Below are 72,089 nucleotides of genomic sequence, written 5' to 3' on the forward strand. Positions count from 1 at the left end.
CAAAACACTATACCAACGGAAGCATGTGTGCATCTGTAATGTGGGCACATGCAAGCCTATATTATGAACAAAGGAGTGAGAGAGAGAGAGAGAGAGAGAGAGAGAGAGAGAGAGAGTGTGTGTGTGTGTGTGTGTGTGTGTGTGTGCGTGTGCGTGTGCGTGTGTGTGTGCGCGTTGTGCGCGCATGCATGACTGTGTGCGTGTTTGTGTGTGCATGCGCGCGTGTGTGTGTGTGCATGTGTCCGTGTGTCTGCTTATACCTGCGCATGCAGGGGAACACATGCGGGTTCACGCGTGCCTATTTGTGGCGTTCACGCTCGCAAACATGCATGCCTATGCCCTTGCACGTATTCCATTGTGCACCTGCTTGCGTGTGCTGTTTCTGTGATGTGTTTACACGTTCCAGGGGGCGGGCGTGGGGGGGGGGGGTTGGGGGCTCCCCTGGGACGGTGTCCGCCAGGCTTGTCAACTACTGTCAGTCAGTCATCAATCCACCCCCAACCACGCAAGCATCCTGCACGGTCTCTATCGGCCTCCAGTCCATCCCCAATGCAACACAAAAATGCAAGCAGAAGCAAGTGGCGAAAAGTAACTAAGTGCATTTGCTCTCAAGTATATACTGTACTTGTTGTACTTATACTTTGCAGATATTCTATACTTTATACTTACTCCACTTCATGTCAGAGAGGGCCTCTGACAGAGTCACGTGTTGTAGTTTTTACTTTAGTTACAAGTTACTTCGTAGACGTATATCTTTATTACAAAACACAACCTATTCACAACGTGAGCCCTGACTGAACTGTGTATAGCTGATCTACAAGCTCACAACGTATCACATCGCGACATGTTGTGAGCTTGTATAGATCTGCTATTTTGGAAAAGGTTCAAATGAGCAGCAAATGACAAATAAGCAGGCCTATATACTTTCCTTTTGGTACTTAATATTCTGATGGTGGCAATACTTTGGTACTTATTTTGCTCAAGTAATGTTTTAAATGCATGCAGGACTCTTTACCTGTTAAGGTGTAAAAGTTAAGATGCATACCGTACATACTCCAGTTTTAGGTAATTAGTTGTCACCTTTTGATAACTTATCACCTAAAACGGTGATAAGCTATATATTCAAACTGGAGTATATGAAGAGGCCTTTACTCTACATTTTGGTGCTGCTACATTTACTTAACCCATTCTGAACGGGCACCCATTTTGGTGTTAGCATCATGTTATGCTTTATCTATTGAAAAATAGCAGATCTACAAGCTCATAGCGCGCCACCGAGTGGCGCGCTACGAGCTTGTAGGTCTGCTATTTTTTGAAAAATCGAAGAACGACTGTGACTTTTTTAAATCTGATCTCAGGTCAGAATGGGTTAATCAGACCAGTGTGTGTCCGGTGGAAACCTCGTTATGAATCTGATCTCAGGTCAGAATGGGTTAAGTATACATCCGATCACTTCTTCCACCAGTGAGCAAAAGCAACCATAGGGACAGTCGCTCCGACAGTATTTAACCTCTTTGCAGCACTCCTGCCTACGGCATCTCTCTCTCTCTCTCTCTCTCTCTCTCTCTCTGGGTCTATCTATATCCCTCTATCCATGTCTTGCTCCCTATCTCTCTCTCTCTTTCCACACCCCCACTCATTTTGCCCCCTTATCAAAGCCTTTATTCTTGCTGTTTTGTTTCCCCGACTACTCCGTGGAGAGTTATTACTCGTGACAACAATCACGGTCGTTTATTTTCCCTCCACATGCTGCTGGCCTGTGTGTGTGTGTGTGTGTGTGTGTGTGTGTGTGTGTGTGTGTGTGTGTGTGTGTGTGTGTGTGTGTGTGTGTGTGTGCGTGTGTGTGTGTGTGTGCATGTGTGTGCGCGCGTGTGTGTGCGTGCGTGCACGGTAGGCTAGTATTACCCTATGATATTCAAGAGCTCCCTATTAAATATGCATGAACCCAGGAGATGAAAATTCATTTTGGGAATGCTCTTCTCTCTCTCTCTCTCTCTCTCTCTTTTCTTTCTCCCTCTCTCACTCTTTCCCTCCCGCGTTCTCTCTTTGAAAGTCCAAATAATACGCCTTCATCTGCCTTTGTATCAAACCCTTAATTTATTATTAATTTTGGTTAATTTGCATGGTTACTAATGTAATGCAACAGCATGGGAGGAAACAATATTATCGACCCCCCCCAATAACAAGAATTTAAAAAATAAAACAATTGACGCCCCCCAAAAAATGTCTGAACAAGTTTGTGCCCTGAGACCTGGCATCCATTGCCATCCATGAATATTTAGGGCCGTAAAAAAAATGGGAAATATTAAATTGAATTATGTATGTATGAAGGGATGTAAATCTGTAATAGCAGCACACTGCACAGTTGTTCTCCTCGTTGTCTCTCGCTTTGTCGGCGACATGATCCTATTCTTCCCATGCTATATCCATCCCTGCTCAGTTACACACAGCGCACGCGTGACCTCTGACCCCCCCCCCCATGCTGCAACACATGCATGTGCGGGTGTGCATGAAATCATGGACTGTGATGCAGGGTATAAGTAATGATTCGTCTGCAAAGAACCAGCGCCAGGACCAAGCATGAAAGGCATCATAGATACAGTATACAAGACACTAGACTTGTTGTGTGGGAGGTGAAGTCAATACAATCTGAGGAATAAAACACCACGACTACAGTAAGCTGTATTGATGCATTTAGGAATGTATGTAAGTAGCAAACGCAATAAAAACCGGGCCCCGTGCCATTATTAGTCAGACGGGCCCACTGTTTCTGAACTGAAGTATGACTGGTCGGAATTATAGCTATATAACACAAACTCTGACTCTTCTGACATCAGAATAATGGGCTGTGGTGGGACCAAAATAATGTGCAGCCCCTGTTAAATCTGAAGTGTTAACCATGCGCTTAAATCCATTTCCCCCATGTACATTTTGACAAATGGCTTCTATTTATGAGGGAAAGTGTCTTAAATAAATAAATAAGTAAATAAATAAACACTTTAGAATAATTTTGAACATTTTTCCACAACGGAGACAACCGGCCATATCTCCATAACATGGTTAATTAAACTCGCACACCTGATTTATAGTTGAGTGGCGGTGTCAGGAAAAAAATAAAAAAATGCACCCGTCTGGAAACAAACGATTTGTTTGTCATTTTAAGTGCGCGCCCTCATCCTAAAGTGTGCGTCTCCTCTTGTACTGTATATGCACTGTCTGTGCATTAAAGAGAGGATCGAATAAATAACAACATGCAAGGAGCTATGATGAAGTGCATGTGCTTGATTATGTATTCCACTGGGTTTTACTAAAGCTGCATGCAATTTGCAAAGGGTTGGCTTTGTGCGGAATTCCCCCTTGTCTCTAAAAAAAAGACAGTGCAAATGAGTGCATATGGGGGGCAGGCCTATATTAACCACTTTAAACGTGGGCAACTTTATTTTGGGGGCATGTCATTATACGTGTGTTGCACTGTTGAAACAATTAATGCCAAAGGGTACTGGCACGGCTCACTTGACAGCATACTGTACACAGACAATGACATACATCTAAATAGATGGTTTATAATAACCTAGTGGGAGTGAGACACTTGCTCAAAGCATTCGCTGCAAATATCACACACACATTCTGTATATCAGCATCGGGAAAGAAATAGTAGGATCTATAAACTCACACGACGCTCCACAACACGACACATTGTGAGCTATAGTTATACGATAGTAGATCGACTATTATACCGGCGAAGAGATTTGATGTTGAGGGAGAAAAGGATATGGGGACTCAGTACAGAGCCCTGGGGGACTCCCTATATAGTCAATATGAAGTGAATAGGGTTTAAGTGCTTTACAGTATATTGCTATCTTTAAGTTTTATGTCAGAGAGAAGTATAGCTGAAACCATGTCCAAACTATACAATAAAGATAGCAGTGTGTATACATATACAGTATAGTGGACAATCCATGCAGTGCAGTCTTTGCTTCAAATAACTTTATTGACATTGCCAATGTCGTGACACCGGGGAGCTGCTGTGAGCTTATCCCATTCTGACCGGGCACCCATTTTGGTGTTGGCATCATGTTATGCTTTAGCTATTGAAAAATAGCAGATCTACAAGCTCATAGCGCGCCACCGAGTGGCGCGATACGAGCTTGTAGGTCTGCTATTTTTGAAAAATTCGAAGAACGACTGACATTTTTAGAATCTGATCTCAGGTCAGAATGGGTTCATCAGACCAGTGTGTGTCCAGTGGAAACCTCGTATGAATCTGATCTCAGGTCAGAATGGGTTATTGATCGGCTACTTTTGGCAAAGAGATTTGTAGAGACGGACACAATCGCTGTAATTGAGGCCCCGTTTCACGACGAACGGAGGCTTTAAGTGGAATTATGTCCCAGATTGTGGCTTTAATTAATCAATTTAAGTGTCACTGAAATGCCTTTTTGTTCCTGAGCTGATGGTATAAGAAGGCTTCACGTTGCACCAGTCCACTGCACCTTTCCTTTAAACTCTGCTTCAAATGCAGAATGGAAGTAGAGAACGGTCCCATGCACTGATACTAATCCCAGGGGGGCATAAGGCTGGCACTCACTCACACCCACACACACACACACACACACACACACACACACACACACACACACACACACACACACACACACACACACACACCTATTTGCATAACTGCATCTTTCATGAGCTGTAGTCAATGCCCGATCCATATTGTAGAGGTATATGTGCTTGTGTGTGTGTGTGTGTGTGTGTGTGTGTGTGTCACAGTGTGTGTGCGTGTGTGTGTGTGTGTGTGTGCGTGCGAGAGAGAGAGGGAGAGAGAGAGAGCATCATTAACCTTTTACATTACATGTGCAGGTTCTGCAGTGGGAATTGATGTAACTGTAAGTCCAGCAAATCAAGTGAATGCATGTTTAGTGTTTTTGTTCCACTATGTCTTATATCGATGCCAGTGCTAAGAAATTAATGTTTGTTAATGTGTGTGTGTGTGTGTGTGTGTGTGTGTGTGCGTATAAATATGTGCGTGCGTGTGTACCTGCATTACTATATTTGTGATGGCCACATGTCGACACAAGGATTTGTGAAATGTGAAAGGTCCTTACAAGATGTATTTTTTAAGGTTAGGTTACGACATTTAGAGGTTTGGTTTAAGGCACAGACTTATGCCTGAAGTGAAATCACAGATCTACTATCTGTATCTTACAAAAAGAAATGCTACTCTGAAATATTCAGGTCCTCACAACAAAAGTCATAAAAATGTGTGTGTATGTGTGTGCGTGCGTGCGCGTGTATCGCACTGACCATGCTCTCGCCTCGCCTCTGCAGTCTGCACACACTCATGCGCACGCATGCTGCAGTCCCAACAACACATTTCCGCGCGGCATGCACAACAAATGGCGGGGGCCTGCCTCTGCAGTCATTGAGCATGTCCCTTCTCCACCCCTAACAAGAATTAGCGGAGCCCGTTTTCTGTCTCTTCATCACCTTCATGGTCCCCGCTGCTGCCATGGCACCTTGTTTAGGCTCTGGTCAATAACAGCAGGAGAAGGATGGGCCACGCTGGTGGGTGGTATACGCCTCCCCCCCACCGCTCTTATCAGGTAAAGTGGTTTTTGATTAGTGTTAATGGCAGGGACTTAATGGCCCTCCGCTCTTTTATACGCACGAACACACCACACACAAACACAAAACATGTTTGCTTGTGTGTGTGCGTGTGTGTGTGTGTGCGCATGTGCGTGCGTATTATAGGCCTGTTGGGTGGTGGCTGCTTGAGTGCATGTGTGTGTGTGTGTGTTGGGAGTATAGGCCTGTTGGGTGGTGGTGGCTGACTGTGAATCGGTGTGTTTGGCCACTTGAACCCCAGCATCCCAATTCTACGGGGGAAGAAGGGATTGAATGTAAAGTGGAAATAGTTGCAATTATGTGTGCGTGTGGTGGGCGTGTGTGAGGCTGTGCGCGTGCGCATCTTAGTGGGCGGGCAGTTCTTTTCGGTGAGCTTGCGTGTGTGCTGTCTGTGTTTGTGCGTATATAAGGAAAGAGCTTGCGTGCGTTTTTCCTCAAGGGCATGCCGGCAATGCATCACGTATGGAACGGGTGGCCTGCCTGGAAGCTCTGTGCAGTTGATGGATCGGAGCTCGTTTTACCCCCAAACCTGCTCTTTAACCCATTCTGACCGGGAACCCGTTTTGGTGTTAGCATTATGTCGTGCTTTAGCTATTGAAAAATAGCAGATCTACAAGCTCATAGCGCGCCACCGAGTGGCGCGCTACGAGCTTGTAGGTCTGCTATTTTTGAAAAATCGAAGAACGACTGACATTTTTTAGAATCAGGTCAGAACGGGATAATCAGACCAGTGTGTGTCCAGTGGAAACCTCGTATGAATCTGATCTCAGGTCAGAAACGGTTAACCGTTACATAAAAAGCTACTGTCGCTTTTAGCTATCTGCAGAATGCTGCATGATGGTGACTGTGTTGCAATCCATCCAGCCATGGGGGAAGGTTCACCATCATAACTGCAGGGGGGACAGTAGTTGAGTACATTTACTCGAGTATACTGTATACCTATAATAAGTGCAATTTTGTACTTAATAATTAATTTTACTTGAGTATGTCAATGTTTTGATATACGTTACACTTCTACTCCACTATACAGTATCTCAGAGACAACTCATTCATCGCTTCTAAGGGGTGCCAAAAAGTCCCTAAGCGCCAGTTTCTATACATTTTTTTTTTTTTAATTTTGTTATATATATTTTATTTTTTATTTATTTTTTCGCCCAATGTTATACACGTTTGAAAAATACGTAAAAGGCGTCGTTGGCGCTGTGGGAGTTGCTAAAAAATCTGTTAATTAAAGGTAGAGTAAGTGATTTCACTCAAAAAACCTTAGGTTTCGTTTTTGGCTGTGGGACCTAAGCCTTCGTCCAATCAGGATAGAGAATCAAAAACGAAACCTAAGGTTTTTTGACCCCCAGGGGTTAACTGGGGACAGGGAGGAACTCCTTATATGGTCAGCACACTCTATAGTAGGGAGGATTATCACAACAAAACAAAGAAATAAGTGATATTTGAATTAAGTGAAATCACTGACTCTACCTTTAAGTCCTTGGCAGACATTGAGTAACATTTTACTTATGCAAGACCTATACTTGCAGATTTAGATTATTGTTACAAAACGTACATCAAGTCTTGTAGTATAGGCTATGTGATACTTTTTGTCTAGTCAAAATAATCGGCTATTTTCAAGAGCTTTGGACAAATATTTAAAACATTGATTAAAAACGTGTGAATAGGGATGATCAGCATGAGATCTATATAGCAACTCAGAACGCTAACAAGCCTTTCCAAACTGAGACACACAGAAATATTATCGCTGCACAGAGTTTATTAATGAAAAAATAAAGGGAGGCTCCGCACTCAATACAATGTGTGCATCATCGGGTATTTCTTATTGCAAAGGACCAATTCTTCAGGCCCTTTATTTTCTCATTTCTAAACATTTGTGACTCCAGCACCTCACCTAAATCTATATCGGCAGAAGACTGGTGTCTTTTTGAAATACTTTGAAAGAAAGTCGCTCATAGCTTTCATGACAGTCGGATTTTCTTTTCCGAATCAAAGGAACATAACCCATAAGCAGTCCGTGGATGTGTAATATTGGCGAGTTTATCGCCTGTTCAATACAATCCCCCTTTATTATTTCTACATTAAGGTATTCCACCAGTGTCTAGTGTTATACTTGCCATCCCTCCGGCCAGGGGAAGGTTCAGTATGCTAGTAAGCACGGCACAGTTCATGGCCTTAAAGAGCAAGAATGAGGCTTTTCTTGTTGTTGCATAGCTCCTGGGTGTAGCAACTCATGCTCCAGACGCCGGCTTTTCCAAAATGCTCGGCATCTGTTGCGACAGACAGACCGCCTGGCATGTTAATGCAGAGTTAATATTATTCTTATGAACTACTACGAGCGACTTCAAATGTTAGCGGGCGCTTGTGTCAAATTAGCGTCAGCTCCATTAATGCCACCGTCTATTTCCTGTCATGCTCACACATTCACTGCACTCACACATGCTTATGGTCGCAAACTGTCATGCACGTATAGGCTATTGCCCACATGTACATGAGGCGTGACATGTGCACCCGCACACACACACACACACCTTCTGTACAATGAGAGTCACATATGCAACCGTTCACACCCCCACAAGATCAAACAAACACACACACTTGGAGTATGTGTGTGACTGTGACTCACACATACCACGCACGCACAGACGGACGGACGGACAGACAGACATGTGCAATGTGCAGACAGACAGACATGTGCAATGTGCAGACATGGGCAGACGGACAGACATGTGCAGGCAGACAGACAGGCATGTGCAGGCAGACAGACAGACAGACATGTGCAGGCAGACAGACATGTACAGACAGACAGACATGTGCAGACTGACAGACATGTACAGACAGACAGACAGACAGACAGACTACACACATGCGCAACTTCAGAATCTTCCACAGAGAGGCGGAGGAGGGGAGGAAAATGAATGTCCTCAGTCATTTATCACAGAGCGCCCCAAAAGTACAGATGAATCCAGTGATGAAAATCTGTCCTGAGAAATGTCAGGAAGATATTAACTTCAATACATCAAAGCAGAGCGGCCGTCTCTATAAGCTGACTGCCGGTGCTCCTAGCTAGCCTCCTATACCCTTCTGGTTAAATTGGTGGAGCAAGCATGGCCGGCCCCAACGGCAGCCATGTAACGTCCCCCCGGCTCTGCACATTTGTCACATGCGGGAAAACGAGTAAATAAAAGACACAAGTCACACTTTCATGTAAAAGATTAACATCGGAAATCACGCAGAGCGAATTTCATTAGCGCTCAAATACCATTCTTTAGATCTGTCTGATCCCAATGAAGTGTGGGGGGGAAGAAGCGGGAATTGGGGGGGATTGGGGGTGGTGGGGAGTGTGTCTGTGTGTGTGTGTGCATGTGGGGAGGGGGGGTTCTTTTCATGTAGATTTCACTAATCGCTTCCCCAAACAAAATACTGCCGACTTGTAGTAATAAGGAAGTTAAGGCTCAGTGGACAGATAGAGGGGAGAGAGTGGAGAGGCTAATGGAATAGGGAGCTTTCCATGCCTCCCTGACTGGCTTAATTGCCATGGGGAAGATTCTCCACAGATGAGAATTGGAGAATTCTGAGCTTGTCCGGTGGGTTGTGTGGGAATCCTAAATTGGTGTGCGACTCGGCCCCACTTTAAGCCGGGCCTCGTCTTGTTGTGTGTGCGAGCATGCGAGCATTCGTGTGTTGTTCTTGTATCACTATTGTCAGGGCCAAAGGCGGAGTATAGCCAGTAGAAGTTCCCAGTTCGAACCCGGGCTCCCCCCAGAGTTAGCGTCAAAGTGTCCTTGAACAAGAGGCTGAACCCCTAATTGCAGGTTGCTGACTTGAATGGTTTCCTCTGCCTGCATTGGTGTATGAATGTGTGTGTGTGAATGGGTGAATGTAATGCACAATATATATATAAAGTGCTTTGGATAAAAAAAGCACTATATGAATGCACCATTTACCCCCCCAATATAATAGAATTTGAGAATTTACATTGTGTGGACCATTTTCTTGCAGGTCCTCACAGGAGAGATGGTTTGTTTTATGGTTAAAAGGGGGAATAAGGCTTATACAATATGGAGAACATTCAGGCTGGGGTTATGGTTAGGATTAAGGCATTTATAGGTTAAGCTTATAGCAGTTGAGGTTGGAGTTATGATTTGTGCTATAGGCCTACATACACCGCTGTAATGTACATGTATAGTAACACAAACACGCGTGTGCGTGTGTAAGGGTGTGTGTGTGTGTGGAGCATCCAATCCCCTGGACAATGTGTGGAAATGTGCTCCTGTGATTCAGTAGTATTTCTTTGTCAACCAACACCAAACCGGAGTGTGTTTTCAAAGCTGCCAATAGGGAATGAAGCAGGGAACCTATTCACGTCGGAAAAATCCATAAGTTCTGCTATACTCTGTCACCTCACCCTGAAATGTATTATAAGCTCGTTTATTTTTGCATGGATTTTATTCGCTCATAAATATTCAGCGCAGCTACCTGTCACGTATATATAGGCCTGCACAATTCATTTGGAGTAAAAAAAAAAGAAATAAATTAACAGTTTTTTCAATAACACCAAGCTGGGGATTTATTGGCTCTCATTACTATTGTTATCACAAAACCTTTATGGCAATCTATTTTAGTACCAAGGCCAGCCTATATATGCTATTTACAGCACGGGCAAATTGTTCATCTGTGTTTAGAGTGCCAGAGTGTCGAGTCAGAGTCGGCGAGGGAGAGAGAGAGATATGGTGAATGTGCTTTTAATCTAAAAAGGGTCAATTTGCAAGAGGCCATTTCAGAGATTCAGTGCGAGCCTGTAATTGGGGGCCTTGTCTGAAGACAATGTAGAAGTAAATGAAGACAAAGTTACCGAGTGTGAGTCGGGGCAGCTAACGTAACACCCTTCATTTTCAACCTTTAATCACGCCGAGGAGATCAAACAGTGCATGCGATTTCTGAAGGGGGGGATGAAAGAGCGAGACGAAGAGAGAGAGAGAGGGAGAGAAATGAAATGCTAATTAGTATTGATTACCTATGTATATATGACCCCCCACGGGTTCCGCCTCGCATTCTTAAATCAGCCCCAAATTATTGGATTTTGTTAATTTCCTTTGCTCAGGGAGAGGGAGGAGGACGCCAGCAAAATGCAGGCGAATGGCCTCGGCCACGATCCACATGCCCGCTGGGGTCCGGAGAAATTATGGTGACATTATAGTGACAGGAAACTATGCATCTTTTGTGGGCCGAGGCGTGGGTGTATAAAGAGCTTGAATTAGCCACACGTATAGCAGATGATAATTACGAAAAGGAGAAGCTGTGTGGGGAATCTTGTGTCATTCAGGTGGCTTTTTTTTTTGGTACGCATTTCATGTGACTGCGCTGTCACTTAGCAATGGCGACAGACAGTCTTGCCATGTCTGCGTGTAATTGCTTATGGACAACGACAGGGAAAAAAGGTAGATCCATTTAAGCGGGAAGTATAGAGCCCAATTACATATACACATATTTAATACACCCATGGGAAATTGAAATTTCCTTTCAAATGATAAGATTAATTAATTAAAAATAATCCTAATTATGGCTGTGCATTCTCTCTCTATCACACAGCGACACAAACACACGCATGCGAACGCGCGCGCGCGCACACACACACACACACACGCACACGCACACACACACACACACACACACACACACACACACACACACAATAATTTAATCAACTTTAACGACATAAACCATACACTCGGGTACCCCAGGGGCCAGGGGTCTGTTCTATTTTCTCTCTGCACCAAATCTCTTTGCTATAAAAAAAAAAATAGCCAATCTACAGATAACAGATCACATGGCCACAGTATAGTTTGTGAGCTTGTAGATCTGCTATTTCCACGTTAATGTTGGCCTATTTTTTGCCAGATGTAAACTTGTCTAATAAGGCATGCCTATAGAAGGGGGATGCTATCGTTTGTGTGGTTAACCCATTCTGAACGGGAACCCATTTTGGTGTTAGCATCATGTTATGCTTTAGCTATTGAAAAATAGCAGATCTACAAGCTCATAGCGCGCCACCGAGTGGCGCGCTACGAGCTTGTAGGTCTGCTATTTTTGAAAAATCAAAGAACGACTGACATTTTTTAATCTGATCTCGGGTCAGAATGGGTTAATCAGACCAGTGTGTGTCCAGTGGAAACCTCGTATGAATCTGATCTCAGGTCAGAATGGGTTAATAATAAGCCATGTATTGAGGTAGTCCAGAGCTGCATTGGGCTGCAGCAACTAGTCTCTCAAGGAAAGGAGGGCACTGTTTTGTTTTGTCTTTATGTTTGGGTTCTCAGATTGGGCAGCAAACTGACACTGAATCACAAATTCACAATGGACTTGATGAACCCACCGAGCAGCAAGGAGAGCAAAGTGCTTTGGCGCCACCTGCTGCTTCCTCGGTGCACATGCATGCACTATCAACCACTATAACTATACCAAACAACTCATCTTTTTGTCATTTCCTGACAACTGTTTTGGACATTGAAGGTTTCTGCTTTGTTAGCGACAAAATTAAGAATAGAATAATTTTTAAGAAGGGTTAAAACGGTGAAGACACGAGGCCCACACAACCATTGGCCAAAGGGTGGAGCTTTAGCACTAAAATAAATATGAGTCTCCTCATGCCAAACTTGTGTGTTCTGACTCTGACCTTTAGATCACCCACTATTTAGAATTTAAGAATAATTTCTTATGTCAGCTCCAGGCCAAACTGTGCAGTTGTTTTGCCAAATTATGCAGCATATGGTAGAGGGCTAGTAGTCACCCTGCTTAGACACGAAGCCCACAACCATTGGCCAAAGGGTGGCGCTACAGCGATCAATTGAAAATGCAAACTTTGAATAGGCATAGCAGCTCATGAACCGTTTGACTGTCAGTAATAAAACTTCAATACATCTCATCACGTGAAGCAAATGTGGTATGGGGACCTGTGACCCTTAGATCTCCCACCATTTTGAATTACAAGAAAAACAACTGTGAGAAAGAAGCACATCAACACATTCATAAAAAACAAATGACAAATAATTGACTCACTGACCTTACTTTATGTCAATGATTCAACAGCTGCTGGATGAAAGAACAGGCACTCTGTGTAAAAGGATCGAGGAAACAGCTTAGTTATTAGTACAAGGCAAAAGCCAACATGTTTTCATCTATGAACGCAAAAACAAAACAAACAAAAAACAAACAAACAAAAACAGCCTGTTTACTCAAATCTGGAGAGCCAGAGACCGCTGTTACTGAACAAACACTATATATCTGTCTAGAAAAAATGTTTTAGTATAGAAAGAGACTTGAAAGAATTAGTGGACTTCAGTCTTCAACTTCAAACTATGGCATAACATTAGCCGCAATTTGCAACTCTAGATTTTTTTACAATTGGTTGAATCTAGAGTTGCAATAACCTCCATCGACTTCCTATGCATGTTTTTTGGTTTGTGACCTCCTGGTCTTAAATTACGTTAAACTCACCAACATTGCAGCTGTAGTCCAAGCTTGAATTATCCTCTTTCGATCTGGTGTCGCTTGTTTATCATAAAAGTCCCCATAAAAAAAGTTATGAGCTACTTTCTGTCCAAAATATTCCACAACTATTATTCCGAGCCGCCATCTTGGATTTTTTCAACGTGCCATAAAACAAGACGTGAGGGGGAGCGCTTGTTTAATAGAATCTTACCTGCGCAGGTAAGACACCCAAAGAAGAGGCCGACACCCTAGGGAGGGAGGGACACTATTAAACAAGCGCTCCTCCTCACGTCTTGTTTTATGGCACGTTGAAAAAATCCAAGATGGCGGCTCGGAATAATAGTTGTGGAATATTTTGGACAGAAAGTAGCTCATAACTTTTTTTATGGGGACTTTTATGATAGACAAGCGACACCAGATCGAAAGAGGATAATTCAAGCTTGGACTACAGCTGCAATGTTGGTGAGTTTAACGTAATTTAAGACCAGGAGGTCACAAACCAAAAAACATGCATAGGAAGTCGATGGAGGTTATTGCAACTCTAGATTCAACCAATTGTAAAAAAATCTAGAGTTGCAAATTGCGGCTAGCATAACATGTAATCTTTGAAGAGTCTAGTCTACTTACCGATGAGGACACACACAGGAGTCGGAGGTTTGTCATGTTGTCAGATCAAAGACGAACAAACTGATACGTCCTGCTTCAAATCATGCTCTTATACACTGTATATAGTCCTTCTTTAAGATAACTACAATTGACATGCACTAAATACAATACTATTAATTTGAGCTCAAACTGTCGGCACCTGCAAACTCAATATTTGAGTTTCTATGCAACATTTGCCACGGATGAAAAGGTCATTTACATAGATGCCCTGTGCCAAAAAAAGGTTGAGAACATTTAACACACTGTATGTATGTATGTATTTACAGTACACTCTTCAGGCTAAACCTTGACACACAAGGCCCTGTAGTAACTCTCCCTCAGGAATGTTACCTGTGTTGCCTACACATCTCACTTCCTAGTCTGTTCTTCTTTGGGGTTTACTGGCTGGTTGCAACCAATTCCTTTCAGGTGTATACCGCCACCTACTGTACCGGAGTGTATGGTTCGACTCCATGCACCTTATTCCTTACATGTTATATTATACTAGTGTGAAAAGTTACAGTCTGTCGTAATAACCTCTATTTACGACTATGGGGCGGCAGTGGCTCAGGGGTAGAGTGGCTGGATGGCAACCTCAAGGTTGCCAGTTCGAACCCGGGCTCCCCCAGAGTTAGTGTCGAAGTGTCCTTGAGCAAGACACTGAACCCCTTAAATTGCTCCCGATGTGCTGGTTGGTGCCTTGCATGGTTTCCGCTGCCATCGGTGTATGAATGGGTGAATGTAATGCACAATCTATGTAAAGCGCATTGGAGAAAGGCGCTATATTATAATTATATATAATTATATAGTTTTTACGACTATAACTATATGTATAACTATAACTCACTCACAACGTACAGTAGGCTACTTCATGTGCTCAGAGGATCACCCTTTTCTATAGTTAATGTATGACGGCAGGGTCTATATGTTTTTTTTTAATCATCAAATACATGAATTAATTCTCCATGTGACCACAAGACTTGATCACACCGTCTGATCCATCTCACCACATTAAGGCTGCATCACCTCAGGTGTGTTTTATGGCCGGCTATACATTGTGATAGCAAACATGTACACCTTTGTTGTAGCGTGACTGTATGGTTATTGAATCTATACTCATTAAGAATAATGACATGGCATTATTTATGATTGTTGAATTTTCCCTCAGGAACATCATGAACTCAGCAACAATAAGCTCACATGAATCATCTCGTTCCTTTTAGTTTATATGCCCCCATAGACTCTGGAACCGCGCCTCCAAGCAGAAAAGTAGTACCCATACGATAGTATGCAACTTTTAAGATTTTTTTGTGTGGCTTTTCTGCCTTTATTGATAGTATCAAGTGAAGATGGACAGAGACAGAAGGGGAGAGACATGCAGCAAGGGTCATCATGAACGGGACTCGAACACGCAATGCGCTGTCAGGCCAAAGCCTATATATGTGGCATGTGCCTGGACCACTTGGCCAGCGGGCGCCAGATAGTATGGAACTTTATTGTCCATACGCAGTGGAAAAATTTACTTATTATTATTCTTATAACACCAAGTCATTTTCCCAAATTTTTTTAAGGCTACTGCACTTAATAATAGTTGGTTAAAATTACAATCATACAATCTCTCTCTCTCTCTCTCCCCTATTTTTCTGGTTGTGATAAAGGTAAAAAAAAACGTACAAGGTATAACAAAGAATTCAAAGACATGGGGACATTTTGTATAACGGATGTTTATTTTGGTGGGAAACATCAGCTGTTGCTTTTACACATTTAAATTACCTATAACTTAGTACAGCAGTGCCTAAATTAAATATGTTACATCCATGAGTTTCGAGCAAAAAAAAAACCAATGAAGAGTATTAAAAAGTAAAACCTTTCCTGAAATGTAAAGCTCATCAGGCAGTATGCGCTCCACCTGCTGCAGCAAGCAGTCGAGTCCTCGTCTCTATAACTAGGAGGTTGCTTTGTGCCTCGTCCGTGTTGTCGGCCTGTGACCGACCTATCTCCACGAACAACGAACGGATTGACGGTTCTGGTGACCCTGGTGAACCTTTCCCTTTAGCGTCACCATCCGGCCAAACTTTCAGTTTAGGCCTTGGAGGACTGCAGCACTCTACTGAGCGTAGTTGTGTACGGTGTTGCGTCGGCCTCACATTAATACGCTGCAGAGCCTCACACTGGCCCTATAGGCAAATATATATAGATATATACCGTATATACACACACAGAAAGGTTCTACAGAAGAATTTATACCGTCATAGCCTACTTAAAGAGGTTCAGAAACAGAGAAAGTGCAATTTTTAGAAATGACGGCGACAAACAAACAACCAGGGCAACAAAGATACACACGTTGAACAGTCAGTGGTTGTTATGTCATGGCATGGGGGTGTTCTGTGTGTGTCTACACATTTTGACTTTGAATATTCTTTTTCAAAGTTCAGGAGCACTGCAGAGCTTTAGGTTAAAATTCCTAGTAACTATACCTTAAACGATGGATTACACGGATTGGGAAAACAGACCCTTCTGTGTGTGTGGTGTTGTCAGAACATGATGCACACTTTGCTAGGCGAGAGCTCCAAGAGGCTTAATCAATACTTTTGTCACACGGTCGCATCGCTCTACACAATTCAAGTATGTTTTCAACTTAACCACCTAAACCCTCTAGTCTCAGTGAAACGGACTTGAGTTACTGGGACCGTTTTTTTTTCTCCCGCCGGTCTACACCAAATCTCTTCAACAAAAATAGCCGACATACAAGCTCAAACAATTGCTGCAACGCGAGCTTGTAAATCTTCAATTTCTGCTGAAGGTCCCCCCCCCCCCCCCCCCCCCGAATAGGCCTCCTGGGGGTTCAAGTGCTTAACACATAATTGTCTCAGCCTATTTAGACCAGGAACCCCCTATTCGCTGTTATATACCTTTCAATTCGGGAACCCCTTTTTGTAACATTAGCTGTTGCTATATACTGTAATGTAATATAGCAACAGCTATATACTGTTGCTTATACTGTATATAGCAACATATATATTAATATTTTGAATAAGAAATCTGACGTTTTTCAGAAAACTCGGGTCAGGATTTAGAAGGCGCTTTGTAGAATCGGCCTCAGGTCTAAACGTTATACAACCCCTGCAGTAACACAGCCGCGCGACGAAGTATAAATTGAGTCTGAACAGAGAGATGTTTAAACTGGCACTCTTTTTTTTTCTTTTTACAACGCAACGATACGCTGACTGCCTGACAGACTGAGGGGTGGTGGTGATGGTGGGGTGGGGGGGTATAGGTACAGTAGGTACAGTAGGAATTGGGGGACGATGACACACAGTGGTCCACTCCTGGCAGGCCCCCCGGGCCCCGGGGGGCCTCCTCCTCCTCCACATCCCATAAGCTCACATGGTGACGGTGGCAGCTCCGTCGGAGTCTCTGGGCCGGTTGCGGACCACGTGCTCAAGCTGGCCGGCGTCCGACACGTCGTAGCTGGTCTTGTACTTGGCCAGGATCTTCATCAGCGGACGCAGCTTCAACCACCACTGTTCCTTGGGGATCCGGTGGCTGCAAGACAAGACAGACAGAAGCACATCGTCATCCATTAAAATGATTATTAACGGATGTTTTGGATGTTCTTTTCAAAAAAAAAGAAAGACAAATAAATCCATCTGGAAACCAATAGAGCGCCGCAGTCCCGCCCCCTCTCAGAAAAACGAGTGGCCCAGGAAATGAAACCCCAATGCATTCTCCCATCGGCACTTCTAATATAATTTATTTAAAGACGGTTACGCCGCGGACAAAGCCAATTCGGATCGTGATAAATCATGACAATGAACACAATGTTTTGGGCCGATCAAATCATTAGAAAGAAGAAAATAAATAATAATAAAAAATAATAATAAATGCTCTATAGGGGAGGCATGTTAGGCCGTGCACACATAGACATCAAAGGGGGTTTCAGCCCCTGCCCTTTTACCCAACTGCCCTTTCCACGAATGCCGCGTTTACTACATGGTGAAAGAAATGCAAAATGCGACTCCTTTCCATGTCATATATATACCGGAAGGCAGCATTTTGAAAACTAATTTGTTTCGAAATCCATGTCCGTACATGTCCGCATCTCCAGTAGATAAGAAGTGCTGGGCTGCGACATATTGAGAGCTTGTAGATCTTCTATTTTCGCCATTTAGCTATTTTTGTCTTTTAGGAGATTTCAGCCCCTGCCTCTCCAACACTCTCTGCACGTCTCTGATGTTTGCCCATCTCTTTTGTACATATACAGTAGTCTAGTGTTTGTATTTGTTGTATTTCTTGAAGGGAAGACCTCCGCACACTCGACTTACTATTATGACAACAGGTGACAAGGCAGCAGACTGCAGACATTTGTTGTATGACATTAATTTGCTGGATGTAATGGAAACAAGTCCCCAGCATTTGTATTGTTATCCTTTTAGCTTCAACGTCTACTGTACCACATGCTGTTTACATTTCAGACTAAAAGTTAGTAAAAATAAATTCCAACACGATCAGTTTAAACTACTGTATACAAAAACTGTATTTGAACAGAAGTATATTTTGGATTTTACATCATAACAGTAAAACAACAAAGGAAGTATAATAGGAATTATCATCACAATATGATTTAATGTATGATGCCCAGTCATATAGGTTAATAAGTACACAAGAGTAACCAGGCAAAGCTACTGTATGCATACACAAATGTACTAGTTGTACAACATGATAATGTAACGGTAATACATACACAAAGTCAGTCTCCGGTTTGAGCTGTAGGACAGGTTGAAACACCAGGGCTCTACGGCGCATTCCCAGTAAGCAGCACGAGTCCTCCGTGTTAGCGAACACTCGGCCTACACAGGACAACACACACAGCAGTGAGCGGTGGAATACATACTGTATATAATGGCTGTCGACACTGGGGCTGGGCCATATTGACAAAGAAATCAAATAGCGCCACATTTTTAACCCAATACCTCAATTTGAAAAATGTGACAAACATTTTGGGGATTGTTCATTGGTGATTTTTCTTGACATTTTTTAGGAGAGATTGTAACGTGGATATGATGACCAATCAGGTAGAGAGGCGTTTGTTGTTCATTTCAAGTTCAGATCATCCTGTAATTTTAACTGCAGCCGGTTCTCAAAAGTGTGGTTCTCCAGGGTTCCTTGTGGGCGTTCCAATTGGAGCCTTAAAAAGGTCCGTAACTCTGAGTGTACAAATGGAACCAACATTTGGTTCCATTTGAGAACCACTGGTTAACAGCAATGCAACCTTTAAAGACAAATAATCAGAATTTGTTTATTGGTGAGGTATGTTCACATAATGAGGGATTTGACTGGGTTGCATTGGTTTTATAACAAACAACATAATCCCAGATTATATTTCTATAGTCTCATACTGATATATTGCCCAGCTCTAGTCGACACCACCTACAGAACAGTGTTTTCCAGCAATTAGTGGCTTTAGTTCTTTGCTAGTGATGTGTTTTGGGTTAAAATACGTATAATAGCTCTATATTCCCATAGCAATTATTGCCAGCGTGTTTGTTCAATAACAGGAGTCTCCGCATATCTCCACTTATATAATAAACGGAAAATACATGTGAACACCAATTTCATCCAATCAGGAGGGAGACCTGCAGGACAAATGATACACAAGTCAAATGGAAGTGATGAAACAAATAAATGAGCAAGATTGGAACTGGAACACAAGCTGATATAAATTATCTTTATGGGGTTCTCTCTCCTGACTGGATGAAATATGTAGCCATTCTGAAAACGTATTTTCTGTTCATTAAAGAGCTGGCGAGACGGTAAGACGGTAAAACAATGTAAAGCAATGATACCCATCACAATATAGATATTTAACTTTTTCTCCAAAAATGTTTTATCCCACAATTTTGTAACCCATTGTTTCACCCCTGTGTCACCCCTGTATTTAACTTTTTAAACATAGTTTTTTGTTTAAAATGTTTAAACAAACAAACAAAAAATAAACTATCACTTACAGCACCTTTAAATATTAGGGTATTCTAAATGAATGCTCTGTGCAGTGAAAGCGTGCATGGCAACAAAGACAGGATGGATGTGAGGGCTGAGGTGATATGCGACACAGGACCACTGATACTGTGTGAACCGAGTACTGAAGAACTGAGGTCGGGGTGCACACACAGATCCGACACACCAAAGGTCGGAAGCGCGGGGACATGCGATGCGATGCGAAAATGCGATGGTCCGACATGCGCTGCTCCCGTGCTTGCGGTTATGATTAGGTTAGGGATTGAGGTTTCGGATCAATAGTATGTCGGAACTAAAGCCTGCACCCCCTGAGGTCAAAGCCACATCCCCAGGGTCATAAGGAAATGTTCCCAATGAAAAGTCCCATTGACTTTGTATATACATTTCACTTAATATAACCCCCTAGGGCTGTCAAGATGATGAATTTCTACTTTTGCGGATTAATCGCCACTCAAATAATTGTGAAATTGGTAAATTGAGTTTTGGGGCTTTAAACACTGGCACATAAACGCAACAATAACATTTCCGTTTTTGGCTTTTAGGCTTCGTATAAACAAAAAATTGGCAGACATGACACATAAATTCAATATACAAACAAACAACCGACTACAAAAAGAAGAGCCCAGTGGAAATCTACTAGAATTATTTTCTGTTCCTACTGTACAAATCATATACTGCATCATATAACTACATACTGTACTACCCCGATCAGCTTAGTAATCAGTAATATCGCTGACAACGCACAATATCGCTGACTTTGTGACATGCTGATGATCAGCATGTTCAGGTTACGGAAGTCACCGTTGGCCGGGTTATTGCGAGGGTGCCATAAGCTCTCTCTCCCTCTCTCTCTCATGCTTATTGAGCTCTCCCGGGTGCAGTACTTAGTTTAGACAGTTTTTGGTTTAGACTAGTCATTGGTTAGACCAGTCATTAGTCCTACAACTACAACCTATCTCAAACCCTCACCCTATAAACCTAACCTCCCACGGGGCAGCACACCTAAACCTAACCTTAACCCATGTCTAACCAATGACTAGTCTAAACTAAGTATGCACCCCAGCTCTCCCTATACTCACCCCCCGCACCCACTCCCTATAGTAGATAAACAATACTAGAATACCTGAATACAATTTATATTCTTATTTTTTGGAGCACAGTTCTTACAGAGGGTATGTGTGTGTGACATCATCACATCCATAAGTTATGCAGGGACACCTACTGAGTGTCAAAAAAACACATTTCTGGCCTTGACAGCCCATACTGTACATCCAAACAGAAGTCGAATGCAATGTGATTGCATTAAACTACGTTACACGATGTTAAACTCACTTTGCCACTCCACTATATGCATGCGCATACCCTCTATTAACCCATTCTGACCTGAGATCAGATTCATGCGAGGACACACACTGGTCTGATTAACCCATTCTGACCTGAGATCAGATTCTATAAAAATGTCAGTCGTTCTTCGATTTTTCAAAAATAGCAGACCTACAAGCTCATAGCGCGCCACTCGGTGGCGCGCTATGAGCTTGTAGATCTGCTATTTTTCAATAGCTAAAGCATAACATGATGCCAACACCAAAATGGGTTTCCGTTCAGAATGGGTTAAGTGATTTCATGGTTGATGGTGATTTTGATTGGAAACATTTCTTTACAGTATGTACAGGATAACTGGTCAGGATTTTGAATAAAATGATGAAATAACACAAGCTGTTCTAAGCAGTTCTAAACATTGACGGTGACATGAAGCTCTACAGACGACACAAGGACAGGTGAGACGATTGGGGGGGGGGGGGGGGGGGAGGGGTTGGCGAGGGCTTCCAAAAATATAAAAAATATTATATTCAATATTATTAAATAATAATAATATTTAAGCATGAGGCATGAGTCGAAGCAGCAGCACTACAAAGCCAAGGAACAGAGCTGAATGAACAGACAGATGGTCATGGAGTCAGGAAACAAGACAAGTGATTTACCTTCATCTTATGTCATCCATGTTGTGCACCACAAATAGACAGGAAAGAACAGGACAAGAGTTCCAACTTTAACTTTTAGCCTTTTTAGGTATAAGATACACTGCAGTGTGGTTTTTTCAACAGAATAGTTCATTTGCAATCAGTGAAATGAACCACTTAAACTGTAGATTTATAGTCATACAAACCTGGTGTGTGTGTGTGTGTGAGTACATTTGCAGGGGATCTCCTTTGAAAACAAAACACCTGCGGTTTCTGAAGCTACACTTGCAGTTGCTAAATATATTTAAAAACGGGGGGGGGGGGGGGGGGGGAGATAAACACTTTTGATTCAAGTAACATTCACATAATAATACAAATCCATAACCACTTAATTAAATTCACATTAATGACTCCATGACAGATCCAAGGTAAAAGATATCACACACACACACACACACCACACATCTGAAGGGAGAATCTACTTGTACACGACACGACACGGCACAGCAAGTTACAAGCTTCTATATCCAACGCCACGGCTGTTTTCTATACTTGGCAAAACGTACCGTGTCTGTATGTCTCCTGCAGCTTCTTGGAGATCCACTGCATCGCCTTTGCCGAGATCTTGGTCCCGAAGTTGCGGTCGAACGGAGAAGGCGCCCCGCCCTTTCAAAAGCAACCAAGCTAAAATTACTTGTAAGGCAGTGCATGGCGCTCAAAGTGGGGTCTGGTTGAGACCCACCAGGGGGTCATTGAGGAGGTGCCAGGGGGGTCTCCATGCAGCAAAATAAGTTCATAACATCAAAGTCACTTTAACCTATACATCAGCCAATCTACAGGCCCACAACGGACGCTTGTGCCATTTTCAATCATCTGTCTCTACTAATGAATACATTTCCTGCTTGTGTGCTGCAGGCTGATACAGTCACTGCCATTATCCTCTTCAATTTTAGAATGCCTAGTCATACTGTAAACTATTACACTTTGAAAGCAACTTGCCCAACACTGCTCGAGGGCACCGTATCAGGGCGGATGCAGGGATTTGAACCCCTGGTCTTCCAGATGCCAGGTGGTTTCTCTATACCACTGCACTGCCCTGCTGTGTCTGTGCACATTTTCTGTTATTCTCGGTCTTATGAGGTTGCACAGGAGAAACCTTAGTGTTAATCTATTATCTAGACTCCTAGAGTGCATAATATACTGTATGGATATATATACTGTATATAACCTGTACTGGTCCTGGTTCCATTTCTGTCTGGTTTCAATAGTGCACAGAGTAAACACCGCTCAGGACTTTGGGGTGTCAACTAGAGATACCCCGATACTGTATCGATATAGGGAAAAGTCTCGGATCGGCCCCTTATTTGTCATAATCGGGTCATATCGGTATCGGCGAATATGCCAGTCTAACCAGCGATCCCACACAGGGCTAAGTGGTTGACACTATGGCAGGTAAATAAAATGCTGGGACATGTGGAGTTTGCTTTGGAGTTTTCCCCAAACTGCAAGGGCACATTTGAGTGAGGAGTCTGCTATAAACACGAGATATATAGCTAGGTAGCTCTAAACACAACACGAGATATATAGCTAGATAGCTATCACAACACAAGATATATAGCTATAAACACAACATGAGATCACAACACTGGTATCGGCTAACACAGAAATGTAGGTAGCGAAGAAAGTGTATCGGGACATCCCTAGTGTCAACAGTAATGTGCGTGCAGAACAGACCACACATACCTGCTGCATGTGTCCCAGCACATTCTTCCTGCAGTCAAACACTCCCTTGCCTTCCTCAGAGTACAGCTGGTAGATGAAGTCAGTTGTGTAGTTCTCGTTACTGTTCTCGTTCCTAAACACACATGCAAGATTCATCTATGAGCGTATTGCTGCTTACCATTTGCCCTCACGGGCCCATGTTCTTTCACTTTCAGAGTGAAACCAGGCCTGAAATTCATTTTTTAAAATGGCACGGAAATCAATTGCCCCCAATTTCCCCAAATATGATTCACTTAAGCGGGGAATTGTACACTTTGGTGGGATACTACTACAGGTCATAGACATTTACCGTTTCGTGCAATTCGTCGCTCTGCTCCAATTTAAGGAAAGTGTGTGTGTGCGAGAGTGAAAAAGAACACACAGAGAGAGGAAAGTAGGGGATGAGATGGACAGAAACTGTAGTAGCCCACAGATTCAATATTGATTTAGACCAGTAGAATTAAAGGTAGAGCTAGTGAACTTTTTGTTAAAAAAAGTTTGTTAAAAAGTAAAATCACTATATTCTGATAGTAATCATTGCTATATTATGTTTTTTCGACAATAGGGGGTCTCCCTGTGTCACCAGCTCTTTAGGAAACAAACAGAAAATACATTTTGTTTAACAACAAGGTGGAGACATGGAGACTCCTTTTACTGAACAAACACTACTATAGCAACGAGTACTACCACAATATAGAACTTTTTTAACACTTATTTTAACCAAAGAAAATCACTGGATTTTCTAAATCTTAAATGATCATCATGCAAACAAGAGTTTAAACATGCACACAGTACAAGATCGTAAAATACTGGGGCATCACAGACTGCAGGACTGAATTAGTGATCACATGCAGAAGCTGTATAGCTAATGTAAGGACAAACTTGATGTGATGCTGGGTGAACAGTTGTGATACGCCTGGGAACTTTCTCTCTATCGTGTACAGTAGTGATCATCCAGATAAATATCATACTGTACATGAATATTATCAGGATGGGGACGTTTAGGATCGGATCTTTGAAACGAGAATCTTGCCCGATATTTGCTCCCGATTTAGCTTGGGATGCCAATTTTCGGGAGGGCCGTTCCCAAACCCCAAATGTCTCTGATGATCTTGTAATGTGAGTTAGGCAGGCTTAGGCAATAGGCAGGCTAGGTATGAAGTCTATTATGCACTTCTGTACCTACTACCTACAGTACATGTCTCCTTGCTGTGCGTTCTATGCACTAATCCTTGGAAAAACCAGAATACACGAGGGACAAAGATGCAATGTTCATAAAAATGCAACAAGGACAGTCGGCAGGCAATAGAGCGTTGCAGTCCCGCCCCCTCGAGAGACCCGGAAAATAAATCCCTGTTCATTTTCATCATAGACTTTTCAGAAAGTATTTATTTAAAGACGTTTACGCCGCGGACAAAGCAGACTCTTGTCATGACCAATCATGACGACAAACACAATGTTTTGGGCCAAACAAAGAAACGGCAGGTTACAACACTTGTTGTTTTTCTTCTTTGTAATTATTTGTTTGGTCCAAAATATTGTGTGTGTCGTCATTTGTCACGACAAGAGTTGGCTTCGTACAACGCTTAAAAGGTCTTTATTAAATAAATAAATACGTTTTGAAATGTCTATGGGGAAAAATGCATTGGGATTCATTTCCTGGGCCTGGCCGTCGTCATGAAAAGGGGAAAACGGGACTGCGACGCTCTATAAGTAGGAGGAGGAAGAACAACGACGGAGCAGAGCAATTTGGAGAAGAGGCAAGAAAAGTAGAAACGTTTGCACTAGTATTCACGTTGGCTCTGATTATATGTCATTAACATAGGTGTAAATGTGTGCGTCCCGCATTACAACAAGTGCTAAATTTGGGAAATCTATTAAAAATATGCCTGAAATTCAGGACCTGGAAACTCTCCCGCTATGCCATGAGATGTGAAGGCCAGAGAGGCTGAGCAGAGGAAACTCTCCCGCTATGCCATTAGATGTGGAGGGAGGGCAGAATCCATTTTGACCGGCCGGCCCGTCGGCCAGTAAACAGCGTCGGCCGGTATTTTTAAGGGCCGGCCCAAATGGATTCTGCCCTTCCTGGAGGTGTGAGGCCAGAGAGGCTGAGCAGACCGCTACCTGAGCACCAGTCCCCTCTGGATGCTGGTCTTCATCTTCTCCGTCAGGTGCTCAACGTTGGCCTGCAGAGATCACAATCACTTTATTAAGATATATATAAGGTACGGTATGGAACGTGACTCAGTGATAACCTCCAGAATTACAAACGCAAAACCTGATGAAATGATTAATAATGGAAGAAAGAAATACTTGTAAAGAAACATGTAAAAAAAAAAGACCTCTTCTGTACAGTAAGCATATAACGGAAGCATATACTGGTCTACCATTTGAACTTTTCAGTTGGAAAATAGAACCCTTTTTTGTCAGGTGAGGCAGTGGTCGGGCAAATAAATAAATAATAATCTACAATCTACAAGCTAACAACAATCAACAAGCAGTGTGAGCTTGCAGATTGGCTATTATTGTCATTGTTCAAACACTTTGAAACTTAAGCAAATGGATTTGATTCATAATCAATGAAATCGATGTGTTCGCTGCACCCCTAGACTACAGCATAAATTAAGTCAAATGTTGTATTGTGTGACATAAGACGTTGTTATAGGGATAGCATAACAGGCAACAGCACGATAACCCATTTTGTTAAACTATTATGCAAGTTACTTCATACCTGCAGGTCTCTGATGTCAAAGGGCTCTTCAAAGATGTAGGCAGCGTCCGCCCCGGCAGCCAAGCCCCCCACGCTGGCCAGGTAGCCACAGTATCCCCCCATGGTCTCGATAATGAACACGCGGCGCTTGGTGCCACTGGCCGACTGCTTGATGCGGTCACAGGTCTGTTATTATGCAACACAGAGACACACGTTAACTACTATACATTATGTGACTCTAAAATCACGCACACACACACACACACACGCGCACACTGTCGCACACACACGCACTGTCTCTCTCACACACACACACACACACACACACACACACACACACACACACACACACACACACACACACACACACACCTTAAAACATACCTTTCTCCTGGCAAGAGTAATTTATGGGTGTTTTAGTTATATGGTTAGTTGTAATGTGAAGAGTTTCATTAGTTCATGTTAGGAATATGTTTTGTTACATTATAAGACCACCATAACATTACATTCAAGTGCATCAAGTTCCAAAGCTCAATCATGCTCATTTATAAAATAAGGTGACAATAAGACAAAATTAGGCACATTCAGGGCTACGTATAATGCAGCTGGAAAACATTTGAACCGTGCAAGAGCACAAAATGCCATAATTTCATAACAACAAGCCCTAATGTCAGTGAAGTGGAAACAGCGCTGGACACAATATGTTTGCATCAATTTGCAAAAAGCTTCGTTAATTATGACTATTAAATAAGAAAATTGGCGGTTCAAATCTCGGGTAGAACATGTCATGAAAGTTACGGAGCGGAGCTTTGAGTTCATAATCAGTAACTGAAATATATGCATCGTATTTGACTCTCTAGAATGCTGTCCAGCACTAGGGCAACCAGTGACCACTGCACTGAACACGGAATAAGTAGAAAAGCTATCGGCACTTATATATCAAGGTCATCGATTCACTGCTAGAGCATCTGAAGCAGGTCAAGCTGTGGCAGACAGACGGCGGCAGTCGGTCGGACAACCCTTACCTCCACGATGGCATTGAGGGCCGTGTCCGCCCCGATACTAAGGTCAGTGCCGGGCACATTGTTACTAATGGTGGCGGGCAGCATACACATCGGGATGCAAAACTCCTCGTACGTGGCCCGAGCCTCATACATCTGCAGCAGACACTCAAAGGCCTGAAGTACGGCAGTATACGGGACAACACAGTGAACGGGTTAGATTAGAAGGACCTAGCGGCTGACGGCCTGCGCTGAGAGAGAGACGCACCGCGCCCTCTCCCAGGGTTCTGGAGCGTACCCTTGCCTTTCAGACTCCCTTCCGTGTGATAGAGGCTAGATTAGCTTCCCTTTGGCAGAAAGCGGGGGTAGTGAGGGGAGAATCGGAGAGAGGGGGGACAGACGTTGGCCAGTGCGAGGAATGGAGTTGGAAACATGGAAGAGCTAGAGCCGAGAGAAGACTGGAAACATGGAGGAGAAGAGAAGAGGAACAGGGCAGGGGACAGGATAATAAGAGAGAAGAAAGGAAAGGAATAGAAAAGGGGAAAAAAAGAAAGGAAACAATGGAAAGCAGATGACCAGGAAGATAAAGGTATAACAGAATGAAGATCTAGAGATGGGAGGAGATTAGGAAAGTGTGAAAGAGGAGAAAATAGGGCAGGGTGTGTTCGTTTTTTTTGTGAGTGAGTGAGTGAGCGCGACGCGCGTGCACGCATCGTCAATACAATGCAGCGATGCTTGTACGTGGAGACTGGCCTTAAAGGATCGGCTGTACAATGGGAACAGGGTAGGAAGGCTAGACTGAGGGAAGACAGGAACCATTCAGTCCACAGGAGGATTATTATAAGGTGATACATTTGGGAAGATGAAGCTGGTCCAGCAATTACTTGGGGCTGGTCGTCATGGGTCTTCATATCACTGGCTATACTACCTTGTCAACGGTCTGCCTCCTCTTGATGGGAAGGGGGAAGGAAGTCCCCAGAGAACAACATCCCGAGATGATTGGTCTTTTTTCGCTCCGACTCGGTTGTTGCCACACAACAGACATGATGGGGATGCTATAGCACACATTTGAACTCGGCTGCGATGGTCTCTCCAGTGAAAGCTTCTGGACATTCTATACAAGAGAACTCTTGTGTAATGTTCCATCACGTTGATGCTGGCGCTCTTTAATTATTGTCCAGGTTTTGGCACCTTAAAGGACTGAAAATGTTGATGTTGGTGTTGTTAATGTCCTTTATATTAGCTGATGAAGTAGTTTCTGCTGCTGACTGCAAAATGCCTACGGTATATACATGCCTTGAAACTGTAGCATTTAATGATAATTACTTTGATGGTTATGCTACAGTATGTATATATTATAGATTTTTTTTTTCTACTTGATTTCCTTTCTCTCCCTCTCCTCCACTTAACAAAAACTAATTTCACCCACTACTTTATACCTGTAAATCTTTGAAATTAAGTTATTCTGAATCCGACGATAATTTAATTAATTATAATAACAACAACAATATGAATTGCGACTGCATGTTACCAGCCAGCTGCATACTAGAAAAAGACACATTGACAAACCTCTGAATTTCTTCAGAAATCCGTCACAAAATCATATTTAAGTTAGTATTCTTAGCATGGTACTATAGAATTAAACGAGTGGTATAATACTTCTATCTACTTTTCCATTAGCCTATAGAGTGTGTTAGCCTGGTTAGTACAAGCTACACTACAATGCTGTGCCTTCACCACACTAGTCGCGATGTTAATGATCTCACACACACACACACACACACACACACACACACACACACACACACACACACCGTCACACACACACACACACACACACACACACACACACACACACACACATCAGGAAGAGGGGCACAGGTGGAGCAAACATGGCAGCACGACACATTTGCACATAACAGCATGCCTCCATGTTGTCACTCACCTACCTGATCGACAGACCGCGGTGAGCAGGTGCAGGTGTGAGTGTGTGTGTGTGTGTGTGTGTGTGTGCGTGCGCGTGCATGCACATGCATGTACTGTAGATGCATGTGCGATCTCTCGGTATATAAGCCACAGGGCCCGCGATCACTTACGCTAGTGATGGCGTTCAGTGCCGTGTCAGCGCCAATGCTGAGGTCTGACCCTGGCACATTGTTGGACACTGTGGCGGGAACCATGACCATGGGCAGGCACAGCTCCACGTATTTCCCGCGCAAATCCAACAATTCCAGCAGTGAGAGGAAGGCCTACACAGAGCAGAGCCAAGGGCTTTAGTGTCCGGAGAGGGTGCACTCATGGTGGGTGGGTGGGTGGAGAGGTGCTACTATATAGCCAGGGGGGGAAGAGAGGGGGGAAGACATGAGGAGGTTGGCAGGCAGGCGGGCGCCTCGGGGAAGAACCACGTCTATCACAACGGACAGCAGCGTGAAACAGACAGGTTACCACCAGTACTCCACATAAAATGTTATATCACATCAAGAGAGAAGAGATAAATCCACCCAAAGCTGGTGAGGGTTCTAAAAACAGGAGGAGAGAGAGCGTGAAATGGTTGGAGAAAAGCAAGCTGTATATACTCGGTTTTCCAAATTGAGGCCAAATCAAGTGCAGCGGAAGCGGTTTCACTTCCAGTGTTTTTGGTTCACTTTTTTGTTTCAACAGCTTCAATGGCCCAACACACAGCATGGGATCTAGGTTCAGTAGGCTATGACTCAGATTAAGTGTCAGATTAAGACTCAGATTAAGTGTCATTGTTATGACACCCTACCAAAATGCCTGTAACGCATGGTTTACAGACATTTCTGGAAAATAAGTTAATAAGAAATTGTAATAATATTGCACGACTGAGTGTACATTAGGGATATGCATGAATAAGCATGTAAAGGTGAACATAAAATGGCAGAAAGGTATGAATTTAACATATAATACAGCACATTCATTAACAACTGGCAAAATTAGCAATGCATTAAGAGAACTAATTCATACATTTTATATTTTAGTAACCATTTTCAGACTCATAAAACTCATAGAGCATACGTTATGCGTTAGCGTTACTGTGCAAGTTTTCAAAACTCGAGAGCTGATATGCTTATGGATAAAAATCAATCATATATAGCTGACATCGTCAGTAAAATTAAAAGGGGAAAAAAAGAAAAGGGTACCTCAAATCCACCAATAATTAGCAGCGCATTTATGTTATGTGCTTGAATTTGCTCGGCAATTTTGTCAGCATGCTTTGCAGGGAGTGTCCTGGAAAGAACAGAAAGAAACATTACATGAGTCATTTATGCTGTGAAAAAGTATTTCACTAATTTACTGAAAGGTCTGAAGGATCTAACACATGAGTAGGGCTGTCATGACTCATGATCATGAAACTTTACTTTACTATCAAGTGTCATACAGACAATTGCGATTAATTATTTAATGTGGTTTTGGTATTGGAACATAATTGGAAGGAACATACGTATAAATACAAATTACATACCTAAATGTAAATAAAGATTGCACAGAGGGTACATACTGTATATGACAGATAACTTACAAATAATTGACTGAACAATGATGGTATATCAATAATAAAATATATATACTGTAGTACTATTCGGGTGAAATCAGGTGTAAATGGCAGATCTACAAGCTCACACCCTTTCGATTCGCGATGCGGTTTCATGTTGATCTGACCCCCCCCCCCATGCCAAAGCGCCAGCGCTCGCCCAGCAGTCTGCCGTCATTGAGGCGGATGCGTGCACACGACCTCACCCTTTAGGCATCTTAACTGGTTATTATTTGAGGACTTTTACCTTTTGGTTCCCAGCAGGGATCCACCTTGGCCTGTCCATCCTCCTACATCGGACCATTTGATCTCCTTGATCTGAGGGTCGAAAAGGAACAATGCATGAGACATAATATGAGGAGAGAGGAAGGGCGACTGGGGGGTTATCGAGTGGCAGTCTAGTTTCTAAGAGATGTCTAGTTTCATTAGACCCTCAAAGTTTTCATTTTAATATCTAGACTAATGTTAATTAACTATAATATTTGGTGACTATACCCAAGATGCTGCCTAGTAGCAACAGTAAACACAGTCATTGGGTGTGTGTGTGTGTGTGTGTGTGTGTGTGTGCGTGCGACGCGCATGTATGTCTAAGAGATGCGTGAAGTTGCACGTCCAAGGCCACTGGAGTATAAAAATATCCATGGCCACGGCTACTGTAATCTTGTTAGGGTGAGTTACCAGGAGGGTAGCAAACCCTAGAATGCTGATGGTGATCTGAGTTTTTGACACAAGATACCTGCTGTGAGCCTGCTGTGACACATTACAAAACATGTTATGTAACGTAGTGCCTGGTCCTTTAACATTAATTCAAAATGATCCAAGACCATGGGGGACATTGGGCCCTTGTGGACATTTAGAATAGAATGTGAAAGGGCAATGAGAACAAAGGAAAAGACAAGGCAAGAGAAACCAGTTTGCCATGGGTCAGATTACAGTTGAGAAGGACATAATGCAGGCTTTCAGTTGCAGGTTACTTGTTTCACATTCAAACACTATACAGGCCAGTGGTTCTCAAACCTTATCATCTCATAAGCGTTCGCTAAACTTCGCGGTCCACCCATCTTGTTAAGCGATTAGATGGGTGGGCCGTGTGCATTTTCAGGGCATGCTATTTTAATGATCGATCAATCAAATCGATTGTGTTTTACGGCTTGGATCAATATACTTTTAAGTTCCTAAGTTTTAAAGAAAAGATACCATGATTATTTTTTTGTATTATTGCTTTTTATGTTATGATGTTTTATTAATGTTATATTATCATATTATCGTAGTATTTTGCAAATTATTTGGGGGTCCCATTTGCAATATCCTCATGCCCCACAGCCAGGCTGTCTCTAAATCATAGACATATAATTATAATTATGGTCTACAGTCTGTGAGTCTGCTATGATTTCTGAAATTATTTTAATTCATGATGTGAATGTACGTACAGTAGCCTATCAATGCTTGTAAGCTCTGCAACATGATGTTGGCATGTTTATTATTTTTAAGTGAACTGTACATTTTAGCACCCAAATGCACACAAACATGCAAATTGCAATGCAAAGAGTAAAGACTATGGGCAATACAAACAAATATCTGTTGTCATTAATATGGGCTATGGAACATATTATTTTGTGAACAATAGTTTACCTGCTACTTGGGAGTTACAAAACAAATGGCGAGTCATGAACATTACTGACTATATGGTGAACCTGGCAAACTTGAAATCGTGCAAAGACACCCGACTTCAGAGGGCAATGCAAAACGTTTGTTTTCTCATGCCAATAAAGCTCCTTTGTGTTGAATTGATAAGTCCCGGAAAATAAGTGCTGTGATTGGCCACTTGAGTGGCTGCGACGCATCGTGCCTTCCGCACTTCCGCTTGACTTCCTCCTACACACACATGGCTTTTTTCCTAGATCTATCTATGGTCCTAGTACCCACCTGTCCCTTAGAGAATCCCTCAAAGCCGTCACTGACGGCGAACATCCTGTGGCCCTCGGAGATGCCCACTCTGACGGCAGAGCGAACGGCAGCGTTCATGCCGGCGGCGGGCGCGCCCACGTTCAGCACGGCCACGTTGAAGCCGGTCTGAGCAGAGACGACACACACAGGAAGGTTATAAGGTTATAGCTGTGCCAGTGGTTTTCGAACCCGTTCCATATCAAGGCCATAGCACTTACCCCACCCCCTTAGATAGCAATTCTGTAGACTTAGATAGCATTTGATACAGACTTATAGCATGTTATGTAGACAGCATAAGTGCATTGTATGTAGTCATAGCACGTCATAGTACATATGTGTAGCATAGTAGTATAGATGTATAGCTTATATGTATAGTTTCATTATAGATATTCCACTGTTACTTTCTTAGCTTACGCATGTTTCATGATAAATGTCTTTATGTGATGTATTCCCATGCTTTTTGTTCTTGCTTAATGTAAGTCGCTCTGGATTAAGAGCGTCTGCTAAATGCCTAAATTGTAAATTGTAAATTGTAAGGCCATCATTATGTATTGGGCATTTGAGCCACTGAGCACCATTTGATGACATTTAGCCTCTCAGACAACAAAACAAAAGAATATTAATTTGTTGTCTTTGGACAAGATTTGTGTCCACGAGTCCATGCTATATTGATGTTGGAGACATTGGAGAGATGACAGGCAAACGTTGAATTGTGTAGACTTATAAATTAAGTCATGTTTTAACAATAATTGCACTCTTGAGTGCATAAAATGAAACTTCATTTTACACTCTCAAGAGTTAATGATCTACAAGCTGGTCCATTTCCATTTGGTTACCAACTCTCCATCATTTAGCTGGAGACCACCTGGAACCACCTGGAACCCCCTTAACCCATTCTGACCGGGCACCCATTTTGGTGTTGGCATCATGTTATGCTTTAGCTATTGAAAAATAGCAGATCTACAAGCTCATATCGCGCCACCGAGTGGCGCGATACGAGCTTGTAGGTCTGCTATTTTTGAAAAATTCGAAGAACGACTGACATTTTTAGAATCTGATCTCAGGTCAGAATGGGTTAATCAGACCAGTGTGTGTCCCGTGGAAACCTCGTATGAATCTGATCTCAGGTCAGAATGGGTTAAGGACCACTGGTTGAAAACCACTGTGCTAGTACATGCTCAATGAATGACCAAGAGAATGTCAACATTGGTGGGGCCACCAGGGGTCGCCGATTGGAAAGGAGAGTACAGGAGAAAAGGAGAAATAAAGAAATGTTCTAAAGAAATGTATATGTATAATACACCAATGATAAATAAATCTATTTCAAATATTATTGTGCCAATTTAAACCACTTTCAACCCTATTTTGTCATCGTTATCAAAATCTTTCAAAATTGATAAAAAGAAAGTTGTGAGCTTGTGCAGCAGAGGCTACAGCAATTTGGTTGCCCCTTTTCGCGTAACTATTTAACTCAAAACATGCATAACTTATGTATTTGGTCCCCAGAGATACAGTACATTTTGACAAAATGTACACGACATGTCACATAACTGAAATGACTGCCACGCATGGTGTGTCTTTCGAGGAGAGGTAGATTGAAAAAAACACGCGAGAGAAAAGTAATTCAACCGACAGGAGGATCGATAGCTATGGTTTCTGCTCCGTTTGTGGCCTCACGCTGGGGCCCTGCTGTGATTCATTAACTGTGATGGAAGGGAGAGAACAGCAACACAGCATGGAGCCTGGGCCAGGTTGTTTCTGCTCTTTCGGTCAACGATAGCTCAGACTCCTGAAGCACGGCAGCAGGCTAACAGAGCTTCCAGAGAGGTTGAGCAGTCACCCCCATGGTGCAGCGCCAGGTGTTACTGTATACCTCGTCAATGCAGGACAAATCTACTACTGCTGAACTAGTCTCGCGTAGCCAGACAACTAGTCCACAATCTCCGAATGCTATATATATATAGAGTCTGGAACTACACCTCCCGAATGTAAATATATTTTTAATTATCTTTAGAGCTATTTTTTTATATTCCTTTTCTGCTAAGCAGTAAGCTATATACGCTTAGATGATTTTTTATTTATATTAGTATAAATTTGCGCGACTGTAAAGACGACACAGAAGTGGGGAGGAGGCTCCATGACTTCCGCTTTATATTTTACTCATGATAGCTCCAGACTGTTGCTCCAGACTGTTGCTCCAACAGTCTGGCGACGCGAGACTACTGCTGCTGAATAGAACATGTCTTAAAACAAGCGATCAGCCACTGCATCTTCAGGTCGAGGTTGGCATACCGGAACTGGAGGAGGCAAATTCCAGGACAATTTGAGGCGATACAGTGGGCAGGAAAATAATTGGTGTTCTGCAAGGCGAGCATTCATACCTTATATGTATATTATAACCCGTCTCAGCTTTCCTACTGTCCCTCAGTTAACCAATTATTAAGCCTGATGTATACTGTATACTTCATCATACGACACACAACTGCGACTTCGTTGTGTCTTGTACAAAACAAAACTGAAATCACAGCAGGAACTAAACTACTCTGCTCTTGAGGAAACAATTAGTGCATTATTTCCGCACACAACACAAGGTTATGTTAAAACCACTAGTGAGGGATGAAGGCTGCAGGCCTGATACTGCCGTCTGTTCATAATATTAGAGGCTGCTGTAGCTGAGCAACCCCAAGACACTATTTTCTGTGATGTTGTTTGTAAGGATGAGGGGGCGGGTGAGGCTAATGGTATTCTAAAGTCATTCTGCATGACAAAAGGTGGTATAGTGTGAAATACTGTACACAATTCCAAGTCACTGTCTGTAGATATATACACTATGTGTACAGTACAGTATATGATCATTGCTGTCGGGTGGAAACGTCATTATGTTAGAAACTGTTACTTTTCAGGATTCAAATTCAACAGCAGCAAAAAAAGAAAACAGATCTACAAGTTCAAAACATGTCGTGATGCAACACGTTTTGAGCTTGTACTGTAGAAAGGCAATTTTTTTGAATTTTGTGTGACATCATTTAAGTGTGCGTGCGTGCGTGCACACGCACACACACGCACACACACACACACACACACACACACACACACACACACACACACACACACACACACACACACACACACAGTGTTACTGTACTTACGCTGACAATCTCTGATGACGGTTTGTTGTGGGCCAGTAGCTTGTATGTCCTCAGGTTGTTTTCAAAGCTCCTGCAATAACACACCAAACACATCCAATATGTTACACACCTATTGGGGTTTCATACAATCAATGGCTATGCATTCAGGCAAAGGTTCATGATTAAATGATTAAATGACTAAATGTTGTACAAAAATGTTCGAATGTCCCCCCCCCCCCCCCCCCCCGTCAAAAATAGCTATGAAAAAACACCCATCTTTTACTTTCTTTAATAACAAACCTAAAACATGAACCTTGGTTGGGAAAAAACTAAAGTTGACCTTCTCTTTGCAGCTATGTACACGTTGTCCAGAGTAAGTTAATTCATCCAGGCTGCAACGTTATTATCTTTATCGGACAAAGGAACCGATGGCTAAAAGGAACCTAAATGGAATCAAGACCGCAAGGACTTTTTGTGCTATATCCCTCTTAGACTAAGTGCTTGACTGTACTCTATTTTTACATTTATGTCTAATAAACTATTCAATCAATCCTGTCTGGTGACTGACTATCTCCACGTCCTCAAGAGACCCCATGATGGTATCATTGCTCATAAATTCTACCACCAGGATGCAAATCTCCACCGTAATCTGAAGACTCACCCCGTCAAGACTCCACCTCGGCCCATAGCACTTTACTCTCCCCATACCTCCTTCCTGACACCTTTTGCTCGACTAATGCTAGCGAGTATATTGTTTAGAGTAATGCAACGTTCTTGGTTTACCTGTGATCCTATAGTTTACTGAGGCACTAGACTGTCTCTCTGCATTTGATGTATGCGATTACCGTGCTTATTGTAAGTCACTAAATTCCCTAAATTGTAATTGTAATTGCACCCACCTTGAGTGCTCGTCATTCTAGCTCCGTGGTTCTCAACCTGTGGGCCGTGAGGATATTAAAAGTGGCCCCCCAAATAATTGGCAAAACACTATGATTTGAATGACAATATAACTGAAAATGTAATATCTTTTTTCTTGAAAACCATGAAAAGTCAATTGTCATTGTGATACCGCTGAATAGGAAGTTAAGTATACTATATGTTGGTTATATTAATGCAAGACGGAACACAATCCGGGGTCTTGTTCACGAGTGAGGGGAGGATGAAGAAGGAGGATCGGAGCGGCAGGGGCGGTTATTGCAGTCGCTGTACCGCAAGAGAGCTAAGGCAAAGCTCTACCGAGCAATCTTCGTTCCTATACTCTCACCCAAGGCCCTACGAGGGTGTTCCCAGACTCCTCACCATGTACAAATCCTTATTATAGTAGGTATAGCAATAAACGAGGAATCAAAGATTCCTGGGAGGACTATAACTAGAGATCATCCAAGGCCAGGGTATAATACCACTGCATCGTAACATAACCAGTCATCATACCTTCCACGGAGCTTGACAGCCTCCTCAAACTTCTTCTCGTCCATGGCCTTCTGCACCTCTTGAGTCTACAGAGGAGAGAAAGAACAGGTGAGGATATATACACAGTAGCAATGCTCGTTATTGTCAAATGTATGAAGGTTTATTCACTTTGTAACATAAACCTCCAGCCCCTCACTCACTTCCCACAGTGCCGCAAATCCTGGTTCACTCTTTCGTCACCTCCCGCTTGGACTACTGTAATTCGCCTTCTTTTTGGTCTCCCCCACAAACTCCTCCATAAACTCCAACTGGCCCAGAACGCTGCTGCCCGTATCATCACCAGAACCCCTGTCATCAGTCACATCACCCCTGTACTACATCAACTACTCCACTAGCTTCCCATCAAACACCGCATCGACTACAAGATCCTCCTCCATACATTCAAAGCCATTCATATGAATGAACGATTATCTTAAAACAATAGAACGTGTGAAAATAGACACAGCCAAGAAACAGCCAGCCTTAGTACAGAGCCTCTTTGTGCATGAGGCAGCCTAACATGACATCACTGCTGTGCACAGGCGGAGTTCACCCACTCTGCCAAATGCTTTGGATAATCGTTAACCAACTACATCTATCACACAACAATACATCTCTCTCTCTCTCTCTCTCTCTCTCTCTCTGTCTCTTTCTGAGGATAATTTTGAACCCAACAGGCCGTTTGTTGGCTGTCGTCCTTATTGTAATTCTTCCTGCCCCACCCATTTCCTCTAAGAGTCAGCCAGCCAGTCATCACTGCGTGCATGTATGTGCGTGTGCATGTGTGTGTGTGTGTGTGTGTGTGCGTGAGTGTTTGCATGTATGTTTGAGTGTGTGTGCATAGTACATATACACCAGTGGAACTAAGAGAGCAGTGTGAAGTTGCACGCCCAAAGGCAGCTGCAGTATAAACATCCGTTCCCACTGCTGCTTGTAATCTCGTTAGTGTCACTTACCCTAGGAAGCTAGCAGACAACAGTGTGAACACTGTGGAGGTCGAGATGCTAAGCTAACCGGTGATAAGAGTTTTATTGGAGTGCACGTACGTGTGTGCAGGTGTGTAGAACGGTAAGCCTATACAGTACCTACCATCTGAACACACTCCATGAGGGGCAGACGCACAGACTGGTTTCCGGATAGAGACACCACACATGCTGGAGTGTTGGCTGTTGTCTCCAGGAGCGCTAGCACAGCCTCCACACCCATACGACTGGCCTAAAAAACACACACACACACACACACACACACACACACACGCAAGTGCACACACACACACACACACACACACACACACACACACACACACAAGTGCACACACACACACACACACACACACACACACACACACACACACACACACACACACACACACACACGCAAGTGCACACACACCCACACAAACAAACAAATTATTCCAAGGAGTACTAAAGAAACTACTAAAACAAATGATGCAGGGAATTATTTGGGGTCATTCTGATTCTGGTTTGGGGATTCCTGTCTGATACAAACCAGACTACAACATGGCGTAAGATATCATCCGCTCCCGACCAGATCATAAACCCAAAATGGTACAGTATACCTCCCAGGCTTAGCCTGGCTAAAGCCCAGATGTGAATCAGTGTTTTGAGTCTGGCTTGTTATTAGCCAGTCTATCCAAGGCTAGCGCAATGATAGTTGCTGGTGCTTGACAACAGCTTTGGCAACACTGCGTCACCCAGATTATTCATGCTGTTTATTGCTGTATCGATACAGCGACCTCTCGATCGATTCACCTATAACCCGGATTTCAATCGATATATTGCCATATCGATTAATTTAATGCATCACTATGGCCTATAGGGCACGGCTCCGCAGATTTCTCTATCGAGGTATGCGGGTGACATTCGATTCATATTCTGATGAAGACACTGTGTCGAAACAAAAATATAAAATATCTAAACACACTGAATCAAGCAACTTAAAAACTGTCTGGGGCTCTCACAAAAGCCCAAGTAGATGTTAAAATAACCCCACACATGTCTGAATGTAAAATATCCCTTTGCGATATTATGTAATTTAGAACGAAAACCAAGTATAAAGCCCAAGAGAACCGAGTGAACTGTCCATGGCATGATGGAGACAGCCACGTGAGCTGAGGAATAAATCTCTTAATGAACTTAACCTAGAAGCAGTGACCGACTGGCCGTGTTCTCCTCTTTAGACTTCCATGACTAACAGGATTACACACGACCGGCGTGCTACTAGTGAGCTAACAACAACAACAGAGGTGACGAGTGGTGTCAACAACACCCACATGCATTCATGAATCTATGTTAGGGAAGGATATGGCCGTATAGCTTTTACATTGACTGTGGACTGCTTCCATAATGTTTGGCTGTGTGAAATACAATTATGTGGCTAAGACATATGGACAAACGCTGTTACAGTTTATTCTGTCTTAATGAACTGCAGCTTTTACATTGACTGTGGACTGCTTCCATACTGTTTGGCTGTGTGAAATACAATTATGTGGCTAAGACATATGGACAAACGCTGTTACAGTTTATTCTGTCTTAATGAACTGCAGCTTTTACATTGACTGTGGACTGCTTCCATACTGTTTGGCTGTGTGAAATACAATTATGTGGCTAAGACATAATGGACAAACGCTGTTACAGTTTATTCTAGTCTTAATGAACTGCAGCCACATATGATGATATGATACGATGTATTATTTCTTTCTAAATCAACTTAATAATGAACTTAAAGCAGCACTATGTAACTTTCCTCTTCAAACCCTGAATTTGAATCCGGTTTCCTGTACAAGTGCTGACATTTCTTACTGCTGAGCTAATAGAGCCTTGCCTTCTCTCTCAGGGAATATTAAGGTTCAACGTCCTTTATTATTTGTCTCCCGAGGAATACATTTGTCTTAGACAAAGGGCCCGCATCTTGGGCCAGGCACAAAAAAAGCTCTCCTCCCACGCATACCATGGATAGGGATGAGCTGCGCGGCGGGACGGGAGGAAAAAAAAAGAGAACCCAGCTGAAGCGTATAGCCCTTAATTATGTCCATGTCGCCGCAGTGCAGCGCCAATATATATTTAATCTTTTGTCAGATGCCGTGTCTAGGTAAGACTTTCAATTTTAGAGTTTTTATTGAGCATAGAATAAGGATATGGACAGGAAAGAATTTAGTACATATGGCATGCTTCTTTTTCTATTTTTTACATACAAATACAGAGAACAGACAGGGAACAGGACAGTTCTGATATTACATGGACAGAATTGTTTTTGAGTTGGTTTGAGTGGTCACAAAACTGAAACTGAAACAAAACAAAAATTTGACTAAACGAAACGGAACGAGAGACAAGACGAGTAACGACCCCCCCACCCTCCCACTTGGAACTTTGACACCTTTTTCTATCTATCTATCTAGGTAAGACTTTGACACCATCCCCAAATGTCTCACTTCTATTCATAAACAAATGTTACATAATGACACTTAATAATTGAAACACAGTGGAATTCCTTCATTACTATTATAGCTACTGTATGAATGTACCAACCAGGATGCGGTCGAAAGCGGATGGGGTCCCTCCTCTCTGGACGTGGCCGAGGATTGTCACCCGCGTGTCGAAGCCCAGGCATTTCACTACAAGCTGGGAGAAAAAAAAGATCAGCTCTTAGCAAACTTTATGCTTTAACAAAAAACTACATTAAAGGATACTGTACTTTGCTAAATGACAAATACACACATTCACACATGTACTCACAACACAACCACAGACCACAGACTAATTAATAGTAATAATAATAATAACTAAATAATAACATAACAAATTATACAACAAGTTGTTTCGAGGAAGCAATCAGTTTGGTTGAAATAGCCATCTAGCCGTGCTTAATCGAGCATGATGGAACGCCTAATCAATACATACAAATCAGCTGTGCTGAGTCTTGCTGCTCTCCCAGAGCGGAGCCGACTGGGTTGCTACTAGGCTAGACCTTTTCTTGGGACATTTTTGGTCGTAGTGGCTACATCTGTCATAAAATGTAATTGTATATTTTTAGCGAATATCTTAGTTAAAATGAAATTGAGTTGACATGGGTTTTCTTAAAGGGTATAACTGTTGTATAATCGCAATATTACACTTGAGGGCTGTGCTTTACCGTCATTAATGGCACTTCTGCACTGCCTACGGAACTCACCAATTGGCTCGTTCCTGCAGCAACGCAGGCATGCCATCAATGACGGCGAAACACACCCTGTCGCGTAATACCGCTTAAACAAAACATGTAGACACGCACACAAACACAAACACAGAGCAGCTGAAGAGAAAGGGAGATAGCGCATAACATGCACACATTCCTTCTTATCTGGCACTCATGTTAGTGGGATTGCTTTTTAGTTTGAATGTCAGTTGTTAAGTTGATCCCAAGCCAGAGACATCTAACTCAAGAATGAAATATCCCATAAGGCCCAAAACTAAACCTCACCTAAGAGTTGTACAGGACAGAAAAGGACAGGAAAGTAGTGCCATGTCATGGTTGATATATATATATATATATATAAGGATAATAATTCAAATGAAGAGGGGTTATTACTAAGCTATGATAGATTTTCTCTATAGATACAGTATTTATTTCTCCTTCCTACAGTACACATGAAGCATTTCTGCCTTCGATATAACTATTGTATCCATTGCAACGTCAACCATGCTCCTAATTGGACATTGTGCATTTGATGTTGACTTTGTGCCTTCCTGTTTTTTTCTTGTTGTTGCCTATAGCCTGTTAGTTTATTTTCCTTTTCTCTCTATAATATTCCAACTCTTCCTTGACACTTCAAAATGTTAGTTACTTTAGTTGGTTACATAAAAAAAAAAGATCCACCACCCAGTGACCCACTCTTTGACCTCTATAATCATGTGATGAGACTGAATTGTAAGCAGCACAGCTACAGTACATTACATTGAGCTACATCGAGTGTGGAAGCCACCTTACCAAAGCTAACAGTATAGCATTCCAGAAGGCACAGTGACAAGTGAGTCAAAGAAGCCACGCCAGGGCAATGCGCTGTACGGTTACAGTTACAGTAGTAGAAGATGCAGGAGGCAGTACACTACAGCACAGTAGTAGAGTGATGCAGGAGGCAGTCAAGAGCTGTGCTGTTAATAGTTGGGGCCGCGCTGCCATTCTTCTATAGCAGCTGTACTTACATTCTTAATATATTCACTGGTAATGGGCTTGTTGTAATGATCAATCGCCCCTTCGGCTACAATTATGATATTGAGCCTTTTCATCCCGGCTCGGTTCTACATGGGAGGGGTTGGTGGAAAAACGATAAAAAACAGACACATTTCAAACAGCAGTTTTTTTGTTTTTTTTTGTAACGCAGGGATTCAGAAGCATGGAGCCTGCATGGGAGCACAAGAGCCTGTTGATTCGTAATGAAGTCGAGAAATGTCTTCCAACTCACGCACGTAGTCAGCAATATTCTGCTGTCTACCTTATTATAATGCATTATCATTGCTTTTATTGCCTGAATGGCGAGAGTTCCTTCCTTGTGGCAATATTGGCCTCACATTTTCTTTTATGAAAACATTCATTGATGTTTGTAATGGCATTCGTAAAAAGCCATGGCTATGGGGCCCTTGTGGCTCCTATATCAGGCCTTGTCCTTGCTTCTGGCTTCCCCCGTTTTTCCAGAGATTTCAGTGTACTCACATCCTTCACTATACTAGAGGTAATAGACTGGCCGTGCTTGTCAATGGCTCCTTCAGCGACTATGATAATGTTCAGTCTGGTACCCCTGGAGCGGGTCTGAAGACCACAGAAGGACAAATACGTTCATGTACAGTAAGCCGGTATATCAAGCCTAGGGCTGGGATCCTTTAGGATTCCGGTTCCTTAACGATTGCCTCTTCACGGTTCTCTCTCTTAAAATGAGGCCCAGGAACCCTCTGGGTTACTTGAAGCGGTTCCAAATGAACCCTTGCAGTTCTGTAACCCTGAGAGGAACCAAAGTCCCATTTGGTTTAATTTTACACTCTCAAGAGTTACATAATTAAAATGTTTGAGAACCACCGGTACTGTAATTTGTAAAGAAGATGTGAAGTCCACATACAGTACCGGTTCTGGAAACGTTTCCACATGTGATGGAAGCGATTCCGGGTTCCTGAATGTTGGATCCGGTTCCTCCGGTTCCAGATCCCAGCCCTAATCAAGCCATTAACGGGATAATCAACCATATAGCCATGCGGTAATCGGAAAATAATGCATAATGCAAAAGGCTAATTAATTACTTCTGCAACGTGCATTATGTTTCGAAAACCACACATTTTGATTATCCCACTATCTGAAAAATAATGCATATACCGTATGGCCAAGGTGAAATTATTGTCCTCAGTTGGCCACGGTATAATTGACAGTAACAACCACCCAGAAGAAAGACTCACTGTTTCTAAAAAACATGATTGTTTAACAGGTAAAGACAAATTAACAACAGACAAGTGACAAAAGAAAGACCACCCAAGACGGACCAGACAAGCCAGGAAGGCTTGTCTGCCTGGGTTGGGTTTGTTTATACAAGAAAGACGACATTACCGCAGACAGTTACTGTATATAAGGAGAAAGACCACATTACCGCAGAGACAGTTACTGTATATAAGGAGAAAGACCACATTACCGCAGACAGTTACTGTATATAAGGAGAAAGACCACATTACCGCAGACAGTTACTGTATATAAGGAGAAAGACCACATTACCGCAGAGACAGTTACTGTATATAAGGAGAAAGACCACATTACCGCAGACAGTTACTGTATATAAGGATAAAGACCACATTACCGCAGACAGTTACTGTATATAAGGAGAAAGACCACATTACCGCAGACAGTTACTGTATATAAGGAGAAAGACCACATTACCGCAGACAGTTACTGTATATAAGGAGAAAGACCACATTACCGCAGACAGTTACTGTATATAAGGAGAAAGACCACATTACCGCAGACAGTTACTGTATATATAAGGAGAAAGACCACATTACCGCAGACAGTTACTGTATATATAAGGAGAAAGACCACATTACCGCATACAGTTACTGTATATAAGGAGAAAGACCACATTACCGCAGACAGTTACTGTATATATAAGGAGAAAGACCACATTACCGCAGACAGTTACTGTATATAAGGAGAAAGACCACATTACCGCAGACAGTTTCTGACACATCTTGTCCTCCCAGCCATCCTCTGGCGGCATTTCAGGAATCAGCACCCAATCTGCGCCGCACGCCAGGGCACTGACCAAGGCCAGGTAACTGCACGACACACACACACACACACACACACACACACACACACACACACACACACACACACACACACACACACACACACACACACAATGTAGTCGATTACTGCGGTCTACTTACAATGCGTTTGTGAATGTACTGTGAAGTTCCTTCTTACCCACAGTGTCTGCCCATGACCTCCAAGACAAACGTCCTCTGGTGACTGCAAAGACAAATACAAAGTCACACGTATTATTCCATTCTACTTCTCATTCAGAGGCGGCCATTTGGAAGACTACCCCTCTATGGAACAGAGAGATACCTGTATGCTGAGTCATGTTATCATTCTCAGTATGCCACCTGTATCCACAGAAGTGGACTACCGGTATATTTAATTTTGTATCTACTGTCCTGATGTGGGGAGATAGTACCACAGAACACAAAACAGTCTAAGTCCAAATTTCATTCTGACCCCTCCACGAAAAGGCCTTGTTGTCCTGAACCCTTATCTATCATTTATACATTATGGATCAATAGTGTTTTTCGTCTGTGGCATTCATATATGGAGAAAGAATATATACCTGTGTAATTCTCCGCTAATTGCAGAAATGTCTGTGCTAAATACATAAAAGCCAAGGACACTGGCACTGTGGCACATGCTCATACTGTAAGTCACACTATGTTTACATTAGATGTTGACATCCTGGGAGTGAGAGGCACAGGTCACTTTAGGGCTTCGGCATGCTTCTGCTTGCTCATTATGTTTAGTTGTTCTTAGCACACAACACAACTGTAGTTCAAACACTGTAAGCACCAGGACAATGGACAAATCTCTTGTGTATACACATTAATGTGTATATATACGCTCATTTAAATAATAAAACAATATAATACAAAAATATATATACATTACAATTACATATTAGGGTGTTTTATTATTATATTTTTATTTTATTCTTAGCATTAACTATTCTGCTACAATGCCTGAGGAGCCGAACAAAAATAAATTGTACTCATGGACCCGTACAGAATATCTAACAATAAGGATAACCCTTTTAATTTATGTTGATTCATAACATGAATCAACATCCACATACTGTAGCCCTCTGTTCCATGATAGCATTTTATGTTACTAGTCCTTACCCGTTGTGAGATATTGCCCCCCCCCCCCCCCCCATAAATATCTTTAATTGCCGTTCATTTTAACTTGTATAATATATACGTGTGTTTTTTTTAATGAATAAAAACAGCACTATAAAATGAAAGTATTCGTACAAATGCATGGTAGGGAAATATGTTCATGGCAAGGACCGCAACATTTACACTTATTAGCCCACAGACCCCCATTTGTATGAAGTATGAAGGCCCCCAGTTTGACCACAGAAACTATGGAGATACTCCCAAATGTATTTTGTGAGTCGCACAGATGAAGTTGTATAGGTGCATTTGCGTCCTGCAAAATGTGCCCCCCTAAAAATATTCCCTCAGCCTTTCTCCGCAGGACGCGTGCACGGCTCAGCATGATGACGCCACCTTACAGTGCCACGCCATCCTCCTCACCTCTGCGCGGTGGTCATGATGGCGTCCACCACCTCGATGATTCTGTGCAGGGCCGAGTCGGTGCCGATTGTCATGTCCGTTCCGCAGAAGTCGTTGTCGATGGAGCCCACCATGCCCACGATGTGCAGGGCATCGTACATCTGAACCGCCTCTGCGTCGATCAGACCTGACAGGAGGAGGAGGAGGAGGAGGAGGGAGGGGAGACAAAGCAGGGATGAGGGCTGACCATAGAGTTATTATACAATAGAGAAGACACCCAGAGGAAATCCTGAAGCGCAATGGACGTAGTGGCCGAAGAAGGTATTGCAGTTTGGTAAGGTTTGGTCCTCAAACACATGAACGCGCACTAGGCTCCGTCCACTCCGCCGGTCGTTCATGTGTTTGAGGACAATCCATCCAGAATGCACACTGTTCCTAAACCGGAAGGAGGAGTGGATGCGCTTCTGAGCAACTCAATGCAAGTGGACGGGAGGAGAACTTGGGTGTCTTCTCTATTGTATATATACTCTAAGGGGCTGACACACTGGTCTGTACTCTGTATACCAGGTCGCATGCCATCCACATCAGCGCTTCTCAACCTTTTCTGGATTATTAGGCCTAGCCCTATACCATTCCCTTTGGAGAAGTCACCTTCAGCTTAATTTTAGACACACGCTCTTAACTATAGCACTGGTAAACGTTACATGCTCTGACAAGTGTGGATTTTAGTTTGGCTATTTCAAGATGACAACAGCAAAGCTTTGTTACAATGTTAGTAGGTGCTGTTGTGGTGGGTGTGAGGGGGTGAGTGGAGGAATGCAACTGGATTCACTGATAAGCGTGTTTTTGGGGGGGATTTTCACTATACAGTACATAAATATTGCACATATACTATTGTTAATACAGTGAAATATCTTTTTTTTTTTAGATATTATAAAATGGGGTTTTGTATTTTTTACATTTTGACAACTAGGGATTATGTCCATGGAACCTTAATGTGCAAAAACACTGAGGGTTTATTTGACTGAAAGTACGTCTCTCTCAAATGAGGGCTGCTATGATAGTGTCTTGTGTTGCTTTGTTGCCAACTGTAATATTTACCTCTAAGCTCACCGGTGTGTTATTAGCGTCATCAAAACCTGAGCAGCTTGACTCTGTGAGTCATGCAAACAGATGAGGTCAGCTCTGTGTACTGGGAGAACCATCTTGTAAAAGTTTTGGTTTGGAATGAAATCAAAACCACATTACCGTAAATCCTTCATCCTTTGAGAGATTGTTTAGTTTAGTTTTAATCTAGTCACAACACTGATACAGAACAATAGAAGCCTGGGGGGAAGGACTATGTCCTGTAACAGGAAGGCAGCATGTTCAAGTTTACTTCTTTTTTTTCTCACCATGTTAAACAGTTTCATCGTCCATATAAAGTGCTACGGCTGTCTCAAATACCTTTTTTCAAGCTTTGGATATTCAGGTTATTTTTCAAGTTGTTCTAAATGTATTAGCCAATAAATAAAATCAAGGGGCTTTGTGGAGAATTAAGCATGTCGTGCAAGTTGCACTGTAGTTGATCTCGTATTTCTTTTTGTAATTAAGATATTTGATAAGAATTTATAAAAAATGTAATGCCATATGTAGCCAGTACAAACGCAAATCCAAATGATTAGCCTAACCTGCTAGCCTACGAAGCCTAGTAGCCAGTTCATTTCCAGGCTGTTTGCACCGTGATGTACAGTAACATAATGATATTTTCGGGGCGTGTCATTGGACCTTTAATGATGGAGAATTCTGACCTGCCCCCCTATGCTCTTTATTATGTATACAAAAGGTCGCAGGACTTCTCAAGAGGTCAGTGATCTTGTGACATTCTCTGATGACCTTGCCGTCACTCCAATAAAGGCTCAGAGTCGGATCATGGTTCTCCTTCTCAAAATGGTGTGATGGTGGTACTGTAAATTCCAGGACCATAAACATATTAAAAACTAAGGAATGATATACTTCAGACATAATGCATTATCTTATTCAGGGTCTGATTGTCTAGGGCTAGGCCGTGGCCCAGTTTAGCAACTACTGTCAGTGGCTCTGTGGTGACAAAGCCACTTCCCAGTTCCTTTTTTTAAACATCTGAATTTCTGAAACAGTGTGTGGTTGGGAATGGCTCGGATCTTCCATATAGCCGGCTTGCAAGCTTTTCTGGCCCAATGTCTGTCATATAGAATATATTCATGGCATGGCATGAAGCTTGTATCCGGTGATGAGCTTGAGGCTGTTTGCGTGACCTTCTGCATTGCTTTGCGGTTGAGACCAGTACAGTTATATAAGCATCCACGAGAAATCTCAGCTCAAATCTGATGTGAAGACGGTTGTCAAGACTGGACAACAAAAAAATCACCTAAAGCTTAACACTTTGTGTCTGTGAGAATATTTATGTATATCCCCATTCTTTTAACTTAATATTGCTGGCTTAATGGGCCGTCTGTGATGGACAATAATAGCCTAAATACGTAGCATTGTCTGCTCAAGGATAATCAGAGCCCAGCAACGAGACTTGCGCTCTCTTTGGGAGAAACTTGTGGCACAGAAAGCAAAAGGAATTATCATCTGATATCATGTAATGTCCAGTGAATCCACTGTAATGTCCTCCTACTTAGCTCGACTTTGCAGCCGTGCCAGCTTCCTTGGCTGTGAGTGCCTGGCTGTGACATACTCACAGGCACTCACACACAATCTCTAATGCGCCATGGCATGGCAGGCTATAAATATACATAACTGATTGCCAAAACTTCATATTTTTGCAAAACAAAATATGACACATACACACTATGGGCAGCAACTTGGTCCCGGAAGTGTAAATTACACAGGCCCAAAATTCCCTCTACAGATGAAGAGAACACTGCTGACCAAACAGAAATCGATGCTGAATTTGACAGAGAATTCACTGCCCAGCTCGATGGACGATTTATTGCTGGCACCGACCCTGGAGGAAGCAGAGACTGCTTTTAATGCTGGTCAAATATGCCACGAGGAAGAGAATAGACATTAGCCACAACAGGCTAAGTTATGTACCCGTCTGTGGTGCCTACCTTGACCCAGCAGCTCGGCCAGCAGCCCGCTCCACTCCTCCCTGAAGAGGTTGGCTCCGGTCAAACTGCCATCTCCACCGATCACACACAGGTTGGTGATGCCGCGCTGCACCAGGTTGTGGGCGGCCTTCAGGCGGCCCTCGTGGGAGCGGAACTCTTTGCAGCGGGCGCTCCCGATAACTGTGCCACCCTGACGATGGCACAGCCAATATTCAGATATAGTTATTGCAAAGAAACACAATTGATACTGTATTTTACTGGAGAACAGCAAGCAAATTTCTAAATTAGCTTTTGAGCTACAGGTACAGTACGGTTAAAGTGTTTTAGATTATTTCAAAAGGCTACTTCTATATGGACTTGTTCTCTTTAGACGTGAGCATCTAGTAGCTCTTGGCAATGTTGGCATGCATATTGGAGCTATCGCTATCTGTATTATGATATGATTCACAGGATCATTACTCACCACTTGTAGCATGCTGGAAACACTTTCCCAAGTGGCTTCCTTTATATTGTCCCCACCATCGACCATACCCTGATATCCCTGCGAAGGAAAGAACAGAACAGAACAGAACGGAATTGACTCCACATTATACTCGTACACAATATATGGAACTGAAAATATAACCTTCACACCTGCTAACGTGGAGTGTTCAATATGGAATAATATTTTTTTAGAACCAGAGGTTTGACTATATGAAACCCTCGTTCAGGGGAAAGCATTGTACATGATGATGTAGCATGGGACAATACAGATATTATGGAATAATGCTCACAACAAGTGGGATTTGTCAGCCTATAGTCAACATCTGTGTAAACACAAACCCTGGCACTGGAAAAACCTAGTGAAATAAATTGGATGGATTTCAAGCTTTGGCCATGAGCAGCATCCTGATCCTGAGCTGGTGATACAGAGGTACCTGCATGAGAGGGGACTTTCATGTGGGGGATATACACCTGCTAAAGCCTCATGTCTGTTATGTAAGATCTCTCTATGCCACGCTGCACAGCTGGCCTGCGGATAAGCACCTCGCTCTTCACATCCTAGAACGAGCATACATCTGCATACAGACCATAAGCATGGTGGTTTTGTAAGCCTATACACACAGCAAAGAGCAAAGGAGCATTAACATTGCAAATGTAGCATTATAGGAATCATTTGTTCAACTGCTGTCCACTGAAACCACAGTGGGCTGCAACGATTAATCGTAAATCGAATCGATTATTCAATTCGTTGTCAACTAATTTAGTAATTGATTAATCGAATCGACAACTAATCGCTAGAGTTTTTTGCAATTTATCATAGGTTATTTCCCACTTAACCATCGTTTTTCCAGTGTTAAGTGTAACTAAACTAAAGAGGAGTGAGCCATCTCTCTTCCCTTACAATCTGATGATAGTTGCACAGTAGCGACAGCTGCAAAGCAAAATATGACATAACGACGTAATGATGTTATGACAAAACACATGGCTTGGATATTTATTTTTAAATGACCTATTTGAGTTCAGAAGAGACTGACACATGTGTAGCTATTCTTTAATTATTTAATCCTAAATCCCAAAGCCTATAAAGACAGCATGAGTTGCTTTAATTAATTTTAATTTAGTTTGTCTTTTATTTGAATAGCAGCCTAATCAGCAGCTAATCAAATGGCGATAGCTAAATAAGTGTCATAATCAGATTAATCGATTAATCGTTTTAAATAATCGGCCGATGAATCGATTATGAAAATAATCGTTAGTTGCAGCCTTCACAGTTATTCTCTACCTTCCTTCACCCAACTATACAAGCTCACAATTAAATGCTACAATTTAGCAGATTGCCACGTATCATCTCCGGTGATGTCAGGCATTTTTAATCAGGACGATGGCAGGAAGGCGTTAAAGTGTTGCAGGAAGGACATCAGAAGTCATACATGGAGCACAGCACTGACACTTTGTGGCAGAACTTACCTCACGAATGAAGTACACTTTGGCTCCCACGTATATTCCCATTCGAACCACGGCACGCACGGCAGCGTTCATCCCTATGCAGGAGAAAATACATAACCAAAGCAATAAGTAACATGTTTTTGGGGCAAGTTAAGTTGTATTCATTCAAGGAATGCGACACAAACTAAAATTCTCCATGAATCCATATAGTTTCACAGTGCAAGTAACAAAACTGGGTATTCCTTGAAGATGCACGGGACATTATTTCAACACGGACAATGGTCCCAGCTCCAAAACCCCCCATTTCTCCTCTCTCAAAACATACAGGCCTACTACAGTATGCATGTGTTATATATTCAATTGGCGGCCCGCGGGCCACATGTGGCCCGCGGAGCGCCTCCTTGTGGCCCCTGGAAGAATTTTGGAAAAAAAAACAAAAAACATTTTTTTTTTTTTTTAATCTTCATATAATAGGTCCTCACTAATAATCATGATACTCGGTCTGTGTCACATAGGAGGGCTGTGGGCAGTTCAGAAACCCACCCAACAGTGACATCAATGGAGAATCCAAGCTAATAGAAACTGCAGGCTTTCTAGTCCTGAAAAGTTACGAAAATGGAAGCCATCATTCTCACAATAATAAACCCTGTTAGGGTCCATTTGGTTCCATTTGTACACTCTCAGAGTTACAGACCCGTAATGGTCCATTTGATTCCAAACCATTTCCCTGGGGACCCCCTGGAACTGCCTCAAGGACCCTGGGGGTCCCCGGACCCCAAACCCCACTTTGGAATCACTGCTCTATGTAATGTTTGTGTGTGTGTGTGTGTGTGTGTGTGTGTGTGTGTGTGTGTGTGTGTGTGTGTGTCCGTCCAGCTGATGGTCGTTAATGTCAAAGCAATGCTGTTTATGCACTGTCAAATAGGTCTAGGCCTACATCTATTCTAAGGTGGCATATACCTGTATAGACATATTACCCTGCTCATTACTGTGCGGAAATATACATAAATCTTCGTGTTTGAGCACAAAAAGCATTTTGAGAACCCACAAATTTCCGCGCTTCGCGCGCACACTGTGCGGCCCCCCACACACAATCATTCTACAGTTGTGGCCCCCGGCCTAATCTAATTGAATACCCCTGTAAGTAGGTGCCGGTATATTGTGCACACACCATACTGTATGTGCAAGGGTGTACAGTATTGATGTGCACTGTGGCTGTTCGTTTTTACACTGTCTGTCTGTGGGTTCTAGCTGGGACAATTTATTTTCTCTCCCCCACAGTGAAATTGCAATGCTATGTTTGGTCAAAACCTGTACCTAGCTCCTCCCACAGGCTCCCTAGTGTAACAGTTACTCAGTAGCACAGCGAGAGATCTTTCACTGCGACAACAGTTGTTCTGTGCCTTGAGGTTGGAACTTGGCTGACTGAGGGAGAGGAGCAGAGAAGTGGACAAAGCCCCCTCACCTCACCATGCCAACACTACAGCGCTAATGGTAGCTCGTTGTACCGTAGCAGACCTGTTGCCAAGCAACATAAGCGGTATAGCCTATTTATTTGGCTTTAAGGATGCTGAACAGAAAGAGGCTAGAGGAGGTGGAATGATAAGAGAAGAACACAGTGTGGTTCTCAAACTTATTAGTATGTGTTTTGCCATCTGAAAATACTGTATGTTGTGCCCGAGACCTCCATGAATTATTTGTGTTGTTAAAATGTTTAAACGACATTAAAGAATGTTTGAAAATAGCAGATCTACTTGAAAATAGCAGATCTACAAGTAGATCGGCTTTACTTTACTTTACCCCTCATTTTGCTAGTGACCCCCTGGAACCACCTCAGGTACCCCTGGGTATCCCCTGGACCACACTTTGAGAGCCACTGGTGTAAAAGCCTAGAAAGACCAGTGGACTGTAACTTCGTCATAACAATGGTTGCTGTAGGGCCATCTGAGTGGGATCAGCTGCAGCATACTCATCACCTTCCAATCCGACAGCCTTTGGTCCGTGCCATGAGTTACATAACCATGAACCACATGAATGGCCTAGTGTTATTTACATCGAGTGAGGAACAGAGAGAGAGAGAGAGGGAGAGACACAGAGAGAGAGCAGCCAGTTCAATCCTGGGCTCCCCCAGAGTTAGTGTCGAAGTGTCCTGGAGCGAGACACTGAACCCCTAATTGCTCCCGATGTGCAGGTTGGTGCCTTTACTTGCATGGTTTCCTCTGCCATCGGTGTGTGAATGGGTGAATGTAATGCACAATCTATATGTAAAGTGCCTTGGATAAAGTCACTAGATAAATGCACCATTTAGGATACCATTTTACCATTTAGAGAGAGAGAGAGAGAGATGGGGGCGTAAAAACAATGAACACTTTGGCAAAGCTGCTGGCGTCAACTTATGCAACTAACCATAGGGCTTGCAAATCTAAATCATGGCAGACTTATACATGTTCATGATGACACTCTGACTTTCCAGGCACACCTCATACAAGAAGAGCAAGTAAAATAAGTTTACACGAGGCTTACTGACACCGACAGGTCGGCCATCCCTCACGCATGCCATGGTTTCACTTTGTTTTGGGGACATGAATGGATGCACGCTCTCTGTGGGTGTGAGCGGTGGGCGTGCAATCTGTGCATGCATGCGTGAGCTAGCAAGCGTGTGAGACACAGGCAGACAGAGAAAGGGGTGAGAGGGAGCAGAGTAATCTGTTTGTGGGTCTCTCTCTCTCTCTGTGTGTGTGTGTGTGTGTGTGTGTGTGTGTGTGTGTGTGTGTGTGTGTGTGTGTGTGTGTGTGTGTGTGTGTGTGTGTGTGTGTGTGTGTGTGTGTGTGTGTGTGGTACAAATAGTATAGCCTTACAGGCACAGCCAAATAACATTGAACTGGCTTTCTAAAGCCTCCCACACAACATCAATATCAATCCATTTCCCTTAATCTGAAGTGGAGAATAATGATAATCTAACTGCAGCAATGGGTAAAGTAATGTATAAATAACAGAGAGAGAGAGAGAGAGAGAGAGAGAGAGAGAGAGAGAGAGAGAGAGAGAGAGAGAGAGAGAGAGAGAGAGAGAATTCATTTTGCAGTGTTTGGAATGTGGGTCTCTGTCTTGCCTATGTCTATCCATCTATTTTTTGCTCTTTCAATGAAAATGCAGTATTACGTATATGTCTTGTAATGCTGCAACATACTTTTGCTGGTTGTACCTATGACTCTCAATTGAACCTTACCTATTTTTGAGGGGCTAATATAATGCTCCTAAAAAAATAAACAAGTAAGGTTTTATTTGAGAGCCCCTGGCTCCTATGTCCAGCTTTGAGGGTGTGTGTAAACACAAACATTGTCTCAACACAAAAATGAAATGCCATTGATAATGCATGTACAGTTTTGTGTGTTTGTGTAAACAAACATTGAGTCAGTAAACACAAACATTGAAGATAAAGGTGAGGAGGACGCAAATTATCATCGGCCGGAATGAGATGATGTATTACGATGTATGATGATAACAGCGCCCCTTACTTCACACGGGTGTGATTTATTTGTATTTGTATCTACAGTGGCCACTGAAGTTATTTTCTGTATCTATCTATAGGCTCCCACATTATGTGCTAATGGATAAGGAAGCTGGCAGCGTGTCTGTCCACACAGTGACACAGCAGCACACACACCCTCTCTTGGATAAGCAGTTAGGTAAAACAATTGTATAACTGAATTGTTTAGAGATGATGTAATACTTAAGAGGCCATTATGCCATATCCATAACACAAGACATGCTATACTGTACATTTTCCATAGCTCTTTGAGTAATGCAGCAGGATGGGGAGGGGGGGGCAGAGCCATATGGGCAGAGGGTTTCCTTTCTGACGCAATGAACGAATGCCGTTGATCACGTACAGTGTACGTGCTCAACTGCATTCCCTAGCCGTTCGTGTGGATGATGAGCACCAGAGCATCCCTCATTTAGCTTGCGGCACTCTCATCTTTTGACTGTTGCCAATACCAATTAGCAGCACCGCATACACCCCCCTATACATAACTATTACTTATAGTTGTGACCGCATGCACGTTTTTTTTTATAGGCAATCGTTTTTATTTCCCGGCAACTTCCTGATTGGCCATTCGTCTGGAATACCATGCACCAGCATGCCAGGTGCACGTAAAATACTTTCATTTGCTTCATAATTCATGAATGAACCGTATGTAAATAATATAAAACACTTAGGCGATTGTTGTGACAGAATGTATGTACAGTACACCTGCAATGCAGTGGATCGATATACAGAATACCGTCTTTCAGCGTCACGAATCTCCTCCATTGAATAAAGATCATGAACAGTGTAAGATCAAGGTACAGTATATCATATACATCAATGTAAATTTTGTTTTATTTTTTAATCGTTGCCCCCCAAAAACTGGTTTATAAATTATGTTGTTAGCCAGAGAGCTAACCGGCAGGATTCCTGAATGGAAGATGCTAACTGTGCAACAGTGCAGCACATTATATAACGGAACTCAACTGACAGAACACGCCTCCACTTTGACCACTTATCAACCTAGGAATAAGGTTCCTTAGGAATAACAATCTATCCACTATAGTCGATGTGTGTGTATGTGTCACAGTGCGTGTCCTCTCTCTACGGTCCCGGTCCCGTGCGCAGGTCATAATTAATGATAAATAATGTACATCGCATGTCATTCATGCTCATTATGTCACAGATACAGCTACAACAGGGAACACCCTGTCTCAGGGTCACCGGTTGGTCGGTTTCACAGTCACACCACCACGGTACCTTGAGCATCCCCTCCGCTCGTCAGCACAGCGATGCATTTCCCCGCTCCCGACAGGTTCTCAAAGAAGACCTTCTTGCTCTCTGGTGGCAGCGCCATTTTCACAGCCTCTGCGTAATAATGTCCCCTAGTCCGATCGAGATATGACAGCACCGAAACTATGTACAATTATTGATGGAGGAGGGCTGGAATCTGCCGGCCCCTTCTCTTCTCTTCCCCTAGCCTGTGCGTGCCTGACTGTGTGTCACTGTTCCGCATCTAGAGAGTAGCCTACTCGTAGGTTTTCTTGCATACACAGTGACAATTCGACGAAAGTTGGATGGACATGGACGCTGGCCAATGAGCTTTCGACTCACGTGCCCACTTCGCCCGTAGCCAGAGCCACAGAGTTACGACAACCCGGTTCACTTCATGGGCCAGGCTCTTCCACATAGACTTCTTTTGAAAAGGGACAACCGGAAGTTTACGGAATGCATTTGAGTCTACGGGCTGTTTTCTGCCCCCCCAATGTCGCAACTCTGTCTTACTCTATGGCTCTGGCCGTAGCCACCCAACTGGAGATAGCCCTGACTGAGGGATAAATGGGAGGGGCGATTATCGTCTGACTTATCTGCCGGCCCCATGCGGAGCATTCAAACTATTAATAGGCTTTTTGCCCTGTTATGCTTATGCGGATGATTATTTTCTTATTTGCAAATGTCTTATTTCAATCAGCGTGACACAATTAAATTACATTACAAAATATTCGTTTTATCCTTCGATTAAATAGCCTAGTTTTTGTGCATCGTTAACCATCTTCTTGCACAGGAAAATTTTGTTACTGCATTTTATTGTCTTACGTAGGTCTCTGGGGAAAATCATGATATGAATGGATTTAAATTAGCCTACAGTGGCGACAAATATTGCACATTTGTTTTGTATTTGAGTTTATTTCTGTCATCGTCCAAATGTCTCCATCTAGTGGCTTAAACCATAAACTTCTACAGCTTGGTCAGGCAGTCAGGCTGATGTGTGAAAGGGTCGTAACTCGTGAGTGACTTGAGTCGGTGTCGGTGACTCGATCGTGACCAGATCTAGAAATGATGGGCCCTGTCATGCAAAAGGAGCTTTATTTTTCTCTTCCCAACGTGGCGCAGATACTGTCTGCACATGTGTACGCATTACAATTATGACATATAGGCCTGCGATATTCGGAATTTACAGCAAGGGATTGCTTAAAAATAATAAACAGCCAAAAACTAAGCCAAATAAATGCAAACTGAGGGTATTTAAACACTTGCAGTAATGTAGCGTATCATGATGGTTTAGGACTTTTGGGGTTATTTTATTGACACAAATGAATAAGCCCATTGTTAATAACAGTGACATACCGTATGTGTCACTGTTATTCACTGTGACCCCTTTTTGGGGGGGGGCCTGAGCTTGGGCCCCTGAGCTTGAGCCTCTTCGCGGTCATGCGGACTAGGCCCCCCCTAGCTCAGGGGCCCCTGGGCCTGGGCCCAACAGGCCCCGGTGGATAATCCCCCCCTGCTTCCAGCCCACACCCTTGTTGTGGGGCAAGTGCAGGACCCTCGAGAGACACAGATGAATCACTTTGCTAGAGTGACATTACAAGCCAGCTGTAAACAGTGACTTTTCCATGCTATTACATTACTTTAATGGTGCAGATTAGCTCGGTTCATACTTGTGCCAAAACAGAAGGACTTTAGAATTAAGGAAGGATTTTATTGTCTGGACTCTGGACAATCAAACATCAAACAATCAAGTATCAAGAAAATGTACACGGCTGACAGTGTATACACATACAGAACCGTAGATGCATAACAGCCAAGCAGTGACACATTTATAAAATCTATGAGGTTTCTATTTTAATTTTGTGTCTAGCTGATTTTATTTATATATAAATATTTATATATCACTATTAGTATAATTGAAATCCATCTACAACCTATAGTGAGCTTGCTATTTTCAATGAACAGTTAAAAACAGTTAAAAACCATCCGTTCTATTGTATTGTATCTTGTTAAAGTGTTCTTGATTCATGTATTCATTAGTTTAAATAAACACACAGAAAATAGCAAAAACAAAAGAAAGAAAAAAAAACACATTTCGAAGGTCAAACTCATCTGTTCTGCCTCGCCTTTAACCTGTATGTTGATGTCCTGCTCTGTGCTATTGTATGCTCTGTTTTATATATTTTATTGTCTCTTTTAATTGTTTTATATTGCTATGCTCTACTGTCTGGTTTTACTCTGTTCAGCACTTTGGTCAGCTTTGGTGCTATACCAATAAAGTTTGATTTGATTTGATTTGAACCTTCACTTGAAAAAAAAAAAAAAAAAAACAGCCTATATATAAAAGTATATGAAAGCCATTTAAAATGTTTATGGAATACACAGGTGGTCCCAAATGATTAATTACATCACGTTACTGCACTGCAAAAGACGTAAAAGTAGGTCAACTGTCAATTAACTAGCTTATTAAAATAGAGTACTATAGCACTCGATACATTTGATACATTGCTGATACTGTATATTGTTGATATACTCTTTACCGCAGTGTTTTCTATACGTTTTGCATATTTGTGCTTCTTCGGTCTCTGTGCTTCTTTTATCGGTCTCATGAGTCATAACATTGCTTTCAAACTTGTAAAGTCTTTATCATGGTCCTTCAATTCAAACGTGTATTAAAAGGTTTTTCCAGATCCAATGATTTGACACCTGGCCCCGGGGCCCCCATATTTCCAAGACAAATCACACCCGTGTGTAGTGAGGAGTGCTCTTATCATCGTATACATCATCATGACATAACATCTGCTCATCTACATATGACGTACATTTTCCATTCATTGTCAATGGCATTTAATGTTTGGGCTAGGACAAAAATCTACACTATAGCTAAATATAAGAGGGGCTATAGCGCCCCTCAAAAATAATGGACACTCAGAAGAAAAAATCTCACTGTATGCCTGTGTGTGTGAGAAGCAACTTGGCCTGTTGTAGCGCCACCATGAGGCTGAATTGAAAACTGTCAAGTGGCATTTCTTCCTCAGCCTATAGTGGGAATAGGCATGCACGGCTTGGGAAGTCGTGGATATGCACGGCTTGGGATATCCGTGGACACAGTTTTAACCATGCACTTTAATCATACTGCGGTCACGCCATCCACACTTCGGAGAAAGACAGTCATGCTATCCTCGTTTCAAACTCTGTTTTCTACATGGCGTTTTACGGTTAGGCGAAGTGATGGTGCATTCGGGTTCAAAACAAAGCTTGTAAATTAGAAATAAATACTATTCTACTATACCATTATCACAAACCAACTACATGTTATATTGTTCCTAATGTACACAAGTTGTCCAAGTTGTTTTAACTTGTTTAACTACCAATAATTCTTAATAATATATTGAAATATTTGATTATCCCCATCCGCTTCAATGCAAATAATAATAAAAACAAAATCAAATCAAACAAAAATGTTATCATACCAACTAAATTGTATTGTTCCTAATGTACATATGTACCTCTGTGATCATTTCCAGGCTGTTTAACTGTACCAATAATTAATAATAAAATATTGAAATACTTTAATATCCCCATTGACATCAATGCAAACGTCGGCAGTCTCCAGGAGCAGACCGCTCTCCAGGCCCACGGCTCCCGCCACTGCCACTAGGACCCCCGGCCGCTCGTTATGACGACGACTACAGCGGCGTGCCATTGAACAAAGTGGCGCCCCGGCCCACCAACGTGCCCCGGCCACGTCTCATTGCCGCTGCCAGAGAATATATATTCAATTATGTACGTTTGACACATTCAATAGATCTCGTGATGCTGCGTGATCTTTTGTGGCCATATGTAATTTCTTGGGGTCTAGTAGGACTCTAGTAAATAATAAAATAATAAATCGCTATAAAATTGTGTGAAAAAATACATATTTAGCCCCACACTTCGAATGCCCTCAAAAACAGCTAAAATCCCTAAAACGAAAGAAAGAGCAAATGAAAAAAAATAACACTCATCTTTTACTTTCTCTAATAACAACTTAAAACATGAACAAAGTCATAACATGAAGTTATCCTTTAAACAACTTGGAAATAATCACAGATGTGTACATTAGGAACAATAAAATTTAGTTGGTATGTGATAACTATTTGTTTAGAGATGTTTTTAGTATTATTTTATATTTACATTGAAGCGGATGGGGATAATCAAATACTTCAAGGCTACATTACTCAGTCAGTCTGTCAGTAGACCTACTATAGTGTGATTTTGCAGTGTGGGCCTGGGCCAGGCTTGTGCTTTTGCCTATAGCTACCAGCAGAGGTCACTCATGTCCACCAATTAACAACCCAATGGCCTCAGGTTCCCAGAAGGGAAGGCCTTGTTGGCTGCCAAATAAAATAACAGGTCTTGATTTTCTTCTTCCTGATGTTGTTCCACATACCGTAGCAGCCCTGTCTCTTATTGCCCACATCCTGGTTGTATTCCCAAGGGAAATCACATGCCAAATTGAGTCGACTTGCGGTAGAGGGTATAGCTCATATTGATTTTCTGCTTATTGGCTGTATGGTCGTTGTCATTCAGTAGTGCTGTATTTTTGAGACCACCTAAAGCCAGACCAAGTCAAGACAGAGACCCAAGGGGGGGTAATTACAGAGTCAAGATTTTTTAAACCATAAATAATGAATGTTCAAATAATAATGACATAATATTGTACTGGGCTGCGTAGGGCATCAGGTTTGTTTATGGTCATGTGTTATGTCTGAGTCAGAGTGATCCTGTCCGTGTGGGTTTTGTTTGTTTGTTTGTGGATATTTCTGAGTCAAAGCAATCTGGGAAGTGGAGACCCAGCAGCAAAAAGAAAAGAAAAATCCTTTGAATTTGCCTCTGGGGGCCCAATTCCCCGCATAGAGACCGGATGTTGTCCTATTGACTCTCCTCTGCTCCTTTGTTTACATTCCTAATAACTACACATTGTAATGGGAGTTGCCGACAGATTCTATACGGAGCTCTGAATCTGTCTATAGGCCCCAATGCGCCCATTTAGACTGCAAAAAAAAGAAAAAAAACACTCCTTGGGCTAAAATTGGCCATTTGTGATGTTTATATCATGAATAACCCCTAGTTTGACACATTACATGCAACTTAAAGCATAATTAAAATGAGACTTTTTTGCCTTTTTTGCCTTATCTATAGGATGTTAATGGTGCCCAACTTTCAAACCCTGAATTTACCATGATCCAACATTTAGACAATTCACAAATTTTAATGTTATTTGTATGACAAATCTTAATCTTAGATTGACTGGCCTATGATGACCACGAATATGGTCTAAAAGTGTGATTTTGTTTTTTTCATTTCACTACAGCTTTAACTGTCTGGTTGCTAACCTGCTCCGCCAGATGGCAGTAGTGAGTTCCTAAAAGGAGTGAAGTTGTGAAGTTGTGAACTCAATACTGCCGCAATCTGGCGGAGTCAGCTTATCTTTGCAGGTGAGATATCAGAAAGTGGGTTTAGTTAATTTATACACATGGGGCAAAATGTCAGCACATAGTATAAAGTGAATAGTGTTTAGTAGTATATAACCATGGGGATATGTTGATAGTGGAAAAGGTGGCCGTGTGTCTCCCCAATGTTTTGTTTGGTGTCGTGTAGTCTTGTTCTGTTGACTGTTTAGCAGCTAAAGCTAACTGGTGACTATAGCTTCTGCCTGCTACTGTACGTCTGTACGTGTGACTATTGATGTTATTACTAAATTTCAACTCACTGTAATAGTAATATGCTGGAAACAGAACTTTCATGTATTTTTGTTATTTCAAATTTGTGTGTGATGTTTTTTCTGTTTATGTATTATGCTGTTTATGTCCAGTTAGTCTTTTGTCAGTCAGGCAATGAGGAAGTCAATAACATGCCTATTGTGAATGTGAATGTGATGATGAAGGCTGGACATAACTGTCTCTTACTTGTGTTTAACTGTCTTGTTGCAGTTCTGTGTCCAGTGAATCATAAAATCAAACCACACTGATATGAACATATGATATGGATATGTGTAACACATGCTCCAACTCATTGTCACTGATAATTAGTTTAGTATTTTTGCCTAACTTCACAGAGAGTGTGTGTGTTTGTGTGTGCGTGCGTGCGTGCGTGCGTGCATACATCTGTTTTATCATACAGCTTTGCTCAGCATGCTACCTTTGCAGATGGTTTCATGTGTCCATTAGATGGATTTATAATGTATCGGTCAATTGTGTTTTTTAACAGAGGTGTTCCTCCATCTGATCAGTTCAGTCTGGAAACAGAACGACTTGACAACCACTGATCCCAGGACCAGCATGGAGCCAAACGAAATATAGAAAACATTCCTGAACCTGAAGGCGGTCAAGAGTGGACATCTGGGCCGAGATGCGTCACCTACCGGACGGTCACCGACCACTGCGACCAGTAAGAACTGCACTAACACTCACACAATGACGGAGTATAAAATTAATTCTGGATTTGAATGAATCCGACTGATTCATTCAATCATTACATTCATTCATTAATTACAGAAGGAGTATTAGAGTTCGTGCTCTGTAGCGGCGGCGCTCAACATCTACACATTTTACATTAGTTTACATTTGAAATCCGTCCGGTGTTCTTGTCTTTACTCGGTCTCGTTTGGTCTTTCTTTATGTGGTCTCCAATACAGTACGAACATAACAGAAAGCTATACACTCTTACAGTAGAAAACGGGACAAATACAGTACAAGACAGCCTGGGCCAGCCGAGCGGTCAAGGCACCTAGATTGGTAATCCTAGCCCGACAGCGTGTCGAGGGTTCGATTCCCAATCTCGATGACCTTTGTTGCATGTCACCCCCCCCCCATATCTCTCTCCCCCTTTCCTGTCAAACTACTGTAATTTATCAATAAAGCCAAAAATATCTTAAAAAAAAAAAAGAAATACAGTACAAGACAATAGACACTATTCAGTGAATCTAAAGGTAAATTGCACATTGTGTTCTTGATAAGCATAGAGATTACAGTACTTGATACTGACTGTATGGTCCATAAAGGGTGACAACAGAACCATGTACTGTCCATATGATCCATGGGAAGTGCATTATTGTGCTAGTCATGCATGTTACTTACAGTGATTTAAAAATAACAGATCTACAAGCTCATAGCGCGCCACCGAGTTGCACGCTACGAGCTTGTAGGTCTGCTATTTTTGAAAAATCGAAGAACGACTGACATTTTTAGAATCTGATCTCCGGTCAGAATGGGTTCATCAGACCAGTGTGTGTCCAGTGGAAACCTCGTATGAATCTGATCTCAGGTCAGAATGGGTTAAACCATTACAATATCACATTGACACGCTCCGTTGAATTCCTTATTCTAGTGTTGATTTTAAATACTGTTATACAAAAAATCCATTCTTATTCTTCTTAGTCTTATCACAATAATCTCTCAGAATATAGGCCATACGAAAAGGCACAATTTTATAATGGTTATCAACGGGGTAGATGGTCTCGGGCTGGGGTTAATTGAAGCCACATTTTCTAAGTGGCATTTTTCTTTTGCAGTGCCCCATGCATGCCTATATGTCTTCATATAAGAATAACCGGAATACGATAAGGGTGGAGAAAAAGAAAATCATAAAAAGGTCATTTGAACATTTTTATAATGGCCGATAATGGGGCTGCGTGTTGTGAAGTGAGTTCTTAACCCATTCTGACCTGAGATCAGATTCATACGAGGTTTCCACTGGACACACACTGGTCTGATCAACCCATTCTGACCTGAGATCAGATTCTAAAAATGTCAGTCGTTTTCAAAAAATTAGCAGACCTACAAGCTCGTAGCGCGCCACTCGGTGGCGCGCTATGAGCTTGTAGATCTGCTATTTTTCAATAGCTAAAGCACGACATGATGCCAAACACCAAAATGGGTTCCCGGCCAAAATGGGTTAAGACGCCTGCTTGCCACACGGGAACAAACGGGTGCTGAGCCCATTCTGCCAATCTGCCTCACTGATTTCCAGGCGCCAGGTTGAGTGATTAATGTAAATCATTGCTGTCGCCTGTCGGGCAGAAACCTTGTATCTCCATATTATTTCAACATTTTATGTTTTTTTTCTTCCCCCTGAAATTAATGCAATAATAATAGGCCTACTTTAACGTACAATGAAAATGGCATTTTCGCTATACCTGTGTTTAAAACTTCAGTGAAAGGGAAACTATAGTTTGGCCTGCCTGTGGGTTTTGTAAACATTGAATAAAGTGACTAAATAATAACTAATAATTGTGACTAAATAATAACTCCATTGGAACCCAAGTTACCCCCCCGCCCCCCCATTTTAACATACAAGGTTTCTACCCGACACCGTTGAAACGGAAAGACAAAGACAGCTGTCTGAGTGGTGGCACAGACTACCCACAATACCTTGCTGCTTTGCCTGATTGGGCTAAAAAACCCTCATTGTCCGTCACCTTTTTTCACTTGAGGAAGAAAATCACACCCGTGTGAACTGAGTGGTGCAACTCCCCCCTAAACCCCTCCCCCCCCCCCCCTCTCTCATATTAGCAGGCAATAGTGCAGCACTATCTCTCTGTTTCTGGCACAACAGTGCCACTTTTGCCCCTACTGGTACTCATAGTCACATACATATATAGGTTAACACAGACATTGCTGTCCCTTGGAGTGGTTGCACCATTCAAAAAGCACTAGTGTCTAAAGGATGTAATTACACAGAAATGGTGTCTTCTTAAACTCCTCTGCCCTTTTTTATTCTGGACCCTTTTTCGTCCCGTATTAAAATCCTGCACCATTACCTCCATTTTTTCCCCCATGCATCCATCTAGCTCACTTTAATGGCAGCCTCGTAATTATTTAGATGATTATGTGTTGCAAGCCATTTAGCATGCTCAATGACACATGTTTAATTTATTTGCGGCGGCGTGCCGTTAGCGGGGAAAAAGAATCTGAGATGTGTGCTGCGCTGCCGTGCCGTGCCGTGCTGCTGCTACTGCGGCGGTGTTGCCAGTGGAGTAAATCAGTAGGGAAAATTGTTTGATATATTGCAGCTGTTGTTATAATAATGTGCAATGCTGTTTTTTTCGCGCGGCTACTGTAATACAAATGAGGTGTGCTTTGGGGCAGCGCCGCAGAGTAACGTTTGCTCGGGGCTAATGGCACATGTCTCTGGGCTGAACCGGTGAACCAGTGCACCGTACTCCTCCATTGAGCAAGCTATAGGCCATGCTAATGGAGCCCCAAATGCCTGATGGTGTCAGTGGCGTAAGAAGTATACTCGTATATACTCAGAAATACCACAATTGAAAAAGACTTTCTTCTTCAAAAGTCCTTTCTTCAAACGCAAAATATACTTGCTGTACCAAAGTAAACTAAATATGCTTGCAGTAACAAAGCAAAGTGCTAAAATTCTTGTTCGAAAATAGCAAATGTACAAGCCCACAGCACGTCACATGACAATGGGCTGTGAGAGCTTGCAGATCTACTATTTTCGAATAGCCCAGGTTTAACATATAGGGCATAATTGGTTATTGTATGTTTTTATTTTTTTGGGGGGGCTTTTTTGGCCTTTTTATTAAGCTGTTGTTGTTACTTTTGTATTCATCTTATAAGGCCCTAGCTGTCCTTCAAGTGTTTTTTTGACTGGGTCATATTCTGACGGCAGTAAATGCCTGTATTGGACAGTATTAATTAAGATATACACTATACAGTAGCTTGACAGGAAACGGGGAGAGAGATGGGGTCAAGACGCAGCAAAGTTCGTACTTGAGTAAATGCACATACAGTACAGTAGTTACTTAAGTTCACACCACTGCATATATGGTTATATGCTCTAACTACAGTACACCACAATGGCCACCAGGGGTGTTTACCTTTCAACTCTTTGGAGACTGCATGGTTTCAGGACAACAGCTATTGAGTTTTGGCAATGTTGAATAATTGGCTATTTAATTAGTAGAAGCATTGACTTATTTAAGGTATTTAGCGGGAAAGCGATGAGGAATAGAATATTAAGCTAGACATTGCTCATAAAAACGACATTGTTGGAGCGTTGCCTGAGGGGTTTGGACGGTTTGTCACCCCATTGCTGTTGTAAATAGAATGTTGTTTTGGTTGCAGTTGGTTGATATGGCCACTAGGGAGTAGTACAACCTCACTGCTCACCCATATCTCCATAGATAACAAGAAAAACCTATACAAAATATTGTAAAGTAATGTTTGATTACTTTTACTGTAACCTACCGTACATTGTATCACATGTTGACTTTTACTAGTTTATATTTTTAATTCTAATACATTTTCTGTTACTGTTACTATAAATTACATTACAGAATAAAATAAGTCATGTCATTCTGCCATTTATTTTGGATACTATACACCACAGCAGTTTATTGTATTTTTGAAAGGCACTATATAAATTCAAGTTATCATTATTATCGTCATTAATCAATATCACAATTATTTCACTTTTGCCTTGATTACATTTAATAATAAACTATTATAAAAAAAGTATTTAGTGAAAATAGCAGAGAGACAAGCTCACAACATTGTGTTGTGATATTGATATGGCACGTTGAGAGCTTGTAGATTGACTTTTTTTGCCCTTAAGTGGTTAATCAGACTCATCGATTTAATCGATTCTTAAAAATAAAAAATATATATATATATATATTATGACCCTCCCCCCTTTCCCAATTTGTAGTGTGAACACAGCAGAACACAAAGTAGGTCTACTGAAGGCTGTTACTCCATATGTTGTTAAACGGCAGACAAGCAAGACAGCGTGTGTGTGTGTGTGTGTGTGTGTGTGTGTGTGTGGTCTAGCTGTGGGTTTGACGTACGCAGGGCACTGAAGTCTGTCACCGTGCATGTGTTCCCACGTTCCACTGCCATCTCCAACATCTGCTCTGACTTCTGTTTGTTGAAGCTTCTGCAACTATCAAAGTTCTCTGCTTGTCAGCACCTGGTGTCCCTGGGCCTGTCTGTCTGCTTCCATGCAACAGCACCATGTCCTACAAGCTTCTTCTCTCCCTTTCAAACACAACGACGTGCGTCAAGAGCACACACGCACGCACGCACGCACGCACGCACGCATGCGCACACGCACGCACACACACACACGCACACACGCACGCACGCACGCACACACACACACACAGATTTACAGCCAATATATTGTTTCTGTCGGGCATCTTTTCACGTTTTCTTTTCCGGTACATTAATGCCCTTACTTTGTCGTACAATAGTGTATAGTGCAACAGTATAGGGAAAATAGCCGATCTTAACCCATTCTGTCCGGGAACCCATTTTGGTGTTAGCACTATGTTATGCTTTAGCTATTGAAAAATAGCAGATCTACAAGCTCATAGCGCGCCACCGAGTGGCGCGCTACGAGCTTGTAGGTCTGCTATTTTTGAAAAATCGAAGAACGACTGACATTTTTTAGAATCTGATCTCAGGTCAGAATGGGTTCATCAGACCAGTGTGTGTCCAGTGGAAACCTCGTATGAATCTGATCTCAGGTCAGAATGGGTTAAAGCACGTCACGAGATCCGTTGTGACCTTGTAGATCTGCTATTTTCAAAATAAGTGTGCCTGTGGGTTTAATACATATTGAAACAATGACAATTATAGACGACCTACTATAGTAACCAACTGCTAAATAATAAATTACTGCATCCACGCAGAGGCAAAGGAAGCAACCAGGTGCTCAGGAGGTGTGCAGGTATAAAAGAAATGTAAAAATAGTAAAAAGATGCTCCTGGGATCAATCGGGATAACGCATCTCTATACAGAACAAAGCGGAGATCCGGGGCACACTTCATTGCATCCATCATGCATTGAAGTATTATTATTTTTTTATTCCAGCGATGAGCGGCGATATGCTTATCGTCATGCATAATTGCACATACAGTACAGCACCTTGGCATGCACATTTAGCTCATCGATGCAATTTGCAACATACAGTAAATGGAACCGCGGTGAATATAATTTGTGAGATGACAATCCATCAGCACAAATGTGCAGTCCCATTCAACACACGATGTACGTAGCTGCATTAATTTTGTCCGTGCATTCACGATGCTGACAGTGATTACAGTCGGTGTCACGAAGAACAGGGGAGAAAAGAGCAATTAGCTCATTCAACCATAATATCTGCATATTAATGAGAGCCGTACTGCATAATGGCCATGTTGTTGATGCTATATATACACACCGTATGATGATGGCGTGTCATTGTAAATGTACAGGCTAGCCACATGTAGAGATACGTTTACATCTACATAACTTGTTAACATATTGTGTGTGTGTGTGTGTGTGTGTGTGTGTGTGTGTGTGTGTGTGTGTGTGTGTGTGTGTGTGTGTGTGTGTGTGTGTGTGTGTGTGCGTGTGTGTGTGTGTGTGTGTGCGCGCGTGCGTGTCATAGCTTGTTTAAGTTTTTGTATTTTGTAGTTTTTCTTTTACAACCCTTAGTTGAGTTATGTAAACTTGAATATTAGTACGAATGCAAAACTTACATCTAAAATCCCATATTAGAATAAAATATAGCATACTGTAACTTGAGAGAGAGTAATCTCCCCAACATTCTGCCAGACATGGGATGATTAGATTTGAAGGACTGTACCTCTCAACAGACAGAACTAATAAGAGATTGCTACCATATAACAGAGCTGGTCCATCTCATACATAGGTCCATCTCCATCATTTAGGGATGTTTATTTTTAATTAAAATGATCCCTGCTCAGCAGCAGCTATACACACCAAACAGTCAGGAACTATACTTCTATATAGCTTTCTAAATATATTTGGTTATTTTGGTTAAAACAAAAAAGGTTTTTGTTAAAAGGTTAAATCAGCATACTCTGATGGTAATCATTGCTATAGACTCAGTGTGTGTTCCGTAACGGTGGTCTCCCTGTCTCTCCAGCTCTTCAATAAACAGAAAATACATTTCCAGGTAGGTGACAAAACTTCACCCAATGAGCTTCTGAAAATGCATTTTCTGTTTTTATAAAAAAGCTGGAGAGACATGGCGACTCCTACAAACATCTAGCAACGAGTACTAATTATCACAATATAGAGCTTTTTAACACTTATTTTAAGTACAAAGTTATTTTCAGTCAGTTCTAACCAAAACGGCTATATATTTTTCCTCGCTATATAGCTTACATATCTCGGGGAGAATAAATGGCAAATGCGCTTACATTGTTTCCCCTCATATGAAGTTGCTTGGAGGAGCAACTTCATATCAGGAGTTGTAATACTTCAACAAGGCAGGCACGTGAGAGAGAGCTGGCTTGTGCAGATTCAAGCTAGTGTTCTGGCTTAAAGAAATAACCCGTTGTGCTGTGTTCTGTGTGAGGTTTGCTCCGGGCCCCGGCTTTTCTCTCTTCAAAGGGAATTCAAATTTGCCTCACTGTACGCAGGAGTTATAGGGGGAAACTACTGGCCTCCTCCTCTTCATCATTCAGCAGCTCAGAGGTGCACTCAAATCTCTACACCTTAAAATAGGAAGGAACATAGCAGGAGGGAGGAGTGTGGGCCAGAACGAAGGAGGAAAAGTACAGCAGAGGTCATTCAACTTTTGAATCGTGCTTGGCTGCACCTTCAGTTCCTGAACAGCTAAATTATACTTTTTTTCTCATGCAAACTCAGGGGTTTGCATGAGAACTTCACAAATGGCCTCTATAGCTTTCATCACCTCTCCTACAGGCCGATTCAGAAACGGGTCTCATGGTCGCAGGCAACGTATTTCCTGTAGGCAGAGACGACATATCTGCCTACATGCCTACTACATTGAATGGGAAAGTGACTGCTCAAACGTTACTCTTTTACCTGCTTTTTGGCTCAAGGCGGAGTCTCTGACGTAGTTCACCCGGCGGCCATCTTGCTGAGGGGCTACAGTATACTGTTCTATGACAGCTCAAACTAAAATAGTCATAACTCGCGCTATATGAGCATGTAGATCTGCTATTTTCAATAGCTAAAGTACAACATAATGCTTCAAACACCGAAAGGGGTTCCCGTTCACCTCGGCGGATCACCCTGCGGCCTGCGGTCTTCACTTCACAGACTCTGACCTTACATATTGTAAGTCGCTGCAGTCTTGCTAAATGCTTACATTTTAATTGCAAAAGTTTTTTCTTTTCTCCCCCTGCCTGCTCCCTTCCAAATCCGGACGAGGATATGCCACGGCGTTATCATAATATCCCCTCTTCATCACTGTGCTCAGTAATAATAACACGGTGACAAGGGCCCGCTAATTAACAACTAAATGATGATTGAGGCTTTACTCACCTGACTGCTTATGGGGACGCCGCTAGGTTTCTGATTGAAGTCTCTCAATCAGCCGCCTAAAAGTCGCTATAATCAGCAGCTTGATTACGATACAGCAAAGCATACACTCCATACAGTACCCTTTCCCCCTTCACCACCCCCATTTGTTTCAATTAATCACATCGTGATGTTAAGCAGACAGTAATAATAGAACAACCCCCTGCTGTCTTTCTGTGCTCTTCTACTTGTGTTGTTCTGCATGCATTGCACTATTTAAATACTGAAAAACAACAACATATACTAGTGTATACACACAGGCAGGGACGTGCTGCACAGATGGACACTAAGTGGTGCTTAAGCACCTGCCCTTTTGCCCTCTGGATAGCAATGTGCCCTTTTTGAAAGTTATTTTATTTTTTACTGTGTTTTGTACAGTGTACATGTGGCCCATGGTGACATCGATCAATTCTGGATTTAAAATAGTCTAATATATTATTTATGCCTCAAAATCTATAAATCTCACACAATATTAAGGCGGCAGCTGGTACCTGCCCCTCATAATTGCAACTGTGCTTGTACAACTGCTATTGTGTTATGAGAGAGAGAGAGTTTCACAAGATAGTACCCAGAGTGTTAATGTAAGCTCTGTTTACACCTTTATTTAATTCCTATTTATATCCAATATTTATTTGTAAATACATTGTTGTGAATGCAGTGAGCACTTACTATGAGACCTAGCAGATCATGTCTGTCTGTCTGTCTGTCTGTGTGTCTGTCTGTGTGTGTGTCCGTCTGTCCCACTATCCAAATATGGAGTGTGTTGCATCAGCAATCACTCAGCTCCATATATGGGCACAAAAGGGGCCAGGTCCACTCAGCTCCATATATGGGCACAAAAGGGGCCAGTGATTTGTTTGTTGTGGACCTGGCCCCTTTTGTGCCCATATATGGAGCTGAGTGCGTTCGCTTCCTGCGTTTGCGCGTCTTACTCGTTTTATTTAGATTGTCTTGTTCCACTTCTGCTTTGGCAATGTATAAACGTATGTTTTCTCATGCCATTAAAGCTCCTTTGAATTGGAGAGAGAGAGAGAGAGCGAGAGAGATCACGACCCCTTTTCAGTTGAAAAAATATATATATTGTTTTTTTCTTCAGTGACAGAGTGGTGTGACTATAGATCATTGATCCTCAAATGGATTTAATTTCAAGTATCTCCATAACTCAGAGATGGTACAGATAGAACCAAAAGGACCCTTATGGGTTCATTTAGTTCCATGTGTACACCCCAGAGTTACAGACCCTTATGGACCCCTTCAAGGACACACTAGACTTGGTATACAAATGAAACCTCACCTGACATCCCCCAAATCCAACCCCCATGCCAATGGATGGCATGGGGGACAGGCTATTGTCTCATGTGGATTATATAGTGAAATAGTGATTACCCGACAGAGAGGCCAATGACTGAATGCCCAGCGTTAGTGGATTCTTACCAAATCTGAATTGACAGGGTGGAGGTGGGTTGGTTAAGTTCAATCCACTATTGCTGATGAGCGAGGCTGATTTCTATTAGCCTGCAGCCTTCAGATCAAACGCACTATTCTATTCTGCTGCAGAGAGAGAGAGAGAGAGAGAGAGCGAGAGCGAGCCTCTGCCACCAAACTTTTATGACATAGACTGTCTGCTTAATGGACTGGAGGATTCTTCCCATTTAGCCCTGTGCGGAAATAAAGAGAACCTGGTCGGTGCTCAGGAAAAATGGCTGCCTCCAGTTAAGTCCCCCAGTGGATTGGAAATTAGGAAATGATCAGCAGAGTGATCAATCTTGGAGAGAAGTATCTGTTCCCAAGTGAAACGCCCCAGTATTTCACTAGATGGGGTTTCT

General features: G+C 42.4%; 2 protein-coding genes across 6 annotated transcripts in view; one reads left to right on the top strand and one right to left on the bottom strand.

Annotated features, from left to right (window-relative positions):
* klf6a (Kruppel like factor 6a) overlaps positions 1–4,053 on the top strand; it is a 117,660-nt gene extending 113,607 nt beyond the window's left edge. Inside the window, exon 5 of the transcript XR_013966169.1 lies at positions 4,033–4,053. The gene's annotated coding sequence lies outside the window, so the exon portion shown is untranslated. The remainder of the gene's footprint in view (positions 1–4,032) is intronic.
* Positions 4,054–15,484: 11,431 nt separating this feature from the next.
* Positions 15,485–56,168, bottom strand: LOC308336612 (ATP-dependent 6-phosphofructokinase, platelet type-like). Of its 5 annotated transcripts, XM_080794036.1 has the most exons (23): positions 55,913–56,168; positions 51,148–51,221; positions 49,661–49,738; positions 49,198–49,387; positions 46,139–46,304; positions 44,757–44,801; positions 44,497–44,605; positions 42,500–42,595; positions 40,847–40,939; positions 38,388–38,513; positions 37,281–37,345; positions 35,871–35,940; positions 32,701–32,847; positions 31,022–31,092; positions 30,383–30,470; positions 29,318–29,470; positions 27,246–27,398; positions 26,242–26,406; positions 25,635–25,696; positions 23,493–23,604; positions 22,316–22,415; positions 18,515–18,620; positions 15,485–17,316 (listed from the first exon to the last, which is right to left on the bottom strand). In XM_080794036.1, exons 1-23 carry the CDS (start codon positions 56,007–56,009, stop codon positions 17,154–17,156), a joined length of 2,529 nt encoding a protein of 842 aa, XP_080650162.1. In that variant the 5' UTR covers positions 56,010–56,168; the 3' UTR covers positions 15,485–17,153. The 5 variants fall into 5 exon arrangements, with proteins under 5 accessions (XP_080650162.1, XP_080650159.1, XP_080650163.1 ...); XM_080794033.1 differs by lacking the exon at positions 29,318–29,470; XM_080794037.1 differs by lacking the exon at positions 27,246–27,398.
* Between the last annotated feature and the right edge of the window lie 15,921 nt (positions 56,169–72,089).

Source organism: Protomyctophum bolini (genome assembly GCF_963924005.1).
Source record: "Protomyctophum bolini genome assembly, chromosome: 21".
Taxonomy (NCBI): Eukaryota; Metazoa; Chordata; class Actinopteri; order Myctophiformes; family Myctophidae; genus Protomyctophum; species Protomyctophum bolini.

Coding starts and splice junctions, on each gene's coding strand:
- LOC308336612 (XM_080794036.1), bottom strand. CDS start 56,009: ATGGCGCTGCCACCAGAGAGCAAGAAGGTCTTCTTTGAGAACCTGTCG. Junction 44,802..46,138: donor ATCATGACCACCGCGCAGAG/GTGAGGAGGATG, acceptor TTGTCTTTGCAG/TCACCAGAGGACGTTTGTCT. Junction 22,416..23,492: donor TGCTGGGACACATGCAGCAG/GTATGTGTGGTC, acceptor TGCTTTTGAAAG/GGCGGGGCGCCTTCTCCGTT.